This window comes from Haemaphysalis longicornis, unplaced genomic scaffold, assembly GCF_048455015.1.
Source record: "Haemaphysalis longicornis isolate Haplotype H1 unplaced genomic scaffold, Haemaphysalis longicornis Haplotype H1 scaffold_11, whole genome shotgun sequence".
Classification (NCBI taxonomy): Eukaryota; Metazoa; Arthropoda; class Arachnida; order Ixodida; family Ixodidae; genus Haemaphysalis; species Haemaphysalis longicornis.
The window spans coordinates 96,377,178-96,435,871 of NW_027526214.1; the positions used below are offsets into that span (position 1 = coordinate 96,377,178).

Below are 58,694 nucleotides of genomic sequence, written 5' to 3' on the forward strand. Positions count from 1 at the left end.
ACCGAACCCACGCCTTTCGATTAGATCTCGAATGCCTTACCAATTCGGCTTTCTGGGCGACTGTTATCTCCGTCACTTTCTGGGGTATTTATATTTACTACAACTGTATCTGACGCTTGAGGGTGGTAGCCAGCGCCACTTAGACTACACGTGGAGAAGGGGACCTTCTTTTTCAACCCCCGGGGCGTGACGTTAACGTCTACAGCCTGTCATAAGCGGCTAACTGGCAGGAAACCCTCTTATGCTACCTTGGCATCAAGACTGCCAGAACCGAGGCCCTCTTTAAGCTTTCGCACGAATATAGGGTTCAGAAATGAGGCGCTCGTTAGGAAATACAGAAATAAATGCCGGCAGCCTACAACGCCAAAGAAGGCATAGGGGAATGATTAGACAATTTTTTATCGTTAGTGACGTTACATTTTTTTTGTTATTATTTACATGAGAAAGAAAGAAAGAAAAACACGCGCCCAGAGTGGGGACCGAACCCACGCCTTTCGATTAGATCTCGAATGCCTTACCAATTCGGCTATCTGGGCGACTGTGTTCTCCGTCACTTTCTTGGGTATTTATATTTACTACAACTGTATCTGACGCTTGAGGGTGGTAGCCAGCGCCACTTAAACTACACGGGGAGAAGGGGACCTTATTTTTCAACCCCCGGGACGTGACGCGAACGTCTACAGCCTATCATAAGCCGCTAACTTGCGGGAAACCCTCTCATGCTACCTTGGCATCAAGGCTGCCAGAACCGAGTCCCTCGCTAAGCTTTCGCACGATAATAGGGTTCAGAAATGAGGGGCTCGTTAGGAAATACAGAAATAAATGCCGGCAGCCTACAACGCCAAAGAAGGCATAGGGGAATGATTAGACAATTTTTTATCGTTAGTGACGTTACATTTTTTTTGTTATTATTTACATGAGAAAGAAAGAAAGAAAAACGCGCCCAGAGGTCTGGACCGAACCCACGCCTTTCGATTAGATCTCGAATGCCTTAACAATTCGGCTATCTGGGCGACTGTGTTCTCCGTCACTTTCTGGGGTATTTATATTTACTACAACTGTATCTGACGCTTGAGGGTGGTAGCCAGCGCCACTTAAACTACACGGGGAGAAGGGGACCTTATTTTTCAACCCCCGGGACGTGACGCGAACGTCTACAGCCTATCATAAGCCGCTAACTTGCGGGAAACCCTCTCATGCTACCTTGGCATCAAGGCTGCCAGAACCGAGGCCCTCGCTAAGCTTTCGCACGATAATAGGGTTCAGAAATGAGGGGCTCGTTAGGAAATACAGAAATAAATGCCGGCAGTCTACAACGCCAAAGAAGGCATAGGGGAATGATTAGACTATTTTTTATCGTTAGTGACGTTACATTTGTTTTGTATTATTTACATCAGAAAGAAAGAAAAACACGCGCCCAGAGTGGGGACCGAACTCACGCCTTTCGATTAGATCTCGAATGCCTTACCCATTCGGCTATCTGGGCGACTGTGTTCTCCGTGACTTTCTGGGGTATTTATATTTACTACAACTGTATCTGACGCTTGAGGGTGGTAGCCAGCGCCACTTAGACTACACGGGGAGAAGGGGACCTTCTTTTTCAACCCCCGGGGCGGGACGCGAACGTATACAGCCTGTCATAAGCGGCTAACTGGCGGGAAACCCTCTTATGCTACCTTGGCATCAAGGCTGCCAGAACCGAGGCCCTCGCTAAGCTTTCGCACGATAATAGGGTTCAGAAATGAGGGGCTCGTTAGGAAATACAGAAAGAAATGCCGGCAGTCTACAACGCCAAAGAAGGCATAGGGGAATGATTAAAATATTTTTAATTGTTAGTGACGTTACATTTTTTTGGTATTATTTACATGACAAAGAAAGAAAAACACGCGCCCAGAGTGGGGACCGAACCCACGCCTTTCGATTAGATCTCGAATGCCTTACCAATTCGGCTATCTGGGCGACTGTGTTCTCCGTCACTTTCTCGGGTATTTATATTTACAACTGTATCTGACGCTTGAGGGTGGTAGCCAGCGCCACTTAAACTACACGGGGAGAAGGGGACCTTATTTTTCAACCCCCGGTACGTGACGCGAACGTCTACAGCCTGTCATAAGCGGCTAACTGGCAGGAAACCCTCTTATGCTACCTTGGCATCAAGGCTGCCAGAACCGAGGCCCTCTTTAGGCTTTCGCACGAATATAGGGTTCAGAAATGAGGGGCTCGTTAGGAAATACAGAAATAAATGCCGGCAGCCTACAACGCCAAAGAAGGCATAGGGGAATGATTAGACAATTTTTTATCGTTAGTGACGTTACATTTTTTTTGTTATTATTTACATGAGAAAGAAAGAAAGAAAAACACGCGCCCAGAGTGGGGACCGAACCCACGCCTTTCGATTAGATCTCGAATGCCTTACCAATTCGGCTTTCTGGGCGACTGTGCTCTCCGTCACTTTCTGGGGTATTTATATTCACTCCAACTGTATCTGACGCTTGAGGGTGGTAGCCAGCGCCGCTTAGACTACACGGGGAGAAGGGGACCTTCTTTTTCAACCCCCGGGGCGTGACGCGAACGTCTACAGCCTGTCATAAGCGGCTAACTGGCGGAAAACCCTCTTATGCTACCTTGGCATCAAGGCTGCCAGAACCGAGGCCCTCGGTAAGTTTTCGCACGATAATAGGGTTCAGAAATGAGGGGCTCGTTAGGAAATACAGAAATAAATGCCGGCAGTCTACAACGCCAAAGAAGGCATAGGGGAATGATTAGACTATTTTTTTATCGTTAGTGACGTTACATTTTTTTTGTATTATTTACATCAGAAAGAAAGAAAAACACGTGCCCAGAGTGGGGACCGAACCCACGCCTTTCGATTAGATCTCGAATGCCTTACCCATTCGGCTATCTGGGCGACTCTGTTCTCCGTGACGTTCTGGGGTATTTATATTTACTACAACTGTATCTGACGCTTGAGGGTGGTAGCCAGCGCCACTTAGACTACACGGGGAGAAGGGGACCTTCTTTTTCAACCCCCGGGGCGGGACGGGAACGTCTACAGCCTGTCATAAGCGGCTAACTGGCGGGAAACCCTCTTATGCTACCTTGGCATCAAGGCTGCCAGAACCGAGGCCCTCGCTAAGCTTTCGCACGATAATAGGGTTCAGAAATGAGGGGCTCGTTAGGAAATACAGAAATAAATGCCGGCAGTCTACAACGCCAAAGAAGGCATAGGGGAATGATTAGAATATTTTTAATTGTTAGTGACGTTACATTTTTTTGGTATTATTTACATGAGAAAGAAAGAAAAACACGCGCCCAGAGTGGGGACCGAACCCACGCCTTTCGATTAGATCTCGAATGCCTTACCAATTCGGCTTTCTGGGCGACTGTTATCTCCGTCACTTTCTGGGGTATTTATATTTACTACAACTGTATCTGACGCTTGAGGGTGGTAGCCAGCGCCACTTAGACTACACGTGGAGAAGGGGACCTTCTTTTTCAACCCCCGGGGCGTGACGCGAACGTCTACAGCCTATCATAAGCCGCTAACTTGCGGGAAACCCTCTCATGCTACCTTGGCATCAAGGCTGCCAGAACCGAGGCCCTCGCTAAGCTTTCGCACGATAATAGGGTTCAGAAATGAGGGGCTCGTTAGGAAATACAGAAATAAATGCCGGCAGCCTACAACGCCAAAGAAGGCATAGGGGAATGATTAGACAATTTTTTATCGTTAGTGACGTTACATTGTTTTTTGTTATTATTTACATGAGAAAGAAAGAAAGAAAAACACGCGCCCAGAGTGGGGACCGAACTCACGCCTTTCGATTAGATCTCGAATGTCTTACCAATTCGGCTATCTGGGCGACTGTGTTCTCAGTCACTTTCTCGGGTATTTATATTTACAACTGTATCTGACGCTTGAGGGTGGTAGCCTGCGCCACTTAGACTACACGGGCAGAAGGGGACCTTCTTTTTCAACCCCCGGGGCGTGACGCGAACGTCTACAGCCTGTCATAGGTGGCTATTTGGTGGAAAACCCTCTTATGCTACCTTGGCATCAAGGCTGCCAGAACCGAGGCCCTCGCTAAGCTTTCGCACGATAATAGGGTTCAGAAATGAGGGGCTCGTTCGGAAATACAGAAATAAATGCCGGCAGTCTACAACGCCAAAGAAGGCATAGGGGAATGATTAGAATATTTTTAATTGTTAGTGACGTTACATTTTTTTTGGTATTATTTACATGAGAAAGAAAGAAAAACACACGCCCAGAGTGGGGACCGAACCCATGCCTTTCGATTAGATCTCGAATGCCTTACCAATTCGGCTTTCTGGGCGACTGTGATCTCCGTCACTTTCTGGGGTATTTATATTTACTTCAACTGTATCTGACGCTTGAGGGTGGTAGCCAGCGCCACTTAGACTACACGTGGAGAAGGGGACCTTCTTTTTCAACCCCCGGGGCGTGACGTTAACGTCTACAGCCTGTCATAGGTGGCTAACTGGCAGGAAACCCTCTTATGCTACCTTGGCATCAAGGCTGCCAGAACCGAGGCCCTCGCTAAGCTTTCGCACGAAAATAGGGTTCAGAAATGAGGGGCTCGTTAGGAAATACAGAAATAAATGCCGGCAGCCTACAACGCCAAAGAAGGCATAGGGGAATGATTAGACAATTTTTTATAGTTAGTGACGTTACATTGTTTTTTGTTATTATTTACATGAGAAAGAAAGAAAGAAAAACACGCGCCCAGAGTGGGGACCGAACCCGCGCCTTTCGATTAGATCTCGAATGCCTTACCAATTCGGCTACCTGGGCGACTGTGTTCTCCGTCACTTTCTGGGGTATTTATATTTACTACAACTGTATCTGACGCTTGAGGGTGGTAGCCAGCGCCACCTAAACTACACGGGGAGAAGGGGACCCTATTTTTCAACCCCCGGGACGTGACGCGAACGTCTACAGCCTATCATAAGCCGCTAACTTGCGGGAAACCCTCTCATGCTACCTTGGCATCAAGGCTGCCAGAACCGAGGCCCTCGCTAAGCTTTCGCACGATAATAGAGTTCAGAAATGAGGGGCTCGTTAGGAAATACAGAAATAAATGCCGGCAGCCTACAACGCCAAAGAAGGCATAGGGGAATGATTAGACAATTTTGTATCGTTAGTGACGTTACATTTTTTTTGTTATTATTTACATGAGAAAGAAAGAAAGAAAAACACGCGCCCAGAGTGGGGACCGAACCCACGCCTTTCGATTAGATCTCGAATGCCTTAACAATTCGGCTATCTGGGCGACTGTGTTCTCCGTAACTTTCTGGGGTATTTATATTTACTACAACTGTATCTGACGCTTGAGGGTGGAAGCCAGCGCCACTTAAACTACACGGGGAGAAGGGGACCTTATTTTTCAACCCCCGGGGCGTGACGCGAACGTCTACAGCCTGTCATAAGCGGCTATTTGGTGGAAAACCCTCTTATGCTACCTTGGCATCAAGGCTGCCAGAACCGAGGCCCTCGCTAAGCTTTCTCACGATAATAGGGTTCAGAAATGAGGGGCTCGTTCGGAAATACAGAAATAAATGCCGGCAGTCTACAACGCCAAAGAAGGCATAGGGGAATGATTAGAATATTTTTAATTGTTAGTGACGTTACATTTTTTTTTGGTAATATTTACATGAGAAAGAAAGAAAAACACGCGGCCAGAGTGGGGACCGAACCCACGCCTTTCGATTAGATCTCGAATGCCTTACCAATTCGGCTTTCTGGGCGACTGTATTCTCCGTCACTTTCTGGGGTATTTATATTCACTCCAACTGTATCTGACGCTTCAGGGTGGTAGCCAGCGCCACTTAGACTACACGGGGAGAAGGGGACCTTCTTTTTCAACCCCCGGGGCGTGACGCGAACGTCTACAGCCTGTCATAAGCGGCTAACTGGCGGGAAACCCTCCTATGCAACCTTGGCATCAAGGCTGCCAGAACCAAGGCCCTCGTTAAGCTTTCGCACGATAATAGGGTTCAGAAATGAGGGGCTCGTTAGGAAATACAGAAATAAATGCCGGCAGTCCACAACGCCAAAGAAAGCATAGGGGAATGATTAGACTATTTTGTATCGTTAGTGACGTTACATTTTTTTTGGTATTATTTACATGAGAAAGAAAGAAAGAAAAACACGTGCCCAGAGTGGGGACCGAACCCACGCCTTTCGATTAGATCTCGAATGTCTTACCAATTCGGCTATCTGGGCGACTGTGTTCTCCGTCACTTTCTCGGGTATTTATATTTACAACTGTATCTGACGCTTGAGGGTGGTAGCCTGCGCCACTTAGACTACACGGGCAGAAGGGGACCTTCTTTTTCAACCCCCGGGGCGTGACGCGAACGTCTACAGCCTGTCATAAGTGGCTATTTGGTGGAAAACCCTCTTATGCTACCTTGGCATCAAGGCTGCCAGAACCGAGGCCCTCGCTAAGCTTTCGCACGATAATAGGGTTCAGAAATGAGGGGCTCGTTCGGAAATACAGAAATAAATGCCGGCAGTCTACAACGCCAAAGAAGGCATAGGGGAATGATTAGAATATTTTTAATTGTTAGTGACGTTACATTTTTTTTTGGTATTATTTACATGAGAAAGAAAGAAAAACACACGCCCAGAGTGGGGACCGAACCCACGCCTTTCGATTAGATCTCGAATGCCTTACCAATTCGGCTTTCTGGGCGACTGTGATCTCCGTCACTTTCTGGGGTATTTATATTTACTTCAACTGTATCTGACGCTTGAGGGTGGTAGCCAGCGCCACTTAGACTACACGTGGAGAAGGGGACCTTCTTTTTCAACCCCCGGGGCGTGACGTTAACGTCTACAGCCTGTCATAGGTGGCTAACTGGCAGGAAACCCTCTTATGCTACCTTGGCATCAAGGCTGCCAGAACCGAGGCCCTCGCTAAGCTTTCGCACGAAAATAGGGTTCAGAAATGAGGGGCTCGTTAGGAAATACAGAAATAAATGCCGGCAGCCTACAACGCCAAAGAAGGCATAGGGGAATGATTAGACAATTTTTTATCGTTAGTGACGTTACATTGTTTTTTGTTATTATTTACATAAGAAAGAAAGAAAGAAAAACACGCGCCCAGAGTGGGGACCGAACCCGCGCCTTTCGATTAGATCTCGAATGCCTTACCAATTCGGCTACCTGGGCGACTGTGTTCTCCGTCACTTTCTGGGGTATTTATATTTACTACAACTGTATCTGACGCTTGAGGGTGGTAGCCAGCGCCACCTAAACTACACGGGGAGAAGGGGACCCTATTTTTCAACCCCCGGAACGTGACGCGAACGTCTACAGCCTATCATAAGCCGCTAACTTGCGGGAAACCCTCTCATGCTACCTTGGCATCAAGGCTGCCAGAACCGAGGCCCTCGCTAAGCTTTCGCACGATAATAGAGTTCAGAAATGAGGGGCTCGTTAGGAAATACAGAAATAAATGCCGGCAGCCTACAACGCCAAAGGAGGCATAGGGGAATGATTAGACAATTTTGTATCGTTAGTGACGTTACATTTTTTTTGTTATTATTTACATGAGAAAGAAAGAAAGAAAAACACGCGCCCAGAGTAAGGACCGAACCCACGCCTTTCGATTAGATCTCGAATGCCTTAACAATTCGGCTATCTGGGCGACTGTGTTCTCCGTCACTTTCTGGGGTATTTATATTTACTACAACTGTATCTGACGCTTGAGGGTGGAAGCCAGCGTCACTTAAACTACACGGGGAGAAGGGGACCTTATTTTTCAACCCCCGGGGCGTGACGCGAACGTCTACAGCCTGTCATAAGCGGCTATTTGGTGGAAAACCCTCTTATGCTACCTTGGCATCAAGGCTGCCAGAACCGAGGCCCTCGCTAAGCTTTCGCACGATAATAGGGTTCAGAAATGAGGGGCTCGTTCGGAAATACAGAAATAAATGCCGGCAGTCTACAACGCCAAAGAAGGCATAGGGGAATGATTAGACTATTTTGTATCGTTAGTGACGTTACATTTTTTTTGGTATTATTTACATGAGAAAGAAAGAAAGAAAAACACGTGCCCAGAGTGGGGACCGAACCCACGCCTTTCGATTAGATCTCGAATGCCTTACCAATTCGGCTATCTGGGCGACTGTGTTCTCCGTCACTTTCTGGGGTATTTATATTCACTCCAACTGTATCTGACGCTTCAGGGTGGTAGCCAGCGCCACTTAGACTACACGGGGAGAAGGGGACCTTCTTTTTCAACCCCCGGGGCGTGACGCGAACGTCTACAGCCTGTCATAAGCGGCTAACTGGCGGGAAACCCTCCTATGCAACCTTGGCATCAAGGCTGCCAGAACCGAGGCCCTCGTTAAGCTTTCGCACGATAATAGGGTTCAGAAATGAGGGGCTCGTTAGGAAATACAGAAATAAATGCCGGCAGTCCACAACGCCAAAGAAAGCATAGGGGAATGATTAGACTATTTTGTATCGTTAGTGACGTTACATTTTTTTTGGTATTATTTACATGAGAAAGAAAGAAAGAAAAACACGTGCCCAGAGTGGGGACCGAACCCACGCCTTTCGATTAGATCTCGAATGCCTTACCAATTCGGCTATCTGGGCGACTGTGTTCTCCGTCACTTTCTGGGGTATTTATATTAACTACAACTGTATCTGACACTTGAGGGTGGTAGCCAGCGCCACTTAGACTACACGGGGATAAGGGGACCTTCTTTTTCAACCCCCGGGGCGTGACGCGAACGTCTACAGCCTGTCATAAGCGGCTAACTGGCGGAAAACCCTCTTATGCTACCTTGGCATCAAGGCTGCCAGAACCGAGGCCCTCGGTAAGTTTTCGCACGATAATAGGTTTCAGAAATGAGGGGCTCGTTAGGAAATACAGAAATAAATGCCGGCAGTCTACAACGCCAAAGAAGGCATAGGGGAATGATTAGACTATTTTTTATCGTTAGTGATGTTACATTTTTTTTTGTATTATTTACATCAGAAAGAAAGAAAAACACGCGCCCAGAGTGGGGACCGAACCCACGCCTTTCGATTAGATCTCGAATGCCTTACCCATTCGGCTATCTGGGCGACTGTGTTCTCCGTGACGTTCTGGGGATTTATATTTACTACAACTATATCTGACGCTTGAGGGTGGTAGCCAGCGCCACTTAGACTACACGGGGAGAAGGGGACCTTCTTTTTCAACCCCCGTGGCGGGACGGGAACGTCTACAGCCTGTCATAAGCGGCTAACTGGCGGGAAACCCTCTTATGCTACCTTGGCATCAAGGCTGCCAGAACCGAGGCCCTCGCTAAGCTTTCGCACGATAATAGGGTTCAGAAATGAGGGGCTCGTTAGGAAATACAGAAATAAATGCCGGCAGTCTACAACGCCAAAGAAGGCATAGGGGAATGATTAGAATATTTTTAATTGTTAGTGACGTTACATTTTTTTGGTATTATTTACATGAGAAAGAAAGAAAAACACGCGCCCAGAGTGGGGACCGAACCCACGCCTTTCGATTAGATCTCGAATGCCTTACCAATTCGGCTTTCTGGGCGACTGTTATCTCCGTCACTTTCTGGGGTATTTATATTTACTACAATTGTATCTGACGCTTGAGGGTGGTAGCCAGCGCCACTTAGACTACACGTGGAGAAGCGGACCTTCTTTTTCAACCCCCGGGGCGTGACGTTAACGTCTACAGCCTGTCATAAGCGGCTAACTGGCAGGAAACCCTCTTATGCTACCTTGGCATCAAGGCTGCCAGAACCGAGGCCCTCTTTAAGCTTTCGCACGAATATAGGGTTCAGAAATGAGGGGCTCGTTAGGAAATACAGAAATAAATGCCGGCAGCCTACAACGCCAAAGAAGGCATAGGGGAATGATTAGACAATTTTTTATCGTTAGTGACGTTACATTTTTTTGTTATTATTTACATGAGAAAGAAAGAAAGAAAAACACGCGCCCAGAGTGGGGACCGAACCCACGCCTTTCGATTAGATCTCGAATGCCTTACCAATTCGGCTATCTGGGCGACTGTGTTCTCCGTCACTTTCTGGGGTATTTATATATACTAAAACTGTATCTGACGCTTGAGGGTGGTAGCCAGCGCCACTTAAACTACACGGGGAGAAGGGGACCTTATTTTTCAACCCCCGGGACGTGACGCGAACGTCTACAGCCTATCATAAGCCGCTAACTTGCGGGAAACCCTCTCATGCTACCTTGGCATCAAGGCTGCCAGAACCGAGGCCCTCGCTAAGCTTTCGCACGATAATAGGGTTCAGAAATGAGGGGCTCGTTAGGAAATACAGAAATAAATGCCGGCAGCCTACAACGCCAAAGAAGGCATAGGGGAATGATTAGACAATTTTTTATCGTTAGTGACGTTACATTTTTTTGTTATTATTTACATGAGAAAGAAAGAAAGAAAAACACGCGCCCAGAGTGGGGACCGAACCCACGCCTTTCGATTAGATCTCGAATGCCTTAACAATTCGGCTATCTGGGCGACTGTGTTCTCCGTCACTTTCTGGGGTATTTATATTTACTACAACTGTATCTGACGCTTGAGGGTGGAAGCCAGCGCCACTTAAACTACACGGGGAGAAGGGGACCTTATTTTTCAACCCCCGGGGCGTGACGCGAACGTCTACAGCCTGTCATAAGCGGCTATTTGGTGGAAAACCCTCTTATGCTACCTTGGCATCAAGGCTGCCAGAACCGAGGCCCTCGCTAAGCTTTCGCACGATAATAGGGTTCAGAAATGAGGGGCTCGTTCGGAAATACAGAAATAAATGCCGGCAGTCTACAACGCCAAAGAAGGCATAGGGGAATGATTAGAATATTTTTAATTGTTAGTGACGTTACATTTTTTTTGGTATTATTTACATGAGAAAGAAAGAAAAACACGCGCCCAGAGTGGGGACCGAACCCACGCCTTTCGATTAGATCTCGAATGCCTTACCCATTCGGCTATCTGGGCGACTGTGTTCTCCGTGACGTTCTGGGGTATTTATATTTACTACAACTGTATCTGACGCTTGAGGGTGGTAGCCAGCGCCACTTAGACTACACGGGGAGAAGGGGACCTTCTTTTTCAACCCCCGGGGCGGGACGGGAACGTCTACAGCCTGTCATAAGCGGCTAACTGGCGGGAAACCCTCTTATGCTACCTTGGCATCAAGGCTGCCAGAACCGAGGCCCTCGCTAAGCTTTCGCACGATAATAGGGTTCAGAAATCAGGGGCTCGTTAGGAAATACAGAAATAAATGCCGGCAGTCTACAACGCCAAAGAAGGCATAGGGGAATGATTAGAATATTTTTAATTGTTAGTGACGTTACATTTTTTTGGTATTATTTACATGAGAAAGAAAGAAAAACACGCGCCCAGAGTGGGGGCCGAACCCACGCCTCTCGATTAGATCTCGAATGCCTTACCAATTCGGCTTTCTGGGCGACTGTTATCTCCGTCACTTTCTGGGGTATTTATATTTACTACAACTGTATCTGACGCTTCAGGGTGGTAGCCAGCGCCACTTAGACTACACGTGGAGAAGGGGACCTTCTTTTTCAACCCCCGGGGCGTGACGTTAACGTCTACAGCCTGTCATAAGCGGCTAACTGGCAGGAAACCCTCTTATGCTACCTTGGCATCAAGGCTGCCAGAACCGAGGCCCTCTTTAAGCTTTCGCACGAATATAGGGTTCAGAAATGAGGGGCTCGTTAGGAAATACAGAAATAAATGCCGGCAGCCTACAACGCCAAAGAAGGCATAGGGGAATGATTAGACAATTTTTTATCGTTAGTGACGTTACATTTTTTTGTTATTATTTACATGAGAAAGAAAGAAAGAAAAACACGCGCCCAGAGTGGGGACCGAACCCACGCCTTTCGATTAGATCTCGAATGCCTTACCAATTCGGCTATCTGGGCGACTGTGTTCTCCGTCACTTTCTGGGGTATTTATATTTACTACAACTGTATCTGACGCTTGAGGGTGGTAGCCAGCGCCACTTAAACTACACGGGGAGAAGGGGACCTTATTTTTCAACCCCCGGGACGTGACGCGAACGTCTACAGCCTATCATAAGCCGCTAACTTGCGGGAAACCCTCTCATGCTACCTTGGCATCAAGGCTGCCAGAACCGAGGCCCTCGCTAAGCTTTCGCACGATAATAGGGTTCAGAAATGAGGGGCTCGTTAGGAAATACAGAAATAAATGCCGGCAGCCTACAATGCCAAAGAAGGCATAGGGGAATGATTAGACAATTTTTTATCGTTAGTGACGTTACATTTTTTTTGTTATTATTTACATGAGAAAGAAAGAAAGAAAAACACGCGCCCAGAGTGGGGACCGAACCCACGCCTTTCGATTAGATCTCGAATGCCTTAACAATTCGGCTATCTGGGCGACTGTGTTCTCCGTCACTTTCTGGGGTATTTATATTTACTACAACTGTATCTGACGCTTGAGGGTGGCAGCCAGCGCCACTTAAACTACACGGGGAGAAGGGGACCTTATTTTTCAACCCCCGGGACGTGACGCGAACGTCTACAGCCTATCATAAGCCGCTAACTTGCGGGAAACCCTCTCATGCTACCTTGGCATCAAGGCTGCCAGAACCGAGGCCCTCGCTAAGCTTTCGCACGATAATAGGGTTCAGAAATGAGGGGCTCGTTAGGAAATACAGAAATAAATGCCCGCAGTCTACAACGCCAAAGAAGGCATAGGGGAATGATTAGACTATTTTTTATCGTTAGTGACGTTACATTTTTTTTTGTATTATTTACATCAGAAAGAAAGAAAAACACGCGCCCAGAGTGAGGACCGAACCCACGCCTTTCGATTAGATCTCGAATGCCTTACCCATTCGGCTATCTGGGCGACTGTGTTCTCCGTGACTTTCTGGGGTATTTATATTTACTACAACTGTATCTGACGCTTGAGGGTGGTAGCCAGCGCCACTTAGACTACACGGGGAGAAGGGGACCTTCTTTTTCAACCCCCGGGGCGGGACGCGAACGTTTACAGCCTGTCATAAGCGGCTAACTGGCGGGAAACCCTCTTATGCTACCTTGGCATCAAGGCTGCCAGAACCGAGGCCCTCGCTAAGCTTTCGCACGATAATAGGGTTCAGAAATGAGGGGCTCGTTAGGAAATACAGAAATAAATGCCGGCATTCTACAACGCCAAAGAAGGCATAGGGGAATGATTAGAATATTTTTAATTGTTAGTGACGTTACATTTTGTTGGTATTATTTACATGACAAAGAAAGAAAAACACGCGCCCAGAGTGGGGACCGAACCCACGCCTTTCGATTAGATCTCGAATGCGTTACCAATTCGGCTATCTGGGCGACTGTGTTCTCCGTCACTTTCTCGGGTATTTATATTTACAACTGTATCTGACGCTTGAGGGTGGTAGCCAGCGCCACTTAAACTACACGGGGAGAAGGGGACCTTATTTTTCAACCCCCGGGACGTGACGCGAACGTCTACAGCCTGTCATAAGCGGCTAACTGGCAGGAAACCCTCTTATGCTACCTTGGCATCAAGGCTGCCAGAACCGAGGCCCTCTTTAAGCTTTCGCACGAATATAGGGTTCAGAAATGAGGGGCTCGTTAGGAAATACAGAAATAAATGCCGGCAGCCAACAACGCCAAAGAAGGCATAGGGGAATGATTAGACAATTTTTTATCGTTAGTGACGTTACATTTTTTTTGTTATTATTTACATGAGAAAGAAAGAAAGAAAAACACGCGCCCAGAGTGGGGACCGAACCCACGCCTTTCGATTAGATCTCGAATGCCTTACCAATTCGGCTTTCTGGGCGACTGTGTTCTCCGTCACTTTCTGGGGTATTTATATTCACTCCAACTGTATCTGACGCTTGAGGGTGGTAGCCAGCGCCACTTAGACTACACGGGGAGAAGGGGACCTTCTTTTTCAACCCCCGGGGCGTGACGCGAACGTCTACAGCCTGTCATAAGCGGCTAACTGGCGGAAAACCCTCTTATGCTACCTTGGCATCAAGGCTGCCAGAACCGAGGCCCTCGGTAAGTTTTCGCACGATAATAGGGTTCAGAAATGAGGGGCTCGTTAGGAAATACAGAAATAAATGCCGGCAGTCTACAACGCCAAAGAAGGCATAGGGGAATGATTAGACTATTTTTTATCGTTAGTGACGTTACATTTTTTTTTGTATTATTTACATCAGAAAGAAAGAAAAACACGCGCCCAGAGTGGGGACCGAACCCACGCCTTTCGATTAGATCTCGAATGCCTTACCCATTCGGCTATCTGGGCGACTGTGTTCTCCGTCACTTTCTCGGGTATTTATATTTACAACTGTATCTGACGCTTGAGGGTGGTAGCCTGCGCCACTTAGACTACACGGGCAGAAGGGGACCTTCTTTTTCAACCCCCGGGGCGTGACGCGAACGTCTACAGCCTGTCATAAGTGGCTATTTGGTGGAAAACCCTCTTATGCTACCTTGGCATCAAGGCTGCCAGAACCGAGGCCCTCGCTAAGCTTTCGCACGATAATAGGGTTCAGAAATGAGGGGCTCGTTCGGAAATACAGAAATAAATGCCGGCAGTCTACAACGCCAAAGAAGGCATAGGGGAATGATTAGAATATTTTTAATTGTTAGTGACGTTACATTTTTTTTGGTATTATTTACATGAGAAAGAAAGAAAAACACACGCCCAGAGTGGGGACCGAACCCACGCCTTTCGATTAGATCTCGAATGCCTTACCAATTCGGCTTTCTGGGCGACTGTGATCTCCGTCACTTTCTGGGGTATTTATATTTACTTCAACTGTATCTGACGCTTGAGGCTGGTAGCCAGCGAAACTTAGACTACACGTGGAGAAGGGGACCTTCTTTTTCAACCCCCGGGGCGTGACGTTAACGTCTACAGCCTGTCATAGGTGGCTAACTGGCAGGAAACCCTCTTATGCTACCTTGGCATCAAGGCTGCCAGAACCGAGGCCCTCGCTAAGCTTTCGCACGAAAATAGGGTTCAGAAATGAGGGGCTCGTTAGGAAATACAGAAATAAATGCCGGCAGCCTACAACGCCAAAGAAGGCATAGGGGAATGATTAGACAATTTTTTATCGTTAGTGACGTTACATTGTTTTTTGTTATTATTTACATGAGAAAGAAAGAAAGAAAAACACGCGCCCAGAGTGGGGACCGAACCCGCGCCTTTCGATTAGATCTCGAATGCCTTACCAATTCGGCTACCTGGGCGACTGTGTTCTCCGTCACTTTCTGGGGTATTTATATTTACTACAACTGTATCTGACGCTTGAGGGTGGTAGCCAGCGCCACCTAAACTACACGGGGAGAAGGGGACCCTATTTTTCAACCCCCGGGACGTGACGCGAACGTCTACAGCCTATCATAAGCCGCTAACTTGCGGGAAACCCTCTCATGCTACCTTGGCATCAAGGCTGCCAGAACCGAGGCCCTCGCTAAGCTTTCGCACGATAATAGGGTTCAGAAATGAGGGGCTCGTTAGGAAATACAGAAATAAATGCCGGCAGCCTACAACGCCAAAGAAGGCATAGGGGAATGATTAGACAATTTTTTATCGTTAGTGACGTTACATTTTTTTTGTTATTATTTACATGAGAAAGAAAGAAAGAAAAACACGCGCCCAGAGTGGGGACCGAACCCACGCCTTTCGATTAGATCTCGAATGCCTTAACAATTCGGCTATCTGGGCGACTGTGTTCTCCGTCACTTTCTGGGGTATTTATATTTACTACAACTGTATCTGACGCTTGAGGGTGGAAGCCAGCGCCACTTAAACTACACGGGGAGAAGGGGACCTTATTTTTCAACCCCCGGGGCGTGACGCGAACGTCTACAGCCTGTCATAAGCGGCTATTTGGTGGAAAACCCTCTTATGCTACCTTGGCATCAAGGCTGCCAGAACCGAGGCCCTCGCTAAGCTTTCGCACGATAATAGGGTTCAGAAATGAGGGGCTCGTTCGGAAATACAGAAATAAATGCCGGCAGTCTACAACGCCAAAGAAGGCATAGGGGAATGATTAGAATATTTTTAATTGTTAGTGACGTTACATTTTTTTTGGTATTATTTACATGAGAAAGAAAGAAAAACACGCGCCCAGAGTGGGGACCGAACCCACGCCTTTCGATTAGATCTCGAATGCCTTACCCATTCGGCTATCTGGGCGACTGTGTTCTCCGTGACGTTCTGGGGTATTTATATTTACTACAACTGTATCTGACGCTTGAGGGTGGTAGCCAGCGCCACTTAGACTACACGGGGAGAAGGGGACCTTCTTTTTCAACCCCCGGGGCGGGACGGGAACGTCTACAGCCTGTCATAAGCGGCTAACTGGCGGGAAACCCTCTTATGCTACCTTGGCATCAAGGCTGCCAGAACCGAGGCCCTCGCTAAGCTTTCGCACGATAATAGGGTTCAGAAATCAGGGGCTCGTTAGGAAATACAGAAATAAATGCCGGCAGTCTACAACGCCAAAGAAGGCATAGGGGAATGATTAGAATATTTTTAATTGTTAGTGACGTTACATTTTTTTGGTATTATTTACATGAGAAAGAAAGAAAAACACGCGCCCAGAGTGGGGGCCGAACCCACGCCTCTCGATTAGATCTCGAATGCCTTACCAATTCGGCTTTCTGGGCGACTGTTATCTCCGTCACTTTCTGGGGTATTTATATTTACTACAACTGTATCTGACGCTTCAGGGTGGTAGCCAGCGCCACTTAGACTACACGTGGAGAAGGGGACCTTCTTTTTCAACCCCCGGGGCGTGACGTTAACGTCTACAGCCTGTCATAAGCGGCTAACTGGCAGGAAACCCTCTTATGCTACCTTGGCATCGAGGCTGCCAGAACCGAGGCCCTCTTTAAGCTTTCGCACGAATATAGGGTTCAGAAATGAGGGGCTCGTTAGGAAATACAGAAATAAATGCCGGCAGCCTACAACGCCAAAGAAGGCATAGGGGAATGATTAGACAATTTTTTATTGTTAGTGACGTTACATTTTTTTTGTTATTATTTACATGAGAAAGAAAGAAAGAAAAACACGCGCCCAGAGTGGGGACCGAACCCACGCCTTTCGATTAGATCTCGAATGCCTTACCAATTCGGCTATCTGGGCGACTGTGTTCTCCATCACTTTCTGGGGTATTTATATTTACTACAACTGTATCTGACGCTTGAGGGTGGTAGCCAGCGCCACTTAAACTACACGGGGAGAAGGGGACCTTATTTTTCAACCCCCGGGACGTGACGCGAACGTCTACAGCCTATCATAAGCCGCTAACTTGCGGGAAACCCTCCATGCTACCTTGGCATCAAGGCTGCCAGAACCGAGGCCCTCGCTAAGCTTTCGCACGATAATAGGGTTCAGAAATGAGGGGCTCGTTAGGAAATACAGAAATAAATGCCGGCAGCCTACAATGCCAAAGAAGGCATAGGGGAATGATTAGACAATTTTTTATCGTTAGTGACGTTACATTTTTTTTGTTATTATTTACATGAGAAAGAAAGAAAGAAAAACACGCGCCCAGAGTGGGGACCGAACCCACGCCTTTCGATTAGATCCCGAATGCCTTAACAATTCGGCTATCTGGGCGACTGTGTTCTCCGTCACTTTCTGGGGTATTTATATTTACTACAACTGTATCTGACGCTTGAGGGTGGTAGCCAGCGCCACTTAAACTACACGGGGAGAAGGGGACCTTATTTTTCAACCCCCGGGACGTGACGCGAACGTCTACAGCCTATCATAAGCCGCTAACTTGCGGGAAACCCTCTCATGCTACCTTGGCATCAAGGCTGCCAGAACCGAGGCCCTCGCTAAGCTTTCGCACGATAATAGGGTTCAGAAATGAGGGGCTCGTTAGGAAATACAGAAATAAATGCCGGCAGTCTACAACGCCAAAGAAGGCATAGGGGAATGATTAGACTATTTTTTATCGTTAGTGACGTTACATTTTTTTTTGTATTATTTACATCAGAAAGAAAGAAAAACACGCGCCCAGAGTGGGGACCGAACCCACGCCTTTCGATTAGATCTCGAATGCCTTACCCATTCGGCTATCTGGGCGACTGTGTTCTCCGTGACTTTCTGGGGTATTTATATTTACTACAACTGTATCTGACGCTTGAGGGTGGTAGCCAGCGCCACTTAGACTACACGGGGAGAAGGGGACCTTCTTTTTCAACCCCCGGGGCGGGACGCGAACGTTTACAGCCTGTCATAAGCGGCTAACTGGCGGGAAACCCTCTTATGCTACCTTGGCATCAAGGCTGCCAGAACCGAGGCCCTCGCTAAGCTTTCGCACGATAATAGGGTTCAGAAATGAGGGGCTCGTTAGGAAATACAGAAATAAATGCCGGCAGTCTACAACGCCAAAGAAGGCATAGGGGAATGATTAGAATATTTTTAATTGTTAGTGACGTTACATTTTTTTGGTATTATTTACATGACAAAGAAAGAAAAACACGCGCCCAGAGTGGGGACCGAACCCACGCCTTTCGATTAGATCTCGAATGCCTTACCAATTCGGCTATCTGGGCGACTGTGTTCTCCGTCACTTTCTCGGGTATTTATATTTACAACTGTATCTGACGCTTGAGGGTGGTAGCCAGCGCCACTTAAACTACACGGGGAGAAGGGGACCTTATTTTTCAACCCCCGGGACGTGACGCGAACGTCTACAGCCTGTCATAAGCGGCTAACTGGCAGGAAACCCTCTTATGCTACCTTGGCATCAAGGCTGCCAGAACCGAGGCCCTCGCTAAGCTTTCGCACGATAATAGGGTTCAGAAATGAGGGGCTCGTTAGGAAATACAGAAATAAATGCCGGCAGCCTACAACGCCAAAGAAGGCATAGGGGAATGATTAGACAATTTTTTATCGTTAGTGACGTTACATTTTTTTTGTTATTATTTACATGAGAAAGAAAGAAAGAAAAACACGCGCCCAGAGTGGGGACCGAACCCACGCCTTTCGATTAGATCTCGAATGCCTTAACAATTCGGCTATCTGGGCGACTGTGTTCTCCGTCACTTTCTGGGGTATTTATATTTACTACAACTGTATCTGACGCTTGAGGGTGGAAGCCAGCGCCACTTAAACTACACGGGGAGAAGGGGACCTTATTTTTCAACCCCCGGGGCGTGACGCGAACGTCTACAGCCTGTCATAAGCGGCTATTTGGTGGAAAACCCTCTTATGCTACCTTGGCATCAAGGCTGCCAGAACCGAGGCCCTCGCTAAGCTTTCGCACGATAATAGGGTTCAGAAATGAGGGGCTCGTTCGGAAATACAGAAATAAATGCCGGCAGTCTACAACGCCAAAGAAGGCATAGGGGAATGATTAGAATATTTTTAATTGTTAGTGACGTTACATTTTTTTTGGTATTATTTACATGAGAAAGAAAGAAAAACACGCGCCCAGAGTGGGGACCGAACCCACGCCTTTCGATTAGATCTCGAATGCCTTACCCATTCGGCTATCTGGGCGACTGTGTTCTCCGTGACGTTCTGGGGTATTTATATTTACTACAACTGTATCTGACGCTTGAGGGTGGTAGCCAGCGCCACTTAGACTACACGGGGAGAAGGGGACCTTCTTTTTCAACCCCCGGGGCGGGACGCGAACGTTTACAGCCTGTCATAAGCGGCTAACTGGCGGGAAACCCTCTTATGCTACCTTGGCATCAAGGCTGCCAGAACCGAGGCCCTCGCTAAGCTTTCGCACGATAATAGGATTCAGAAATGAGGGGCTCGTTAGGAAATACAGAAATAAATGCCGGCAGTCTACAACGCCAAAGAAGGCATAGGGGAATGATTAGAATATTTTTAATTGTTAGTGACGTTACATTTTTTTGGTATTATTTACATGACAAAGAAAGAAAAACACGCGCCCAGAGTGGGGACCGAACCCACGCCTTTCGATTAGATCTCGAATGCCTTACCAATTCGGCTATCTGGGCGACTGTGTTCTCCGTCACTTTCTCGGGTATTTATATTTACAACTGTATCTGACGCTTGAGGGTGGTAGCCAGCGCCACTTAAACTACACGGGGAGAAGGGGACCTTATTTTTCAACCCCCGGGACGTGACGCGAACGTCTACAGCCTGTCATAAGCGGCTAACTGGCAGGAAACCCTCTTATGCTACCTTGGCATCAAGGCTGCCAGAACCGAGGCCCTCGCTAAGCTTTCGCACGATAATAGGGTTCAGAAATGAGGGGCTCGTTAGGAAATACAGAAATAAATGCCGGCAGCCTACAACGCCAAAGAAGGCATAGGGGAATGATTAGACAATTTTTTATCGTTAGTGACGTTACATTTTTTTTGTTATTATTTACATGAGAAAGAAAGAAAGAAAAACACGCGCCCAGAGTGGGGACCGAACCCACGCCTTTCGATTAGATCTCGAATGCCTTAACAATTCGGCTATCTGGGCGACTGTGTTCTCCGTCACTTTCTGGGGTATTTATATTTACTACAACTGTATCTGACGCTTGAGGGTGGAAGCCAGCGCCACTTAAACTACACGGGGAGAAGGGGACCTTATTTTTCAACCCCCGGGGCGTGACGCGAACGTCTACAGCCTGTCATAAGCGGCTATTTGGTGGAAAACCCTCTTATGCTACCTTGGCATCAAGGCTGCCAGAACCGAGGCCCTCGCTAAGCTTTCGCACGATAATAGGGTTCAGAAATGAGGGGCTCGTTCGGAAATACAGAAATAAATGCCGGCAGTCTACAACGCCAAAGAAGGCATAGGGGAATGATTAGAATATTTTTAATTGTTAGTGACGTTACATTTTTTTTGGTATTATTTACATGAGAAAGAAAGAAAAACACGCGCCCAGAGTGGGGACCGAACCCACGCCTTTCGATTAGATCTCGAATGCCTTACCCATTCGGCTATCTGGGCGACTGTGTTCTCCGTGACGTTCTGGGGTATTTATATTACTACAACTGTATCTGACGCTTGAGGGTGGTAGCCAGCGCCACTTAGACTACACGGGGAGAAGGGGACCTTCTTTTTCAACCCCCGGGGCGGGACGGGAACGTCTAAAGCCTGTCATAAGCGGCTAACTGGCGGGAAACCCTCTTATGCTACCTTGGCATCAAGGCTGCCAGAACCGAGGCCCTCGCTAAGCTTTCGCACGATAATAGGGTTCAGAAATCAGGGGCTCGTTAGGAAATACAGAAATAAATGCCGGCAGTCTACAACGCCAAAGAAGGCATAGGGGAATGATTAGAATATTTTTAATTGTTAGTGACGTTACATTTTTTTGGTATTATTTACATGAGAAAGAAAGAAAAACACGCGCCCAGAGTGGGGGCCGAACCCACGCCTCTCGATTAGATCTCGAATGCCTTACCAATTCGGCTTTCTGGGCGACTGTTATCTCCGTCACTTTCTGGGGTATTTATATTTACTACAACTGTATCTGACGCTTCAGGGTGGTAGCCAGCGCCACTTAGACTACACGTGGAGAAGGGGACCTTCTTTTTCAACCCCCGGGGCGTGACGTTAACGTCTACAGCCTGTCATAAGCGGCTAACTGGCAGGAAACCCTCTTATGCTACCTTGGCATCAAGGCTGCCAGAACCGAGGCCCTCTTTAAGCTTTCGCACGAATATAGGGTTCAGAAATGAGGGGCTCGTTAGGAAATACAGAAATAAATGCCGGCAGCCTACAACGCCAAAGAAGGCATAGGGGAATGATTAGACAATTTTTTATCGTTAGTGACGTTACATTTTTTTTGTTATTATTTACATGAGAAAGAAAGAAAGAAAAACACGCGCCCAGAGTGGGGACCGAACCCACGCCTTTCGATTAGATCTCGAATGCCTTACCAATTCGGCTATCTGGGCGACTGTGTTCTCCGTCACTTTCTGGGGTATTTATATTACTACAACTGTATCTGACGCTTGAGGGTGGTAGCCAGCGCCACTTAAACTACACGGGGAGAAGGGGACCTTATTTTTCAACCCCCGGGACGTGACGCGAACGTCTACAGCCTATCATAAGCCGCTAACTTGCGGGAAACCCTCCATGCTACCTTGGCATCAAGGCTGCCAGAACCGAGGCCCTCGCTAAGCTTTCGCACGATAATAGGGTTCAGAAATGAGGGGCTCGTTAGGAAATACAGAAATAAATGCCGGCAGCCTACAATGCCAAAGAAGGCATAGGGGAATGATTAGACAATTTTTTATCGTTAGTGACGTTACATTTTTTTTGTTATTATTTACATGAGAAAGAAAGAAAGAAAAACACGCGCCCAGAGTGGGGACCGAACCCACGCCTTTCGATTAGATCTCGAATGCCTTAACAATTCGGCTATCTGGGCGACTGTGTTCTCCGTCACTTTCTGGGGTATTTATATTTACTACAACTGTATCTGACGCTTGAGGGTGGTAGCCAGCGCCACTTAAACTACACGGGGAGAAGGGGACCTTATTTTTCAACCCCCGGGACGTGACGCGAACGTCTACAGCCTATCATAAGCCGCTAACTTGCGGGAAACCCTCTCATGCTACCTTGGCATCAAGGCTGCCAGAACCGAGGCCCTCGCTAAGCTTTCGCACGATAATAGGGTTCAGAAATGAGGGGCTCGTTAGGAAATACAGAAATAAATGCCGGCAGTCTACAACGCCAAAGAAGGCATAGGGGAATGATTAGACTATTTTTTATCGTTAGTGACGTTACATTTTTTTTTGTATTATTTACATCAGAAAGAAAGAAAAACACGCGCCCAGAGTGGGGACCGAACCCACGCCTTTCGATTAGATCTCGAATGCCTTACCCATTCGGCTATCTGGGCGACTGTGTTCTCCGTGACTTTCTGGGGTATTTATATTTACTACAACTGTATCTGACGCTTGAGGGTGGTAGCCAGCGCCACTTAGACTACACGGGGAGAAGGGGACCTTCTTTTTCAACCCCCGGGGCGGGACGCGAACGTTTACAGCCTGTCATAAGCGGCTAACTGGCGGGAAACCCTCTTATGCTACCTTGGCATCAAGGCTGCCAGAACCGAGGCCCTCGCTAAGCTTTCGCACGATAATAGGGTTCAGAAATGAGGGGCTCGTTAGGAAATACAGAAATAAATGCCGGCAGTCTACAACGCCAAAGAAGGCATAGGGGAATGATTAGAATATTTTTAATTGTTAGTGACGTTACATTTTTTTGGTATTATTTACATGACAAAGAAAGAAAAACACGCGCCCAGAGTGGGGACCGAACCCACGCCTTTCGATTAGATCTCGAATGCCTTACCAATTCGGCTATCTGGGCGACTGTGTTCTCCGTCACTTTCTCGGGTATTTATATTTACAACTGTATCTGACGCTTGAGGGTGGTAGCCAGCGCCACTTAAACTACACGGGGAGAAGGGGACCTCATTTTTCAACCCCCGGGACGTGACGCGAACGTCTACAGCCTGTCATAAGCGGCTAACTGGCAGGAAACCCTCTTATGCTACCTTGGCATCAAGGCTGCCAGAACCGAGGCCCTCTTTAAGCTTTCGCACGAATATAGGGTTCAGAAATGAGGGGCTCGTTAGGAAATACAGAAATAAATGCCGGCAGCCAACAACGCCAAAGAAGGCATAGGGGAATGATTAGACAATTTTTTATCGTTAGTGACGTTACATTTTTTTTTGTTATTATTTACATGAGAAAGAAAGAAAGAAAAACACGCGCCCAGAGTGGGGACCGAACCCACGCCTTTCGATTAGATCTCGAATGCCTTACCAATTCGGCTTTCTGGGCGACTGTGTTCTCCGTCACTTTCTGGGGTATTTATATTCACTCCAACTGTATCTGACGCTTGAGGGTGGTAGCCAGCGCCACTTAGACTACACGGGGAGAAGGGGACCTTCTTTTTCAACCCCCGGGGCGGGACGGGAACGTCTAAAGCCTGTCATAAGCGGCTAACTGGCGGGAAACCCTCTTATGCTACCTTGGCATCAAGGCTGCCAGAACCGAGGCCCTCGCTAAGCTTTCGCACGATAATAGGGTTCAGAAATCAGGGGCTCGTTAGGAAATACAGAAATAAATGCCGGCAGTCTACAACGCCAAAGAAGGCATAGGGGAATGATTAGAATATTTTTAATTGTTAGTGACGTTACATTTTTTTGGTATTATTTACATGAGAAAGAAAGAAAAACACGCGCCCAGAGTGGGGGCCGAACCCACGCCTCTCGATTAGATCTCGAATGCCTTACCAATTCGGCTTTCTGGGCGACTGTTATCTCCGTCACTTTCTGGGGTATTTATATTTACTACAACTGTATCTGACGCTTCAGGGTGGTAGCCAGCGCCACTTAGACTACACGTGGAGAAGGGGACCTTCTTTTTCAACCCCCGGGGCGTGACGTTAACGTCTACAGCCTGTCATAAGCGGCTAACTGGCAGGAAACCCTCTTATGCTACCTTGGCATCAAGGCTGCCAGAACCGAGGCCCTCTTTAAGCTTTCGCACGAATATAGGGTTCAGAAATGAGGGGCTCGTTAGGAAATACAGAAATAAATGCCGGCAGCCTACAACGCCAAAGAAGGCATAGGGGAATGATTAGACAATTTTTTATCGTTAGTGACGTTACATTTTTTTTGTTATTATTTACATGAGAAAGAAAGAAAGAAAAACACGCGCCCAGAGTGGGGACCGAACCCACGCCTTTCGATTAGATCTCGAATGCCTTACCAATTCGGCTATCTGGGCGACTGTGTTCTCCGTCACTTTCTGGGGTATTTATATTACTACAACTGTATCTGACGCTTGAGGGTGGTAGCCAGCGCCACTTAAACTACACGGGGAGAAGGGGACCTTATTTTTCAACCCCCGGGACGTGACGCGAACGTCTACAGCCTATCATAAGCCGCTAACTTGCGGGAAACCCTCCATGCTACCTTGGCATCAAGGCTGCCAGAACCGAGGCCCTCGCTAAGCTTTCGCACGATAATAGGGTTCAGAAATGAGGGGCTCGTTAGGAAATACAGAAATAAATGCCGGCAGCCTACAATGCCAAAGAAGGCATAGGGGAATGATTAGACAATTTTTTATCGTTAGTGACGTTACATTTTTTTTGTTATTATTTACATGAGAAAGAAAGAAAGAAAAACACGCGCCCAGAGTGGGGACCGAACCCACGCCTTTCGATTAGATCTCGAATGCCTTAACAATTCGGCTATCTGGGCGACTGTGTTCTCCGTCACTTTCTGGGGTATTTATATTTACTACAACTGTATCTGACGCTTGAGGGTGGTAGCCAGCGCCACTTAAACTACACGGGGAGAAGGGGACCTTATTTTTCAACCCCCGGGACGTGACGCGAACGTCTACAGCCTATCATAAGCCGCTAACTTGCGGGAAACCCTCTCATGCTACCTTGGCATCAAGGCTGCCAGAACCGAGGCCCTCGCTAAGCTTTCGCACGATAATAGGGTTCAGAAATGAGGGGCTCGTTAGGAAATACAGAAATAAATGCCGGCAGTCTACAACGCCAAAGAAGGCATAGGGGAATGATTAGACTATTTTTTATCGTTAGTGACGTTACATTTTTTTTTGTATTATTTACATCAGAAAGAAAGAAAAACACGCGCCCAGAGTGGGGACCGAACCCACGCCTTTCGATTAGATCTCGAATGCCTTACCCATTCGGCTATCTGGGCGACTGTGTTCTCCGTGACTTTCTGGGGTATTTATATTTACTACAACTGTATCTGACGCTTGAGGGTGGTAGCCAGCGCCACTTAGACTACACGGGGAGAAGGGGACCTTCTTTTTCAACCCCCGGGGCGGGACGCGAACGTTTACAGCCTGTCATAAGCGGCTAACTGGCGGGAAACCCTCTTATGCTACCTTGGCATCAAGGCTGCCAGAACCGAGGCCCTCGCTAAGCTTTCGCACGATAATAGGGTTCAGAAATGAGGGGCTCGTTAGGAAATACAGAAATAAATGCCGGCAGTCTACAACGCCAAAGAAGGCATAGGGGAATGATTAGAATATTTTTAATTGTTAGTGACGTTACATTTTTTTGGTATTATTTACATGACAAAGAAAGAAAAACACGCGCCCAGAGTGGGGACCGAACCCACGCCTTTCGATTAGATCTCGAATGCCTTACCAATTCGGCTATCTGGGCGACTGTGTTCTCCGTCACTTTCTCGGGTATTTATATTTACAACTGTATCTGACGCTTGAGGGTGGTAGCCAGCGCCACTTAAACTACACGGGGAGAAGGGGACCTCATTTTTCAACCCCCGGGACGTGACGCGAACGTCTACAGCCTGTCATAAGCGGCTAACTGGCAGGAAACCCTCTTATGCTACCTTGGCATCAAGGCTGCCAGAACCGAGGCCCTCTTTAAGCTTTCGCACGAATATAGGGTTCAGAAATGAGGGGCTCGTTAGGAAATACAGAAATAAATGCCGGCAGCCAACAACGCCAAAGAAGGCATAGGGGAATGATTAGACAATTTTTTATCGTTAGTGACGTTACATTTTTTTTTGTTATTATTTACATGAGAAAGAAAGAAAGAAAAACACGCGCCCAGAGTGGGGACCGAACCCACGCCTTTCGATTAGATCTCGAATGCCTTACCAATTCGGCTTTCTGGGCGACTGTGTTCTCCGTCACTTTCTGGGGTATTTATATTCACTCCAACTGTATCTGACGCTTGAGGGTGGTAGCCAGCGCCACTTAGACTACACGGGGAGAAGGGGACCTTCTTTTTCAACCCCCGGGGCGTGACGCGAACGTCTACAGCCTGTCATAAGCGGCTAACTGGCGGAAAACCCTCTTATGCTACCTTGGCATCAAGGCTGCCAGAACCGAGGCCCTCGGTAAGTTTTCGCACGATAATAGGGTTCAGAAATGAGGGGCTCGTTAGGAAATACAGAAATAAATGCCGGCAGTCTACAACGCCAAAGAAGGCATAGGGGAATGATTAGACTATTTTTTATCGTTAGTGACGTTACATTTTTTTTGTATTATTTACATCAGAAAGAAAGAAAAACACGCGCCCAGAGTGGGGACCGAACCCACGCCTTTCGATTAGATCTCGAATGCCTTACCCATTCGGCTATCTGGGCGACTGTGTTCTCCGTCACTTTCTCGGGTATTTATATTTACAACTGTATCTGACGCTTGAGGGTGGTAGCCTGCGCCACTTAGACTACACGGGCAGAAGGGGACCTTCTTTTTCAACCCCCGGGGCGTGACGCGAACGTCTACAGCCTGTCATAAGTGGCTATTTGGTGGAAAACCCTCTTATGCTACCTTGGCATCAAGGCTGCCAGAACCGAGGCCCTCGCTAAGCTTTCGCACGATAATAGGGTTCAGAAATGAGGGGCTCGTTCGGAAATACAGAAATAAATGCCGGCAGTCTACAACGCCAAAGAAGGCATAGGGGAATGATTAGAATATTTTTAATTGTTAGTGACGTTACATTTTTTTTGGTATTATTTACATGAGAAAGAAAGAAAAACACACGCCCAGAGTGGGGACCGAACCCACGCCTTTCGATTAGATCTCGAATGCCTTACCAATTCGGCTTTCTGGGCGACTGTGATCTCCGTCACTTTCTGGGGTATTTATATTTACTTCAACTGTATCTGACGCTTGAGGGTGGTAGCCAGCGAAACTTAGACTACACGTGGAGAAGGGGACCTTCTTTTTCAACCCCCGGGGCGTGACGTTAACGTCTACAGCCTGTCATAGGTGGCTAACTGGCAGGAAACCCTCTTATGCTACCTTGGCATCAAGGCTGCCAGAACCGAGGCCCTCGCTAAGCTTTCGCACGAAAATAGGGTTCAGAAATGAGGGGCTCGTTAGGAAATACAGAAATAAATGCCGGCAGCCTACAACGCCAAAGAAGGCATAGGGGAATGATTAGACAATTTTTTATCGTTAGTGACGTTACATTGTTTTTTGTTATTATTTACATGAGAAAGAAAGAAAGAAAAACACGCGCCCAGAGTGGGGACCGAACCCGCGCCTTTCGATTAGATCTCGAATGCCTTACCAATTCGGCTACCTGGGCGACTGTGTTCTCCGTCACTTTCTGGGGTATTTATATTTACTACAACTGTATCTGACGCTTGAGGGTGGTAGCCAGCGCCACCTAAACTACACGGGGAGAAGGGGACCCTATTTTTCAACCCCCGGGACGTGACGCGAACGTCTACAGCCTATCATAAGCCGCTAACTTGCGGGAAACCCTCTCATGCTACCTTGGCATCAAGGCTGCCAGAACCGAGGCCCTCGCTAAGCTTTCGCACGATAATAGAGTTCAGAAATGAGGGGCTCGTTAGGAAATACAGAAATAAATGCCGGCAGCCTACAACGCCAAAGAAGGCATAGGGGAATGATTAGACAATTTTGTATCGTTAGTGACGTTACATTTTTTTTGTTATTATTTACATGAGAAAGAAAGAAAGAAAAACACGCGCCCAGAGTGGGGACCGAACCCACGCCTTTCGATTAGATCTCGAATGCCTTAACAATTCGGCTATCTGGGCGACTGTGTTCTCCGTCACTTTCTGGGGTATTTATATTTACTACAACTGTATCTGACGCTTGAGGGTGGAAGCCAGCGCCACTTAAACTACACGGGGAGAAGGGGACCTTATTTTTCAACCCCCGGGGCGTGACGCGAACGTCTACAGCCTGTCATAAGCGGCTATTTGGTGGAAAACCCTCTTATGCTACCTTGGCATCAAGGCTGCCAGAACCGAGGCCCTCGCTAAGCTTTCGCACGATAATAGGGTTCAGAAATGAGGGGCTCGTTCGGAAATACAGAAATAAATGCCGGCAGTCTACAACGCCAAAGAAGGCATAGGGGAATGATTAGAATATTTTTAATTGTTAGTGACGTTACATTTTTTTTGGTATTATTTACATGAGAAAGAAAGAAAAACGCGCCCAGAGTGGGGACCGAACCCACGCCTTTCGATTAGATCTCGAATGCCTTACCAATTCGGCTTTCTGGGCGACTGTGTTCTCCGTCACTTTCTGGGGTATTTATATTCACTCCAACTGTATCTGACGCTTCAGGGTGGTAGCCAGCGCCACTTAGACTACACGGGGAGAAGGGGACCTTCTTTTTCAACCCCCGGGGCGTGACGCGAACGTCTACAGCCTGTCATAAGCGGCTAACTGGCGGGAAACCCTCCTATGCAACCTTGGCATCAAGGCTGCCAGAACCGAGGCCCTCGTTAAGCTTTCGCACGATAATAGGGTTCAGAAATGAGGTGCTCGTTAGGAAATACAGAAATAAATGCCGGCAGTCCACAACGCCAAAGAAAGCATAGGGGAATGATTAGACTATTTTGTATCGTTAGTGACGTTACATTTTTTTTGGTATTATTTACATGAGAAAGAAAGAAAAACACGTGCCCAGAGTGGGGACCGAACCCACGCCTTTCGATTAGATCTCGAATGCCTTACCAATTCGGCTATCTGGGCGACTGTGTTCTCCGTCACTTTCTGGGGTATTTATATTAACTACAACTGTATCTGACACTTGAGGGTGGTAGCCAGCGCCACTTAGACTACACGGGGATAAGGGGACCTTCTTTTTCAACCCCCGGGGCGTGACGCGAACGTCTACAGCCTGTCATAAGCGGCTAACTGGCGGAAAACCCTCTTATGCTACCTTGGCATCAAGGCTGCCAGAACCGAGGCCCTCGGTAAGTTTTCGCACGATAATAGGTTTCAGAAATGAGGGGCTCGTTAGGAAATACAGAAATAAATGCCGGCAGTCTACAACGCCAAAGAAGGCATAGGGGAATGATTAGAATATTTTTAATTGTTAGTGACGTTACATTTTTTTTGGTATTATTTACATGAGAAAGAAAGAAAAACACGCGCCCAGAGTGGGGACCGAACCCACGCCTTTCGATTAGATCTCGAATGCCTTACCCATTCGGCTATCTGGGCGACTGTGTTCTCCGTGACGTTCTGGGGTATTTATATTTACTACAACTGTATCTGACGCTTGAGGGTGGTAGCCAGCGCCACTTAGACTACACGGGTAGAAGGGGACCTTCTTTTTCAACCCCTGGGGCGGGACGGGAACGTCTACAGCCTGTCATAAGCGGCTAACTGGCGGGAAACCCTCTTATGCTACCTTGGCATCAAGGCTGCCAGAACCGAGGCCCTCGCTAAGCTTTCGCACGATAATAGGGTTCAGAAATCAGGGGCTCGTTAGGAAATACAGAAATAAATGCCGGCAGTCTACAACGCCAAAGAAGGCATAGGGGAATGATTAGAATATTTTTAATTGTTAGTGACGTTACATTTTTTTGGTATTATTTACATGAGAAAGAAAGAAAAACACGCGCCCAGAGTGGGGGCCGAACCCACGCCTCTCGATTAGATCTCGAATGCCTTACCAATTCGGCTTTCTGGGCGACTGTTATCTCCGTCACTTTCTGGGGTATTTATATTTACTACAACTGTATCTGACGCTTCAGGGTGGTAGCCAGCGCCACTTAGACTACACGTGGAGAAGGGGACCTTCTTTTTCAACCCCCGGGGCGTGACGTTAACGTCTACAGCCTGTCATAAGCGGCTAACTGGCAGGAAACCCTCTTATGCTACCTTGGCATCAAGGCTGCCAGAACCGAGGCCCTCTTTAAGCTTTCGCACGATAATAGGGTTCAGAAATGAGGGGCTCGTTAGGAAATACAGAAATAAATGCCGGCAGCCAACAACGCCAAAGAAGGCATAGGGGAATGATTAGACAATTTTTTATCGTTAGTGACGTTACATTTTTTTTGTTATTATTTACATGAGAAAGAAAGAAAGAAAAACACGCGCCCAGAGTGGGGACCGAACCCACGCCTTTCGATTAGATCTCGAATGCCTTACCAATTCGGCTATCTGGGCGACTGTGTTCTCCGTCACTTTCTGGGGTATTTATATTTACTACAACTGTATCTGACGCTTGAGGGTGGTAGCCAGCGCCACTTAAACTACACGGGGAGAAGGGGACCTTATTTTTCAACCCCCGGGACGTGACGCGAACGTCTACAGCCTATCATAAGCCGCTAACTTGCGGGAAACCCTCTCATGCTACCTTGGCATCAAGGCTGCCAGAACCGAGGCCCTCGCTAAGCTTTCGCACGATAATAGGGTTCAGAAATGAGGGGCTCGTTAGGAAATACAGAAATAAATGCCGGCAGCCTACAATGCCAAAGAAGGCATAGGGGAATGATTAGACAATTTTTTATCGTTAGTGACGTTACATTTTTTTTGTTATTATTTACATGAGAAAGAAAGAAAGAAAAACACGCGCCCAGAGTGGGGACCGAACCCACGCCTTTCGATTAGATCTCGAATGCCTTAACAATTCGGCTATCTGGGCGACTGTGTTCTCCGTCACTTTCTGGGGTACTTATATTTACTACAACTGTATCTGACGCTTGAGGGTGGTAGCCAGCGCCACTTAAACTACACGGGGAGAAGGGGACCTTATTTTTCAACCCCCGGGACGTGACGCGAACGTCTACAGCCTATCATAAGCCGCTAACTTGCGGGAAACCCTCTCATGCTACCTTGGCATCAAGGCTGCCAGAACCGAGGCCCTCGCTAAGCTTTCGCACGATAATAGGGTTCAGAAATGAGGGGCTCGTTAGGAAATACAGAAATAAATGCCGGCAGTCTACAACGCCAAAGAAGGCATAGGGGAATGATTAGACTATTTTTTATCGTTAGTGACGTTACATTTTTTTTTGTATTATTTACATCAGAAAGAAAGAAAAACACGCGCCCAGAGTGGGGACCGAACCCACGCCTTTCGATTAGATCTCGAATGCCTTACCCATTCGGCTATCTGGGCGACTGTGTTCTCCGTGACTTTCTGGGGTATTTATATTTACTACAACTGTATCTGACGCTTGAGGGTGGTAGCCAGCGCCACTTAGACTACACGGGGAGAAGGGGACCTTCTTTTTCAACCCCCGGGGCGGGACGCGAACGTTTACAGCCTGTCATAAGCGGCTAACTGGCGGGAAACCCTCTTATGCTACCTTGGCATCAAGGCTGCCAGAACCGAGGCCCTCGCTAAGCTTTCGCACGATAATAGGGTTCAGAAATGAGGGGCTCGGTAGGAAATACAGAAATAAATGCCGGCAGTCTACAACGCCAAAGAAGGCATAGGGGAATGATTAGAATATTTTTAATTGTTAGTGACGTTACATTTTTTTGGTATTATTTACATGACAAAGAAAGAAAAACACGCGCCCAGAGTGGGGACCGAACCCACGCCTTTCGATTAGATCTCGAATGCCTTACCAATTCGGCTATCTGGGCGACTGTGTTCTCCGTCACTTTCTCGGGTATTTATATTTACAACTGTATCTGACGCTTGAGGGTGGTAGCCAGCGCCACTTAAACTACACGGGGAGAAGGGGACCTTATTTTTCAACCCCCGGGACGTGACGCGAACGTCTACAGCCTGTCATAAGCGGCTAACTGGCAGGAAACCCTCTTATGCTACCTTGGCATCAAGGCTGCCAGAACCGAGGCCCTCTTTAAGCTTTCGCACGAATATAGGGTTCAGAAATGAGGGGCTCGTTAGGAAATACAGAAATAAATGCCGGCAGCCAACAACGCCAAAGAAGGCATAGGGGAATGATTAGACAATTTTTTATCGTTAGTGACGTTACATTTTTTTGTTATTATTTACATGAGAAAGAAAGAAAGAAAAACACGCGCCCAGAGTGGGGACCGAACCCACGCCTTTCGATTAGATCTCGAATGCCTTACCCATTCGGCTATCTGGGCGACTGTGTTCTCCGTGACGTTCTGGGGTATTTATATTTACTACAACTGTATCTGACGCTTGAGGGTGGTAGCCAGCGCCACTTAGACTACACGGGGAGAAGGGGACCTTCTTTTTCAACCCCCGGGGCGGGACGGGAACGTCTACAGCCTGTCATAAGCGGCTAACTGGCGGGAAACCCTCTTATGCTACCTTGGCATCAAGGCTGCCAGAACCGAGGCCCTCGCTAAGCTTTCGCACGATAATAGGGTTCAGAAATGAGGGGCTCGTTAGGAAATACAGAAATAAATGCCGGCAGTCTACAACGCCAAAGAAGGCATAGGGGAATGATTAGAATATTTTTAATTGTTAGTGACGTTACATTTTTTTGGTATTATTTACATGAGAAAGAAAGAAAAACACGCGCCCAGAGTGGGGACCGAACCCACGCCTTTCGATTAGATCTCGAATGCCTTACCAATTCGGCTTTCTGGGCGACTGTTATCTCCGTCACTTTCTGGGGTATTTATATTTACTGCAACTGTATCTGACGCTTGAGGGTGGTAGCCAGCGCCACTTAGACTACACGTGGAGAAGGGGACCTTCTTTTTCAACCCCCGGGGCGTGACGTTAATGTCTACAGCCTGTCATAAGCGGCTAACTGGCAGGAAACCCTCTTATGCTACCTTGGCATCAAGGCTGCCAGAACCGAGGCCCTCTTTAAGCTTTCGCACGAATATAGGGTTCAGAAATGAGGGGCTCGTTAGGAAATACAGAAATAAATGCCGGCAGCCTACAACGCCAAAGAAGGCATAGGGGAATGATTAGACAATTTTTTATCGTTAGTGACGTTACATTTTTTTTGTTATTATTTACATGAGAAAGAAAGAAAGAAAAACACGCGCCCAGAGTGGGGACCGAACCCACGCCTTTCGATTAGATCTCGAATGCCTTACCAATTCGGCTATCTGGGCGACTGTGTTCTCCGTCACTTTCTGGGGTATTTATATTTACTACAACTGTATCTGACGCTTGAGGGTGGTAGCCAGCGCCACTTAAACTACACGGGGAGAAGGGGACCTTATTTTTCAACCCCCGGGACGTCACGCGAACGTCTACAGCCTATCATAAGCCGCTAACTTGCGGGAAACCCTCTCATGCTACCTTGGCATCAAGGCTGCCAGAACCGAGGCCCTCGCTAAGCTTTCGCACGATAATAGGGTTCAGAAATGAGGGGCTCGTTAGGAAATACAGAAATAAATGCCGGCAGCCTACAACGCCAAAGAAGGCATAGGGGAATGATTAGACAATTTTTTATCGTTAGTGACGTTACATTTTTTTTGTTATTATTTACATGAGAAAGAAAGAAAGAAAAACACGCGCCCAGAGTGGGGACCGAACCCACGCCTTTCAATTAGATCTCGAATGCCTTAACAATTCGGCTATCTGGGCGACTGTGTTCTCCGTCACTTTCTGGGGTATTTATATTTACTACAACTGTATCTGACGCTTGAGGGTGGTAGCCAGCGCCACTTAAACTACACGGGGAGAAGGGGACCTTATTTTTCAACCCCCGGGACGTGACGCGAACGTCTACAGCCTATCATAAGCCGCTAACTTGCGGGAAACCCTCTCATGCTACCTTGGCATCAAGGCTGCCAGAACCGAGGCCCTCGCTAAGCTTTCGCACGATAATAGGGTTCAGAAATGAGGGGCTCGTTAGGAAATACAGAAATAAATGCCGGCAGTCTACAACGCCAAAGAAGGCATAGGGGAATGATTAGACTATTTTTTATCGTTAGTGACGTTACATTTTTTTTTGTATTATTTACATCAGAAAGAAAGAAAAACACGCGCCCAGAGTGGGGACCGAACCCACGCCTTTCGATTAGATCTCGAATGCCTTACCCATTCGGCTATCTGGGCGACTGTGTTCTCCGTCACTTTCTGGGGTATTTATATTTACTACAACTGTATCTGACGCTTGAGGGTGGCAGCCAGCGCCACTTAGACTACACGGGGAGAAGGGGACCTTCTTTTTCAACCCCCGGGGCGGGACGCGAACGTATACAGCCTGTCATAAGCGGCTAACTGGCGGGAAACCCTCTTATGCTACCTTGGCATCAAGGCTGCCAGAACCGAGGCCCTCGCTAAGCTTTCGCACGATAATAGGGTTCAGAAATGAGGGGCTCGGTAGGAAATACAGAAATAAATGCCGGCAGTCTACAACGCCAAAGAAGGCATAGGGGAATGATTAGAATATTTTTAATTGTTAGTGACGTTACATTTTTTTGGTATTATTTACATGACAAAGAAAGAAAAACACGCGCCCAGAGTGGGGACCGAACCCACGCCTTTCGATTAGATCTCAAATGCCTTACCAATTCGGCTATCTGGGCGACTGTGTTCTCCGTCACTTTCTCGGGTATTTATATTTACAACTGTATCTGACGCTTGAGGGTGGTAGCCAGCGCCACTTAAACTACACGGGGAGAAGGGGATATTATTTTTCAACCCCCGGGACGTGACGCGAACGTCTACAGCCTGTCATAAGCGGCTAACTGGCAGGAAACCCTCTTATGCTACCTTGGCATCAAGGCTGCCAGAACCGAGGCCCTCTTTAAGCTTTCGCACGAATATAGGGTTCAGAAATGAGGGGCTCGTTAGGAAATACAGAAATAAATGCCGGCAGCCAACAACGCCAAAGAAGGCATAGGGGAATGATTAGACAATTTTTATCGTTAGTGACGTTACATTTTTTTTGTTATTATTTACATGAGAAAGAAAGAAAGAAAAACACGCGCCCAGAGTGGGGACCGAACCCACGCCTTTCGATTAGATCTCGAATGCCTTACCAATTCGGCTTTCTGGGCGACTGTGTTCTCCGTCACTTTCTGGGGTATTTATATTCACTCCAACTGTATCTAACGCTTGAGGGTGGTAGCCAGCGCCACTTAGACTACACGGGGAGAAGGGGACCTTCTTTTTCAACCCCCGGGGCGTGACGCGAACGTCTACAGCCTGTCATAAGCGGCTAACTGGCGGAAAACCCTCTTATGCTACCTTGGCATCAAGGCTGCCAGAACCGAGGCCCTCGGTAAGTTTTCGCACGATAATAGGGTTCAGAAATGAGGGGCTCGTTAGGAAATACAGAAATAAATGCCGGCAGTCTACAACGCCAAAGAAGGCATAGGGGAATGATTAGACTATTTTTTATCGTTAGTGACGTTACATTTTTTTTTGTATTATTTACATCAGAAAGAAAGAAAAACACGCGCCCAGAGTGGGGACCGAACCCACGCCTTTCGATTAGATCTCGAATGCCTTACCCATTCGGCTATCTGGGCGACTGTGTTCTCCGTGACGTTCTGGGGTATTTATATTTACTACAACTGTATCTGACGCTTGAGGGTGGTAGCCAGCGCCACTTAGACTACACGGGGAGAAGGGGACCTTCTTTTTCAACCCCCGGGGCGGGACGGGAACGTCTACAGCCTGTCATAAGCGGCTAACTGGCGGGAAACCCTCTTATGCTACCTTGGCATCAAGGCTGCCAGAACCGAGGCCCTCGCTAAGCTTTCGCACGATAATAGGGTTCAGAAATGAGGGGCTCGTTAGGAAATACAGAAATAAATGCCGGCAGTCTACAACGCCAAAGAAGGCATAGGGGAATGATTAGAATATTTTTAATTGTTAGTGACGTTACATTTTTTTGGTATTATTTACATGAGAAAGAAAGAAAAACACGCGCACAGAGTGGGGACCGAACCCACGCCTTTCGATTAGATCTCGAATGCCTTACCAATTCGGCTTTCTGGGCGACTGTTATCTCCGTCACTTTCTGGGGTATTTATATTTACTGCAACTGTATCTGACGCTTGAGGGTGGTAGCCAGCGCCACTTAGACTACACGTGGAGAAGGGGACCTTCTTTTTCAACCCCCGGGGCGTGACGTTAATGTCTACAGCCTGTCATAAGCGGCTAACTGGCAGGAAACCCTCTTATGCTACCTTGGCATCAAGGCTGCCAGAACCGAGGCCCTCTTTAAGCTTTCGCACGAATATAGGGTTCAGAAATGAGGGGCTCGTTAGGAAATACAGAAATAAATGCCGGCAGCCTACAACGCCAAAGAAGGCATAGGGGAATGATTAGACAATTTTTTATCGTTAGTGACGTTACATTTTTTTGTTATTATTTACATGAGAAAGAAAGAAAGAAAAACACGCGCCCAGAGTGGGGACCGAACCCACGCCTTTCGATTAGATCTCGAATGCCTTACCAATTCGGCTATCTGGGCGACTGTGTTCTCCGTCACTTTCTGGGGTATTTATATTTACTACAACTGTATCTGACGCTTGAGGGTGGTAGCCAGCGCCACTTAAACTACACGGGGAGAAGGGGACCTTATTTTTCAACCCCCGGGACGTCACGCGAACGTCTACAGCCTATCATAAGCCGCTAACTTGCGGGAAACCCTCTCATGCTACCTTGGCATCAAGGCTGCCAGAACCGAGGCCCTCGCTAAGCTTTCGCACGATAATAGGGTTCAGAAATGAGGGGCTCGTTAGGAAATACAGAAATAAATGCCGGCAGCCTACAACGCCAAAGAAGGCATAGGGGAATGATTAGACAATTTTTTATCGTTAGTGACGTTACATTTTTTTTGTTATTATTTACATGAGAAAGAAAGAAAGAAAAACACGCGCCCAGAGTGGGGACCGAACCCACGCCTTTCGATTAGATCTCGAATGCCTTAACAATTCGGCTATCTGGGCGACTGTGTTCTCCGTCACTTTCTGGGGTATTTATATTTACTACAACTGTATCTGACGCTTGAGGGTGGTAGCCAGCGCCACTTAAACTACACGGGGAGAAGGGGACCTTATTTTTCAACCCCCGGGACGTGACGCGAACGTCTACAGCCTATCATAAGCCGCTAACTTGCGGGAAACCCTCTCATGCTACCTTGGCATCAAGGCTGCCAGAACCGAGGCCCTCGCTAAGCTTTCGCACGATAATAGGGTTCAGAAATGAGGGGCTCGTTAGGAAATACAGAAATAAATGCCGGCAGTCTACAACGCCAAAGAAGGCATAGGGGAATGATTAGACTATTTTTTATCGTTAGTGACGTTACATTTTATTTTGTATTATTTACATCAGAAAGAAAGAAAAACACGCGCCCAGAGTGGGGACCGAACCCACGCCTTTCGATTAGATCTCGAATGCCTTACCCATTCGGCTATCTGGGCGACTGTGTTCTCCGTGACTTTCTGGGGTATTTATATATACTGCAACTGTATCTGACGCTTGAGGGTGGTAGCCAGTGCCACTTAGACTACACGGGGAGAAGGGGACCTTCTTTTTCAACCCCCGGGGCGGGACGCGAACGTATACAGCCTGTCATAAGCGGCTAACTGGCGGGAAACCCTCTTATGCTACCTTGGCATCAAGGCTGCCAGAACCGAGGCCCTCGCTAAGCTTTCGCACGATAATAGGGTTCAGAAATGAGGGGCTCGTTAGGAAATACAGAAATAAATGCCGGCAGTCTACAACGCCAAAGAAGGCATAGGGGAATGATTAGACTATTTTTTATCGTTAGTGACGTTACATTTTTTTTTGTTATTTTTACATGAGGAAGAAAGAAAGAAAAACGCGCCCAGAGTGGGGACCGAACCCACGCCTTTCTATTAGATCTCGAATGCCTTACCAATTCGGCTATCTGGGCGACTGTGTTCTCCGTCACTTTCTCGGGTATTTATATTTACAACTGTATCTGACGCTTGAGGGTGGTACCCAGCGCCACTTAAACTACACGGGGAGAAGGGGACCTTATTTTTCAACCCCCGGGACGTGACGCGAACGTCTACAGCCTGTCATAAGCGGCTAACTGGCAGGAAACCCTCCTATGCTACCTTGGCATCAAGGCTGCCAGAACCGAGGCCCTCTTTAAGCTTTCGCACGAATATAGGGTTCAGAAATGAGGGGCTCGTTAGGAAATACAGAAATAAAGGCCGGCAGCCAACAACGCCAAAGAAGGCATAGGGGAATGATTAGACAATTTTTTATCGTTAGTGACGTTACATTTTTTTTTGTTATTATTTACATGAGAAAGAAAGAAAGAAAAACACGCGCCCAGAGTGGGGACCGAACCCACGCCTTTCGATTAGATCTCGAATGCCTTACCAATTCGGCTTTCTGGGCGACTGTGTTCTCCGTCACTTTCTGGGGTATTTATATTCACTCCAACTGTATCTGACGCTTGAGGGTGGTAGCCAGCGCCACTTAGACTACACGGGGAGAAGGGGACCTTCTTTTTCAACCCCCGGGGCGTGACGCGAACGTCTACAGCCTGTCATAAGCGGCTAACTGGCGGAAAACCCTCTTATGCTACCTTGGCATCAAGGCTGCCAGAACCGAGGCCCTCGCTAAGCTTTCGCACGATAATAGGGTTCAGAAATGAGGGGCTCGTTAGGAAATACAGAAATAAATGCCGGCAGTCTACAACGCCAAAGAAGGCATAGGGGAATGATTAGAATATTTTTAATTGTTAGTGACGTTACATTTTTTTCGTATTATTTACATGAGAAAGAAAGAAAAACACGCGCCCAGAGTGGGGACCGAACCCACGCCTTTCGATTAGATCTCGAATGCCTTACCAATTCGGCTTTCTGGGCGACTGTTATCTCCGTCACTTTCTGGGGTATTTATATTAACTACAACTGTATCTGACGCTTGAGGGTGGTAGCCAGCGCCACTTAGACTACACGTGGAGAAGGGGACCTTCTTTTTCAACCCCCGGGGCGTGACGTTAACGTCTACAGCCTGTCATAAGCGGCTAACTGGCAGGACACCCTCTTATGCTACCTTGGCATCAAGGCTGCCAGAACCGAGGCCCTCTTTAAGCTTTCGCACGAATATAGGGTTCAGAAATGAGGGGCTCGTTAGGAAATACAGAAATAAATGCCGGCAGCCTACAACGCCAAAGAAGGCATAGGGGAATGATTAGACAATTTTTTATCGTTAGTGACGTTACATTTTTTTTGTTATTATTTACATGAGAAAGAAAGAAAGAAAAACACGCGCCCAGAGTGGGGACCGAACCCACGCCTTTCGATTAGATCTCGAATGCCTTACCAATTCGGCTATCTGGGCGACTGTGTTCTCCGTCACTTTCTGGGGTATTTATATTTACTCCAACTGTATCTGACGCTTGAGGGTGGTAGCCAGCGCCACTTAAACTACACGGGGAGAAGGGGACCTTATTTTTCAACCCCCGGGACGTGACGCGAACGTCTACAGCCTATCATAAGCCGCTAACTTGCGGGAAACCCTCTCATGCTACCTTGGCATCAAGGCTGCCAGAACCGAGGCCCTCGCTAAGCTTTCGCACGATAATAGGGTTCAGAAATGAGGGGCTCGTTAGGAAATACAGAAATAAATGCCGGCAGCCTACAACGCCAAAGAAGGCATAGGGGAATGATTAGACAATTTTTTATCGTTAGTGACGTTACATTTTTTTTGTTATTATTTACATGAGAAAGAAACAAAGAAAAACACGCGCCCAGAGTGGGGACCGAACCCACGCCTTTCGATTAGATCTCGAATGCCTTAACAATTCGGCTATCTGGGCGACTTTGTTCTCCGTCACTTTCAGGGGTATTTATATATACTACAACTGTATCTGACGCTTGAGGGTGGTAGCCAGCGCCACTTAAACTACACGGGGAGAAGGGGACCTTATTTTTCAACCCCCGGGACGTGACGCGAACGTCTACAGCCTATCATAAGCCGCTAACTTGCGGGAAACCCTCTCATGCTACCTTGGCATCAAGGCTGCCAGAACCGAGGCCCTCGCTAAGCTTTCGCACGATAATAGGGTTCAGAAATGAGGGGCTCGTTAGGAAATACAGAAATAAATGCCGGCAGTCTACAACGCCAAAGAAGGCATAGGGGAATGATTAGACTATTTTTTATCGTTAGTGACGTTACATTTTTTTGGTATTATTTACATGACAAAGAAAGAAAAACACGCGCCCAGAGTGGGGACCGAACCCACGCCTTTCGATTAGATCTCGAATGCCTTACCAATTCGGCTATCTGGGCGACTGTGTTCTCCGTCACTTTCTCGGGTATTTATATTTACAACTGTATCTGACGCTTGAGGGTCGTAGCCAGCGCCACTTAAACTACACGGGGAGAAGGGGACCTTATTTTTCAACCCCCGGGACGTGACGCGAACGTCTACAGCCTGTCATAAGCGGCTAACTGGCAGGAAACCCTCTTATGCTACCTTGGCATCAAGGCTGCCAGAACCGAGGCCCTCTTTAAGCTTTCGCACGAATATAGTGTTCAGAAATGAGGGGCTCGTTAGAAAATACAGAAATAAATGCCGGCAGCCAACAACGCCAAAGAAGGCATAGGGGAATGATTAGACAATTTTTTATCGTTAGTGACGTTACATTTTTTTTGTTATTATTTACATGAGAAAGAAAGAAAGAAAAACACGCGCCCAGAGTGGGGACCGAACCCACGCCTTTCGATTAGATCTCGAATGCCTTACCAATTCGGCTTTCTGGGCGACTGTGTTCTCCGTCACTTTCTGGGGTATTTATATTCACTCCAACTGTATCTGACGCTTGAGGGTGGTAGCCAGCGCCACTTAGACTACACGGGGAGAAGGGGACCTTCTTTTTCAACCCCCGGGGCGTGACGCGAACGTCTACAGCCTGTCATAAGCGGCTAACTGGCGGAAAACCCTCTTATGCTACCTTGGCATCAAGGCTGCCAGAACCGAGGCCCTCGGTAAGTTTTCGCACGATAATAGGGTTCAGAAATGAGGGGCTCGTTAGGAAATACAGAAATAAATGCCGGCAGTCTACAACGCCAAAGAAGGCATAGGGGAATGATTAGACTATTTTTATCGTTAGTGACGTTACATTTTTTTTTTTGTATTATTTACATCAGAAAGAAAGAAAAACACGCGCCCAGAGTGCGGACCGAACCCACGCCTTTCGATTAGATCTCGAATGCCTTACCCATTCGGCTATCTGGGCGACTGTGTTCTCCGTGACGTTCTGGGGTATTTATATTTACTACAACTGTATCTGACGCTTGAGGGTGGTAGCCAGCGCCACTTAGACTACACGGGGAGAAGGGGACCTTCTTTTTCAACCCCCGGGGCGGGACGGGAACGTCTACAGCCTGTCATAAGCGGCTAACTGGCGGGAAACCCTCTTATGCTACCTTGGCATCAAGGCTGCCAGAACCGAGGCCCTCGCTAAGCTTTCGCACGATAATAGGGTTCAGAAATGAGGGGCTCGTTAGGAAATACAGAAATAAATGCCGGCAGTCTACAACGCCAAAGAAGGCATAGGGGAATGATTAGAATATTTTTAATTGTTAGTGACGTTACATTTTTTTGGTATTATTTACATGAGAAAGAAAGAAAAACACGCGCCCAGAGTGGGGACCGAACCCACGCCTTTCGATTAGATCTCGAATGCCTTACCAATTCGGCTTTCTGGGCGACTGTTATCTCCGTCACTTTCTGGGGTATTTATATTTACTACAACTGTATCTGAGGCTTGAGGGTGGTAGCCAGCGCCACTTAGACTACACGTGGAGAAGGGGACCTTCTTTTTCAACCCCCGGGGCGTGACGTTAATGTCTACAGCCTGTCATAAGCGGCTAACTGGCAGGAAACCCTCTTATGCTACCTTGGCATCAAGGCTGCCAGAACCGAGGCCCTCTTTAAGCTTTCGCACGAATATAGGGTTCAGAAATGAGGGGCTCGTTAGGAAATACAGAAATAAATGCCGGCAGCCTACAACGCCAAAGAAGGCATAGGGGAATGATTAGACAATTTTTTATCGTTAGTGACGTTACATTTTTTTTGTTATTATTTACATGAGAAAGAAAGAAAGAAAAACACGCGCCCAGAGTGGGGACCGAACCCACGCCTTTCGATTAGATCTCGAATGCCTTACCAATTCGGATATCTGGGCGACTGTGTTCTCCGTCACTTTCTGGGGTATTTATATTTACTACAACTGTATCTGACGCTTGAGGGTGGTAGCCAGCGCCACTTAAACTACACGGGGAGAAGGGGACCTTATTTTTCAACCCCCGGGACGTGACGCGAACGTCTACAGCCTATCATAAGCCGCTAACTTGCGGGAAACCCTCTCATGCTACCTTGGCATCAAGGCTGCCAGAACCGAGGCCCTCGCTAAGCTTTCGCACGATAATAGGGTTCAGAAATGAGGGGCTCGTTAGGAAATACAGAAATAAATGCCGGCAGCCTACAACGCCAAAGAAGGCATAGGGGAATGATTAGACAATTTTTTATCGTTAGTGACGTTACATTTTTTTTGTTATTATTTACATGAGAAAGAAAGAAAGAAAAACACGCGCCCAGAGTGGGGACCGAACCCACGCCTTTCGATTAGATCTCGAATGCCTTACCAATTCGGCTATCTGGGTGACTGTGTTCTCCGTCACTTTCTGGGGTATTTATATTTACTTCAACTGTATCTGACGCTTGAGGGTGGTAGCCAGCGCCACTTAAACTACACGGGGAGAAGGGGACCTTATTTTTCAACCCCCGGGACGTGACGCGAACGTCTACAGCCTATCATAAGCCGCTAACTTGCGGGAAACCCTCTCATGCTACCTTGGCATCAAGGCTGCCAGAACCGAGGCCCTCGCTAAGCTTTCGCACGATAATAGGGTTCAGAAATGAGGGGCTCGTTAGGAAATACAGAAATAAATGCCGGCAGTCTACAACGCCAAAGAAGGCATAGGGGAATGATTAGACTATTTTTTATCGTTAGTGACGTTACATTTTTTTTGTATTATTTACATCAGAAAGAAAGAAAAACACGCGCCCAGAGTGGGGACCGAACCCACGCCTTTCGATTAGATCTCGAATGCCTTACCCCTTCGGCTATCTGGGCGACTGTGTTCTCCGTGACTTTCTGGGGTATTTATATTTACTACAACTGTATCTGACGCTTGAGGGTGGTAGCCAGCACCACTTAGACTACACGGGGAGAAGGGGACCTTCTTTTTCAACCCCCGGGGCGGGACGCGAACGTCTACAGCCTGTCATAAGCGGCTAACTGGCGGGAAACCCTCTTATGCTACCTTGGCATCAAGGCTGCCAGAACCGAGGCCCTCGCTAAGCTTTCGCACGATAATAGGGTTCAGAAATGAGGGGCTCGTTAGGAAATACAGAAATAAATGCCGGCAGTCTACAACGCCAAAGAAGGCATAGGGGAATGATTAGAATATTTTTAATTGTTAGTGACGTTACATTTTTTTTGGTATTATTTACATGAGAAAGAAAAACACGCGCCCAGAGTGGGGACCGAACCCACGCCTTTCGATTAGATCTCGAATGCCTTACCAATTCGCCTATCTGGGCGACTGTGTTCTCCGTCACTTTCTCGGGTATTTATATTTACAACTGTATCTGACGCTTGAGGGTGGTAGCCTGCGCCACTTAGACTACACGGGCAGAAGGGGACCTTCTTTTTCAACCCCCGGGGCGTGACGCGAACGTCTACAGCCTGTCATAAGCGGCTCTTTGGTGGAAAACCCTCTTATGCTACCTTGGCATCAAGGCTGCCAGAACCGAGGCCCTCGGTAAGTTTTCGCACGATAATAGGGTTCAGAAATGAGGGGCTCGTTAGGAAATACAGAAATAAATGCCGGCAGTCTACAACGCCAAAGAAGGCATAGGGGAATGATTATACTATTTTTTATCGTTAGTGACGTTACATTTTTTTGTTATTATTTACATGAGAAAGAGAGAAAGAAAAACACGAGCCCAGAGTGGGGACCGAACCCACGCCCTTCGATTAAATCTCGAATGCCTTACGAATTCGGCTATCTGGGAGAATGTGTTCTCCGTCACTTTCTGGGGTATTTATATTTATTACAACTGTATCTGACGCTTGAGGGTGGTAGCCAGCGCCACTTAGACTACACGGCGAGAAGGGGACCTTCTTTTTCAACCCCCGGGGCGTGACGCGAACGTCTACAGCCTGTCATAAGCGGCTAACTGGCGGGAAACCCTCTTATGCTACCTTGGCATCAAGGCTGCCAGAACCGAGGCCCTCGCTGAGCTTTCGCACGATAATAGGGTTCAGAAATGAGGGGCTCGTTAGGAAATACAGAAATAAATGCCGGCAGTCTACAACGCCAAAGAAGGCATAGGGGAATGATTAGACTATTTTTTATCGTTAGTGACGTTACATTTTTTTTTTGTTATTTTTACATGAGGAAGAAAGAAAGAAAAACGCGCCCAGAGTGGGGACCGAACCCACGCCTTTCTATTAGATCTCGAATGCCTTACCAATTCGGCTATCTGGGCGACTGTGTTCTCCGTCACATTCTGGGGTATTTATATTTACTACAACTGTATCTGACGCTTGAGGGTGGTAGCCAGCGCCACTTAGACTACACGGGGAGAACGGGACCTTTTTTTTCAACCCCCGGGGCGTGACGCGAACGTCTACAGCCTGTCATAAGCGGCTAACTGGCGGGAAACCCTCTTATGCTACCTTGGCATCAAGGCTGCCAGAACCGAGGCCCTCGCTAAGCTTTCGCACGATAATAGGGTTCAGAAATGAGGGGCTCGTTAGGAAATACAGAAATAAATGCCGGCAGTCTACAATGCCAAAGAAGGCATAGGGGAATGATTAGACTATTTTTTATCGTTAGTGACGTTACAATTTTTTTAATATTATTTACATGATAAAGAAAGAAAGAAAAACACGCGCCCAGAGTGGGGACCCAACCCACGCCTTTCGATTAGATCTCGAATGCCTTACCAATTCGGCTATCTGGGCGACTGTGTTCTCCGTCACTTTCTCGGGTATTTATATTTAGAACTGTATCTGACGCTTGAGGGTGGTAGCCTGCGCCACTTAGACTACACGGTCAGAAGGGGACCTTCTTTTTCAACCCCCGGGGCGTGACGCGAACGTCTACAGCCTGTCATAAGCGGCTATTTGGTGGAAAACCCTCTTATGCTACCTTGGCATCAAGGCTGCCAGAACCGAGGCCCTCGCTAAGCTTTCGCACGATATAAGGATTCAGAAATGAGGGGATCGTTCGGAAATACAGAAATAAATGCCGGCAGTCTACAACGCCAAAGAAGGCGTAGGGGAATGATTAGAATATTTTTAATTGTTAGTGACGTTACACTTTTTTTTGGTATTATTTACATGAGAAAGAAAGAAAAACACGCGCCCAGAGTGGGGACCGAACCCACGCCTTTCGATTAGATCTCGAATGCCTTACCAATTCGGCTTTCTGGGCGACTGTTATCTCCGTCACTTTCTGGGGTATTTATATTTACTACAACTGTATCTGACGCTTGAGGGTGGTAGCCAGCGCCACTTAGACTACACGTGGAGAAGGGGACCTTCTTTTTCAACCCCCGGGGCGTGACGTTAACGTCTACAGCCTGTCATAAGCGGCTAACTGGCAGGAAACCCTCTTATGCTACCTTGGCATCAAGGCTGCCAGAACCGAGGCCCTCTTTAAGCTTTCGCACGAATATAGGGTTCAGAAATGAGGGGCTCGTTAGGAAATACAGAAATAAATGCCGGCAGCCTACAACGCCAAAGAAGGCATAGGGGAATGATTAGACAATTTTTTATCGTTAGTGACGTTACATTTTTTTTGTTATTATTTACATGAGAAAGAAAGAAAGAAAAACACGCGCCCAGAGTGGGGACCGAACCCACGCCTTTCGATTAGATCTCGAATGCCTTACCAATTCGGCTATCTGGGCGACTGTGTTCTCCGTCACTTTCTGGGGTATTTATATTTACTACAACTGTATCTGACGCTTGAGGGTGGTAGCCAGCGCCACTTAAACTACACGGGGAGAAGGGGACCTTATTTTTCAACCCCCGGGACGTGACGCGAACGTCTACAGCCTATCATAAGCCGCTAACTTGCGGGAAACCCTCTCATGCTACCTTGGCATCAAGGCTGCCAGAACCGAGGCCCTCGCTAAGCTTTCGCACGATAATAGGGTTCAGAAATGAGGGGCTCGTTAGGAAATACAGAAATAAATGCCGGCAGTCTACAACGCCAAAGAAGGCATAGGGGAATGATTAGACTATTTTTTATCGTTAGTGACGTTACATTTTTTTTTGTTATTTTTACATGAGGAAGAAAGAAAGAAAAACGCGCCCAGAGTGGGGACCGAACCCACGCCTTTCTATTAGATCTCGAATGCCTTACCAATTCGGCTATCTGGGCGACTGTGTTCTCCGTCACATTCTGGGGTATTTATATTTACTAAAACTGTATCTGACGCTTGAGGGTGGTAGCCAGCGCCACTTAGACTACACGGGGAGAACGGGACCTTTTTTTTCAACCCCCGGGGCGTGACGCGAACGTCTACAGCCTGTCATAAGCGGCTAACTGGCGGGAAACCCTCTTATGCTACCTTGGCATCAAGGCTGCCAGAACCGAGGCCCTCGCTAAGCTTTCGCACGATAATAGGGTTCAGAAATGAGGGGCTCGTTAGGAAATACAGAAATAAATGCCGGCAGTCTACAATGCCAAAGAAGGCATAGGGGAATGATTAGACTATTTTTTATCGTTAGTGACGTTACAATTTTTTTAATATTATTTACATGATAAAGAAAGAAAGAAAAACACGCGCCCAGAGTGGGGACCGAACCCACGCCTTTCGATTAGATCTCGAATGCCTTACCAATTCGGCTATCTGGGCGACTGTGTTCTCCGTCACTTTCTCGGGTATTTATATTTAGAACTGTATCTGACGCTTGAGGGTGGTAGCCTGCGCCACTTAGACTACACGGTCAGAAGGGGACCTTCTTTTTCAACCCCCGGGGCGTGACGCGAACGTCTACAGCCTGTCATAAGCGGCTATTTGGTGGAAAACCCTCTTATGCTACCTTGGCATCAAGGCTGCCAGAACCGAGGCCCTCGCTAAGCTTTCGCACGATATAAGGATTCAGAAATGAGGGGATCGTTCGGAAATACAGAAATAAATGCCGGCAGTCTACAACGCCAAAGAAGGCGTAGGGGAATGATTAGAATATTTTTAATTGTTAGTGACGTTACATTTTTTTTTGGTATTATTTACATGAGAAAGAAAGAAAAACACGCGCCCAGAGTGGGGACCGAACCCACGCCTTTCGATTAGATCTCGAATGCCTTACCAATTCGGCTTTCTGGGCGACTGTTATCTCCGTCACTTTCTGGGGTATTTATATTTACTAAAACTGTATCTGACGCTTGACGGTGGTAGCCAGCGCCACTTAGACTACACGTGGAGAAGGGGACCTTCTTTTTCAACCCCCGGGGCGTGACGTTAACGTCTACAGCCTGTCATAAGCGGCTAACTGGCAGGAAACCCTCTTATGCTACCTTGGCATCAAGGCTGCCAGAACCGAGGCCCTCTTTAAGCTTTCGCACGAATATAGGGTTCAGAAATGAGGGGCTCGTTAGGAAATACAGAAATAAATGCCGGCAGCCTACAACGCCAAAGAAGGCATAGGGGAATTATTAGACAATTTTTTATCGTTAGTGACGTTACATTTTTTTTGTTATTATTTACATGAGAAAGAAAGAAAGAAAAACACGCGCCCAGAGTGGGGACCGAACCCACGCCTTTCGATTAGATCTCGAATGCCTTACCCATTCGGCTATCTGGGCGACTGTGTTCTCCGTGACTTTCTGGGGTATTTATATTTACTACAACTGTATCTGACGCTTGAGGGTGGTAGCCAGCGCCACTTAGACTACACGGGGAGAAGGGGACCTTCTTTTTCAACCCCCGGGGCGGGACGCGAACGTATACAGCCTGTCATAAGCGGCTAACTTGCGGGAAACCCTCTCATGCTACCTTGGCATCAAGGCTGCCAGAACCGAGGCCCTCGCTAAGCTTTCGCACGATAATAGGGTTCAGAAATGAGGGGCTCGTTAGGAAATACAGAAATAAATGCCGGCAGTCTACAACGCCAAAGAAGGCATAGGGGAATGATTAGACTATTTTTTATCGTTAGTGACGTTACATTTTTTTTTGTATTATTTACATCAGAAAGAAAGAAAAACACGCGCCCAGAGTGGGGACCGAACCCACGCCTTTCGATTAGATCTCGAATGCCTTACCCATTCGGCTATCTGGGCGACTGTGTTCTCCGTGACTTTCTGGGGTATTTATATTTACTACAACTGTATCTGACGCTTGAGGGTGGTAGCCAGCGCCACTTAGACTACACGGGGAGAAGGGGACCTTCTTTTTCAACCCCCGGGGCGGGACGCGAACGTATACAGCCTGTCATAAGCGGCTAACTGGCGGGAAACCCTCTTATGCTACCTTGGCATCAAGGCTGCCAGAACCGAGGCCCTCGCTAAGCTTTCGCACGATAATAGGGTTCAGAAATGAGGGGCTCGTTAGGAAATACAGAAATAAATGCCGGCAGTCTACAACGCCAAAGAAGGCATAGGGGAATGATTAGAATATTTTTAATTGTTAGTGACGTTACATTTTTTTGGTATTATTTACATGACAAAGAAAGAAAAACACGCGCCCAGAGTGGGGACCGAACCCACGCCTTTCGATTAGATCTCGAATGCCTTACCAATTCGGCTATCTGGGCGACTGTGTTCTCCGTCACTTTCTCGGGTATTTATATTTACAACTGTATCTGACGCTTGAGGGTGGTAGCCAGCGCCACTTAAACTACACGGGGAGAAGGGGACCTTATTTTTCAACCCCCGGGACGTGACGCGAACGTCTACAGCCTGTCATAAGCGGCTAACTGGCAGGAAACCCTCTTATGCTACCTTGGCATCAAGGCTGCCAGAACCGAGGCCCTCTTTAAGCTTTCGCACGAATATAGGGTTGAGAAATGAGGGGCTCGTTAGGAAATACAGAAATAAATGCCGGCAGCCAACAACGCCAAAGAAGGCATAGGGGAATGATTAGACAATTTTTTATCGTTAGTGACGTTACATTTTTTTTGTATTATTTACATCAGAAAGAAAGAAAAACACGCGCCCATAGTGGGGACCGAACCCACGCCTTTCGATTAGATCTCGAATGCCTTACCCATTCGGCTATCTGGGCGACTGTGTTCTCCGTGACGTTCTGGGGTATTTATATATACTACAACTGTATCTGACGCTTGAGGGTGGTAGCCAGCGCCACTTAGACTACACGGGGAGAAGGGGACCTTCTTTTTCAACCCCCGGGGCGGGACGGGAACGTCTACAGCCTGTCATAAGCGGCTAACTGGCGGGAAACCCTCTTATGCTACCTTGGCATCAAGGCTACCAGAACCGAGGCCCTCGCTAAGCTTTCGCACGATAATAGGGTTCAGAAATGAGGGGCTCTTTAGGAAATACAGAAATTAATGCCGGCAGTCTACAACGCCAAAGAAGGCATAGGGGAATGATTAGAATATTTTTAATTGTTAGTGACGTTACATTTTTTTGGTATTATTTACATGAGAAAGAAAGAAAAACACGCGCCCAGAGTGGGGACCGAACCCACGCCTTTCGATTAGATCTCGAATGCCTTACCAATTCGGCTTTCTGGGCGACTGTTATCTCCGTCACTTTCTGGGGTATTTATATTTACTACAACTGTATCTGACGCTTGAGGGTGGTAGCCAGCGCCACTTAGACTACACGTGGAGAAGGGGACCTTCTTTTTCAACCCCCGGGGCGTGACGTTAACGTCTACAGCCTGTCATAAGCGGCTAACTGGCAGGAAACCCTCTTATGCTACCTTGGCATCAAGGCTGCCAGAACCGAGGCCCTCTTTAAGCTTTCGCACGAATATAGGGTTCAGAAATGAGGGGCTCGTTAGGAAATACAGAAATAAATGCCGGCAGCCTACAACGCCAAAGAAGGCATAGGGGAATGATTAGACAATTTTTTATCGTTAGTGACGTTACATTTTTTTTGTTATTATTTACATGAGAAAGAAAGAAAGAAAAACACGCGCCCAGAGTGGGGACCGAACCCACGCCTTTCGATTAGATCTCGAATGCCTTACCAATTCGGCTATCTGGGCGACTGTGTTCTCCGTCACTTTCTGGGGTATTTTTTTTTACTCCAACTGTATCTGACGCTTGAGGGTGGTAGCCAGCGCCACTTAAACTACACGGGGAGAAGGGGACCTTATTTTTCAACCCCCGGGACGTGACGCGAACGTCTACAGCCTATCATAAGCCGCTAACTTGCGGGAAACCCTCTCATGCTACCTTGGCATCAAGGCTGCCAGAACCGAGGCCCTCGCTAAGCTTTCGCACGATAATAGGGTTCAGAAATGAGGGGCTCGTTAGGAAATACAGAAATAAATGCCGGCAGCCTACAACGCCAAAGAAGGCATAGGGGAATGATTAGACAATTTTTTATCGTTAGTGACGTTACATTTTTTTTGTTATTATTTACATGAGAAAGAAACAAAGAAAAACACGCGCCCAGAGTGGGGACCGAACCCACGCCTTTCGATTAGATCTCGAATGCCTTAACAATTCGGCTATCTGGGCGACTGTGTTCTCCGTCACTTTCTGGGGTATTTATATATACTACAACTGTATCTGACGCTTGAGGGTGGTAGCCAGCGCCACTTAAACTACACGGGGAGAAGGGGACCTTATTTTTCAACCCCCGGGACGTGACGCGAACGTCTACAGCCTATCATAAGCCGCTAACTTGCGGGAAACCCTCTCATGCTACCTTGGCATCAAGGCTGCCAGAACCGAGGCCCTCGCTAAGCTTTCGCACGATAATAGGGTTCAGAAATGAGGGGCTCGTTAGGAAATACAGAAATAAATGCCGGCAGTCTACAACGCCAAAGAAGGCATAGGGGAATGATTAGACTATTTTTTATCGTTAGTGACGTTACATTTTTTTGTAATATTTACATCAGAAAGAAAGAAAAACACGCGCCCAGAGTGGGGACCGAACCCACGCCTTTCGATTAGATCTCGAATGCCTTACTCATTCGGCTATCTGGGCGACTGTGTTCTCCGTGACTTTCTGGGGTATTTATATTTACTACAACTGTATCTGACGCTTGAGGGTGGTAGCCAGCGCCACTTAGACTACACGGGGAGAAGGGGACCTTCTTTTTCAACCCCCGGGGCGGGACGCGAACGTATACAGCCTGTCATAAGCGGCTAACTGGCGGGAAACCCTCTTATGCTACCTTGGCATCAAGGCTGCCAGAACCGAGGCCCTCGCTAAGCTTTCGCACGATAATAGGGTTCAGAAATGAGGGGCTCGTTAGGAAATACAGAAATAAATGCCGGCAGTCTACAACGCCAAAGAAGGCATAGGGGAATGATTAGAATATTTTTAATTGTTAGTGACGTTACATTTTTTTGGTATTATTTACATGACAAAGAAAGAAAAACACGCGCCCAGAGTGGGGACCGAACCCACGCCTTTCGATTAGATCTCGAATGCCTTACCAATTCGGCTATCTGGGCGACTGTGTTCTCCGTCACTTTCTCGGGTATTTATATTTACAACTGTATCTGACGCTTGAGGGTGGTAGCCAGCGCCACTTAAACTACACGGGGAGAAGGGGACCTTATTTTTCAACCCCCGGGACGTGACGCGAACGTCTACAGCCTGTCATAAGCGGCTAACTGGCAGGAAACCCTCTTATGCTACCTTGGCATCAAGGCTGCCAGAACCGAGGCCCTCTTTAAGCTTTCGCACGAATATAGGGTTCAGAAATGAGGGGCTCGTTAGAAAATACAGAAATAAATGCCGGCAGCCAACAACGCCAAAGAAGGCATAGGGGAATGATTAGACAATTTTTTATCATTAGTGACGTTACATTTTTTTTGTTATTATTTACATGAGAAAGAAAGAAAGAAAAACACGCGCCCAGAGTGGGGACCGAACCCACGCCTTTCGATTAGTTCTCGAATGCCTTACCAATTCGGCTTTCTGGGCGACTGTGTTCTCCGTCACTTTCTGGGGTATTTATATTCACTCCAACTGTATCTGACGCTTGAGGGTGGTAGCCAGCGCCACTTAGACTACACGGGGAGAAGGGGACCTTCTTTTTCAACCCCCGGGGCGTGACGCGAACGTCTACAGCCTGTCATAAGCGGCTAACTGGCGGAAAACCCTCTTATGCTACCTTGGCATCAAGGCTGCCAGAACCGAGGCCCTCGGTAAGTTTTCGCACGATAATAGGGTTCAGAAATGAGGGGCTCGTTAGGAAATACAGAAATAAATGCCGGCAGTCTACAACGCCAAAGAAGGCATAGGGGAATGATTAGACTATTTTTTATCGTTAGTGACGTTACATTTTTTTTTTGTATTATTTACATCAGAAAGAAAGAAAAACACGCGCCCAGAGTGGGGACCGAACCCACGCCTTTCGATTAGATCTCGAATGCCTTACCCATTCGGCTATCTGGGCGACTGTGTTCTCCGTGACGTTCTGGGGTATTTATATATTTACTACAACTGTATCTGACGCTTGAGGGTGGTAGCCAGCGCCACTTAGACTACACGGGGAGAAGGGGACCTTCTTTTTCAACCCCCGGGGCGGGACGGGAACGTCTACAGCCGGTCATAAGCGGCTAACTGGCGGGAAACCCTCTTATGCTACCTTGGCATCAAGGCTGCCAGAACCGAGGCTCTCGCTAAGCTTTCGCACGATAATAGGGTTCAGAAATGAGGGGCTCGTTATGAAATACAGAAATAAATGCCGGCAGTCTACAACGCCAAAGAAGGCATAGGGGAATGATTAGAATATTTTTAATTGTTAGTGACGTTACATTTTTTTGGTATTATTTACATGAGAAAGAAAGAAAAACACGCGCCCAGAGTGGGGACCGAACCCACGCCTTTCGATTAGATCTCGAATGCCTTACCAATTCGGCTTTCTGGGCGACTGTTATCTCCGTCACTTTCTGGGGTATTTATATTTACTACAACTGTATCTGACGCTTGAGGGTGGTAGCCAGCGCCACTTAGACTACACGTGGAGAAGGGGACCTTCTTTTTCAACCCCCGGGGCGTGACGTTAACGTCTACAGCCTGTCATAAGCGGCTAACTGGCAGGAAACCCTCTTATGCTACCTTGGCATCAAGGCTGCCAGAACCGAGGCCCTCTTTAAGCTTTCGCACGAATATAGGGTTCAGAAATGAGGGGCTCGTTAGGAAATACAGAAATAAATGCCGGCAGCCTACAACGCCAAAGAAGGCATAGGGGAATGATTAGACAATTTTTTATCGTTAGTGACGTTACATTTTTTTGTTATTATTTACATGAGAAAGAAAGAAAGAAAAACACGCGCCCAGAGTGGGGACCGAACCCACGCCTTTCGATTACATCTCGAATGCCTTACCAATTCGGCTATCTGGGCGACTGTGTTCTCCGTCACTTTCTGGGGTATTTATATTTACTACAACTGTATCTGACGCTTGAGGGTGGTAGCCAGCGCCACTTAAACTACACGGGGAGAAGGGGACCTTATTTTTCAACCCCCGGGACGTGACGCGAACGTCTACAGCCTATCATAAGCCGCTAACTTGCGGGAAACCCTCTCATGCTACCTTGGCATCAAGGCTGCCAGAACCGAGGCCCTCGCTAAGCTTTCGCACGATAATAGGGTTCAGAAATGAGGGGCTCGTTAGGAAATACAGAAATAAATGCCGGCAGTCTACAACGCCAAAGAAGGCATAGGGGAATGATTAGACTATTTTTTATCGTTAGTGACGTTACATTTTTTTTGTATTATTTACATCAGAAAGAAAGAAAAACACGCGCCCAGAGTCGGGACCGAACCCACGCCTTTTGATTAGATCTCGAATGCCTTACCCATTCGGCTATCTGGGCGACTGTGTTCTCCGTGACTTTCTGGGGTATTTATATTTACTACAACTGTATCTGACGCTTGAGGGTGGTAGCCAGCGCCACTTAGACTACACGGGGAGAAAGGGACCTTCTTTTTCAACCCCCGGGGCGGGACGCGAACGTCTACAGCCTGTCATAAGCGGCTAACTGGCGGGAAACCCTCTTATGCTACCTTGGCATCAAGGCTGCCAGAACCGAGGCCCTCGCTAAGCTTTCGCACGATAATAGGGTTCAGAAATGAGGGGCTCGTTAGGAAATACAGAAATAAATGCCGGCAGTCTACAACGCCAAAGAAGGCATAGGGGAATGATTAGAATATTTTTAATTGTTAGTGACGTTACATTTTTTTTGGTATTATTTACATGAGAAAGAAAGAAAAACACGCGCCCAGAGTGGGGACCGAACCCACGCCTTTCGATTAGATCTCGAATGCCTTACCAATTCGCCTATCTGGGCGACTGTGTTCTCCGTCACTTTCTCGGGTATTTATATTTACAACTGTATCTGACGCTTGAGGGTGGTAGCCTGCGCCACTTAGACTACACGGGCAGAAGGGGACCTTCTTTTTCAACCCCCGGGGTGTGACGCGAACGTCTACAGCCTGTCATAAGCGGCTCTTTGGTGGAAAACCCTCTTATGCTACCTTCGCATCAAGGCTGCCAGAACCGAGGCCCTCGGTAAGTTTTCGCACGATAATAGGGTTCAGAAATGAGGGGCTCGTTAGGAAATACAGAAATAAATGCCGGCAGTCTACAACGCCAAAGAAGGCATAGGGGAATGATTATACTATTTTTTATCGTTAGTGACGTTACATTTTTTTGTTATTATTTACATGAGAAAGAAAGAAAGAAAAACACGAGCCCAGAGTGGGGACCGAACCCACGAACTTCGATTAAATCTCGAATGCCTTACGAATTCGGCTATCTGGGAGACTGTGTTCTCCATCACTTTCTGGGGTATTTATATTTATTACAACTGTATCTGACGCTTGAGGGTGGTAGCCAGCGCCACTTAGACTACACGGGGAGAAGGGGACCTTCTTTTTCAACCCCCGGGGCGTGACGCGAACGTCTACAGCCTGTCATAAGCGGCTAACTGGCGGGAAACCCTCTTATGCTACCTTGGCATCAAGGCTGCCAGAACCGAGGCCCTCGCTGAGCTTTCGCACGATAATAGGGTTCAGAAATGAGGGGCTCGTTAGGAAATACAGAAATAAATGCCGGCAGTCTACAACGCCAAAGAAGGCATAGGGGAATGATTATACTATTTTTTATCGTTAGTGACATTACATTTTTTTGTTATTATTTACATGAGAAAGAAAGAAAGAAAGAAAAACACGAGCCCAGAGTGGGGACCGAACCCACGCCCTTCGATTAGATCTCGAATGCCTTACCAATTCGGCTATCTGGGCGACTGTGTTCTCCGTCACTTTCTCGGGTATTTATATTTAGAACTGTATCTGACGCTTGAGGGTGGTAGCCTGCGCCACTTAGACTACACGGTCAGAAGGGGACCTTCTTTTTCAACCCCCGGGGCGTGACGCGAACGTCTACAGCCTGTCATAAGCGGCTATTTGGTGGAAAACCCTCTTATGCTACCTTGGCATCAAGGCTGCCAGAACCGAGGCCCTCGCTAAGCTTTCGCACGATATAAGGATTCAGAAATGAGGGGATCGTTCGGAAATACAGAAATAAATGCCGGCAGTCTACAACGCCAAAGAAGGCGTAGGGGAATGATTAGAATATTTTTAATTGTTAGTGACGTTACATTTTTTTTTGGTATTATTTACATGAGAAAGAAAGAAAAACACGCGCCCAGAGTGGGGACCGAACCCACGCCTTTCGATTAGATCTCGAATGCCTTACCAATTCGGCTTTCTGGGCGACTGTTATCTCCGTCACTTTCTGGGGTATTTATATTTACTACAACTGTATCTGACGCTTGAGGGTGGTAGCCAGCGCCACTTAGACTACACGTGGAGAAGGGGACCTTCTTTTTCAACCCCCGGGGCGTGACGTTAACGTCTACAGCCTGTCATAAGCGGCTAACTGGCAGGAAACCCTCTTATGCTACCTTGGCATCAAGGCTGCCAGAACCGAGGCCCTCTTTAAGCTTTCGCACGAATATAGGGTTCAGAAATGAGGGGCTCGTTAGGAAATACAGAAATAAATGCCGGCAGCCTACAACGCCAAAGAAGGCATAGGGGAATGATTAGACAATTTTTTATCGTTAGTGACGTTACATTTTTTTTGTTATTATTTACATGAGAAAGAAAGAAAGAAAAACACGCGCCCAGAGTGGGGACCGAACCCACGCCTTTCGATTAGATCTCGAATGCCTTACCAATTCGGCTATCTGGGCGACTGTGTTCTCCGTCACTTTCTGGGGTATTTATATTTCCTACAACTGTATCTGACGCTTGAGGGTGGTAGCCAGCGCCACTTAAACTACACGGGGAGAAGGGGACCTTATTTTTCAACCCCCGGGACGTGACGCGAACGTCTACAGCCTATCATAAGCCGCTAACTTGCGGGAAACCCTCTCATGCTACCTTGGCATCAAGGCTGCCAGAACCGAGGCCCTCGCTAAGCTTTCGCACGATAATAGGGTTCAGAAATGAGGGGCTCGTTAGGAAATACAGAAATAAATGCCGGCAGCCTACAACGCCAAAGAAGGCATAGGGGAATGATTAGACAATTTTTTATCGTTAGTGACGTTACATTTTTTTGGTATTATTTACATGAGAAAGAAAGAAAGAAAAACACGTGCCCAGAGTGGGGACCGAACCCACGCCTTTCGATTAGATCTCGAATGTCTTACCAATTCGGCTATCTGGGCGACTGTGTTCTCCGTCACTTTCTCGGGTATTTATATTTACAACTGTATCTGACGCTTGAGGGTGGTAGCCTGCGCCACTTAGACTACACGGGCAGAAGGGGACCTTCTTTTTCAACCCCCGGGGCGTGACGCGAACGTCTACAGCCTGTCATAAGTGGCTATTTGGTGGAAAACCCTCTTATGCTACCTTGGCATCAAGGCTGCCAGAACCGAGGCCCTCGCTAAGCTTTCGCACGATAATAGGGTTCAGAAATGAGGGGCTCGTTCGGAAATACAGAAATAAATGCTGGCAGTCTACAACGCCAAAGAAGGCATAGGGGAATGATTAGAATATTTTTAATTGTTAGTGACGTTACATTTTTTTGGTATTATTTACATGACAAAGAAAGAAAAACACGCGCCCAGAGTGGGGACCGAACCCACGCCTTTCGATTAGATCTCGAATGCCTTACCAATTCGGCTATCTGGGCGACTGTGTTCTCCGTCACTTTCTCGGGTATTTATATTTACAACTGTATCTGACGCTTGAGGGTGGTAGCCAGCGCCACTTAAACTACACGGGGAGAAGGGGACCTTATTTTTCAACCCCCGGGACGTGACGCGAACGTCTACAGCCTGTCATAAGCGGCTAACCGGCAGGAAACCCTCTTATGCTACCTTGGCATCAAGGCTGCCAGAACCGAGGCCCTCTTTAGGCTTTCGCACGAATATAGGGTTCAGAAATGAGGGGCTCGTTAGGAAATACAGAAATAAATGCCGGCAGCCAACAACGCCAAAGAAGGCATAGGGGAATGATTAGACAATTTTTTATCGTTAGTGACGTTACATTTTTTTGTTATTATTTACATGAGAAAGAAAGAAAGAAAAACACGCGCCCAGAGTGGGGACCGAACCCACGCCTTTCGATTAGATCTCGAATGCCTTACCAATTCGGCTTTCTGGGCGACTGTGTTCTCCGTCACTTTCTGGGGTATTTATATTCACTCCAACTGTATCTGACGCTTGAGGGTGGTAGCCAGCGCCACTTAGACAACACGGGGAGAAGGGGACCTTCTTTTTCAACCCCCGGGGCGTGACGCGAACGTCTACAGCCTGTCATAAGCGGCTAACTGGCGGAAAACCCTCTTATGCTACCTTGGCATCAA

The 58,694-nt window shown here is 47.4% G+C and overlaps 4 non-coding genes across 4 annotated transcripts; all 4 read right to left on the reverse strand.

Annotated features, from left to right (window-relative positions):
* Positions 1-8,076: 8,076 nt before the first annotated feature.
* On the reverse strand, positions 8,077-8,148 carry Trnar-ucu (transfer RNA arginine (anticodon UCU)). The gene has a single exon. It is a non-coding gene; the product is annotated as a tRNA-Arg (tRNA).
* A 406-nt stretch (positions 8,149-8,554) lies between these two features.
* Trnar-ucu (transfer RNA arginine (anticodon UCU)) lies at positions 8,555-8,626 on the reverse strand. The gene has a single exon. It is a non-coding gene; the product is annotated as a tRNA-Arg (tRNA).
* Positions 8,627-29,446: 20,820 nt separating this feature from the next.
* On the reverse strand, positions 29,447-29,518 carry Trnar-ucu (transfer RNA arginine (anticodon UCU)). The gene has a single exon. It is a non-coding gene; the product is annotated as a tRNA-Arg (tRNA).
* Positions 29,519-52,721: 23,203 nt separating this feature from the next.
* Positions 52,722-52,793, reverse strand: Trnas-acu (transfer RNA serine (anticodon ACU)). Its single transcript has one exon. It is a non-coding gene; the product is annotated as a tRNA-Ser (tRNA).
* Between the last annotated feature and the right edge of the window lie 5,901 nt (positions 52,794-58,694).